The 65,925-nt window shown below is 60.3% G+C and overlaps 4 protein-coding genes across 9 annotated transcripts in view; 1 reads left to right on the top strand and 3 right to left on the bottom strand.

Annotated features, from left to right (window-relative positions):
* The window catches only part of INTS1 (integrator complex subunit 1), a 29,370-nt gene extending 8,182 nt beyond the window's left edge, over positions 1–21,188 (bottom strand). Inside the window, exons 1-32 of one of the 2 annotated variants that reach the window (XM_081035540.1) lie at positions 20,872–21,188; positions 20,207–20,497; positions 17,612–17,808; positions 17,354–17,491; positions 16,924–17,083; positions 16,672–16,777; positions 16,312–16,498; positions 16,048–16,193; positions 15,822–15,963; positions 14,819–14,995; positions 14,195–14,303; positions 13,770–13,890; positions 13,260–13,337; positions 12,649–12,806; positions 11,853–11,949; positions 9,108–9,199; positions 8,849–8,909; positions 7,620–7,817; positions 7,209–7,338; positions 6,831–7,007; positions 6,612–6,761; positions 5,997–6,176; positions 5,816–5,920; positions 4,897–5,064; positions 4,711–4,822; positions 3,988–4,149; positions 3,353–3,499; positions 2,981–3,079; positions 2,636–2,760; positions 1,371–1,625; positions 725–884; positions 294–434 (exon numbers count right to left, since the gene is read on the bottom strand). In XM_081035540.1, coding sequence (XP_080891666.1) covers positions 294–434; positions 725–884; positions 1,371–1,625; positions 2,636–2,760; positions 2,981–3,079; positions 3,353–3,499; positions 3,988–4,149; positions 4,711–4,822; positions 4,897–5,064; positions 5,816–5,920; positions 5,997–6,176; positions 6,612–6,761; positions 6,831–7,007; positions 7,209–7,338; positions 7,620–7,817; positions 8,849–8,909; positions 9,108–9,199; positions 11,853–11,949; positions 12,649–12,806; positions 13,260–13,337; positions 13,770–13,890; positions 14,195–14,303; positions 14,819–14,995; positions 15,822–15,963; positions 16,048–16,193; positions 16,312–16,498; positions 16,672–16,777; positions 16,924–17,083; positions 17,354–17,491; positions 17,612–17,808; positions 20,207–20,497; positions 20,872–20,929 — 4,627 coding nt within the window. In that variant the 5' untranslated portion in view covers positions 20,930–21,188. Of the gene's footprint in view, positions 1–293; positions 435–724; positions 885–1,370; positions 1,626–2,635; positions 2,761–2,980; positions 3,080–3,352; positions 3,500–3,987; positions 4,150–4,710; positions 4,823–4,896; positions 5,065–5,815; positions 5,921–5,996; positions 6,177–6,611; positions 6,762–6,830; positions 7,008–7,208; positions 7,339–7,619; positions 7,818–8,848; positions 8,910–9,107; positions 9,200–11,852; positions 12,034–12,648; positions 12,807–13,259; positions 13,338–13,769; positions 13,891–14,194; positions 14,304–14,818; positions 14,996–15,821; positions 15,964–16,047; positions 16,194–16,311; positions 16,499–16,671; positions 16,778–16,923; positions 17,084–17,353; positions 17,492–17,611; positions 17,809–20,206; positions 20,498–20,871 lie in introns of both variants that reach the window. The other variant, XM_081035539.1, reaches the window with a different exon arrangement.
* An 11,151-nt stretch (positions 21,189–32,339) lies between these two features.
* MAFK (MAF bZIP transcription factor K) lies at positions 32,340–44,181 on the top strand. Of its 3 annotated transcripts, none has more exons than XM_081035086.1 (3): positions 32,340–32,554; positions 40,446–40,525; positions 41,402–44,181. In XM_081035086.1, exons 2-3 carry the CDS (start codon positions 40,490–40,492, stop codon positions 41,819–41,821), a joined length of 456 nt encoding a protein of 151 aa, XP_080891212.1. In that variant the 5' UTR covers positions 32,340–32,554; positions 40,446–40,489; the 3' UTR covers positions 41,822–44,181. The 3 variants fall into 3 exon arrangements, with proteins under 3 accessions (XP_080891212.1, XP_080891213.1, XP_080891214.1); XM_081035087.1 differs by lacking the exon at positions 32,340–32,554 and adding an exon at positions 39,587–39,783; XM_081035088.1 differs by lacking the exon at positions 32,340–32,554 and having other exon boundaries at positions 40,329–40,525.
* A 2,441-nt stretch (positions 44,182–46,622) lies between these two features.
* On the bottom strand, positions 46,623–53,972 carry TMEM184A (transmembrane protein 184A). 2 transcript variants are annotated; one of them, XM_081035559.1, is made up of 9 exons: positions 53,807–53,972; positions 52,943–53,170; positions 50,258–50,423; positions 49,655–49,745; positions 49,478–49,553; positions 49,292–49,383; positions 48,831–49,000; positions 48,109–48,306; positions 46,623–47,414 (listed from the first exon to the last, which is right to left on the bottom strand). In XM_081035559.1, exons 2-9 carry the CDS (start codon positions 53,168–53,170, stop codon positions 47,155–47,157), a joined length of 1,281 nt encoding a protein of 426 aa, XP_080891685.1. In that variant the 5' UTR covers positions 53,807–53,972; the 3' UTR covers positions 46,623–47,154. The 2 variants fall into 2 exon arrangements, with proteins under 2 accessions (XP_080891685.1, XP_080891686.1); XM_081035560.1 differs by lacking the exon at positions 50,258–50,423 and having other exon boundaries at positions 46,625–47,414; positions 49,655–49,729.
* A 3,710-nt stretch (positions 53,973–57,682) lies between these two features.
* PSMG3 (proteasome assembly chaperone 3) lies at positions 57,683–59,522 on the bottom strand. 2 transcript variants are annotated; one of them, XM_081035561.1, is made up of 3 exons: positions 59,507–59,522; positions 58,719–58,955; positions 57,683–58,102 (listed from the first exon to the last, which is right to left on the bottom strand). In XM_081035561.1, the coding sequence occupies exons 2-3, from the start codon at positions 58,932–58,934 to the stop codon at positions 57,950–57,952; spliced, it is 369 nt and encodes a 122-aa protein (XP_080891687.1). In that variant the 5' UTR covers positions 58,935–58,955; positions 59,507–59,522; the 3' UTR covers positions 57,683–57,949. The 2 variants fall into 2 exon arrangements, with proteins under 2 accessions (XP_080891687.1, XP_080891688.1); XM_081035562.1 differs by having other exon boundaries at positions 59,478–59,510.
* Positions 59,523–65,925: the final 6,403 nt, after the last annotated feature.

The following is a 65,925-nucleotide window of genomic DNA, read 5'->3' as shown; positions in this document are numbered from 1 at the left end:
GACAGGGCCCGGCGGCCCTCAGACCACCTCACTCCGGGAGAGACAGCCCACTGCTCCCTGTGTCAACAATGCCTCGAGTGCCCACACCTGGGCTGGCCAGCAGTGAGCAGAGGCTCGGGGACTTCCCATGGGGTAAAGGGAGGCCATGCAGTGAGCCGTCCAGTGCCAGCTGTGAACTCATCACGTGCACGACCCCCCAGAGCAGAGCCTGGGCGAGGGCGAGGGCTAGGGGAGCCACAGGGCGTGGCCCACCTGGCAGGCCTGGGGTCTTGACAGGCCCGGGTCCCAGGTACCTTTGCTGACAAGCTCGGGCTCCACACCACACTTCTCCCCGGATCTCAGGGTGGCGACGAGGGCCCGGACAGTGGAGCTGACCACCTCCATGTCCCCACGGAATGCCAGGGCCTCCGCCAGGTGCAGGAACCCACTCCGCACTGCAAGGACACGTCTGTGTGACCGCTGGCTTGGTCTTGGCCTCTACTCCTCACATCTGTCAGCCTGGCCTGTCCAGCGAGTCCCTGATCTGCCGACTCCCCTCGGTTCCCACGTGCACTTCCCTCCCTGGGGAGCCTCCCCAAAGCCCTAACCGCCAAACCCCTTGGCCACATCCACACGGATGCCCCCCTCTGTGCTAACGACCCTGTCACGGCCCTGACAGAAGAACAGACAGCCCAAGAACCTCACTGGCAGCTGCTGGCTGACCCATGCCTGTCCTGCAGCTCACCGTCACCGAGCCTGCGCCGTGCCGAGTACTGGGTCACAAACAGCTTGAGCTGGGCCTGCAGGGGCCCGTCCTCCACGCTAGGGCTATCCAGCCACTGCAGGCTCTGCATGAGCACTTTGAGAAAGAGCGACGAGAAGCTAGTGTCCTGAGGGACGTAGTGCTGTGGGGACAACAGGCAGCACGTGGCTCCACTGGCTCAGAGGGTCCCGCCCAAGGGTGGGGCCTGAGCAGTGGCCCAGCTGCCCAGGGGACATGGTCGCATGGCCACTCTCCACAGAGCTCACCCAGGTGCCCCAGCACATCAGAGATCATTCAAAATACACTGCGGCGAGGTGTGCTATCTGCAGCTTCTCAAGTGGTTCAGAAGGAAAAAGATTAAAGAAACACACATACCCAGAGACACAACCAAAAACACGCACTCACACATAAACGCAAACAGGTACAGTGAATGTGGAAAAATCACCGAGTGCAGGCGGCAGGCCCATGCTGAGAACCCCCTACTGCCCCCCCTTTCATTTGTCGGACACTCTCCATAATGAGGGATGGGGACTGCCCACGACCCCATCACTCAGGGGGCCTGGACTGAAGGCGGAGGCCGTCCCTGCCTGGTGGAGGCCCCGTGTCCCGGGACGCTGGCTGCACCCACCTGGTACTGGCAGAGCTGGCGCATCAGGGGGCAGGCGAGGAAGTGGCTGCGGTGCATGGCCATCACCAGGGCCCCACCGTGCGGGGAGTTCAGCAGGGTGGCGACAGCCTGCAGGAGGCGCAGTGAGATGCCCGTCACCTCGGAGCTGCCCTGGCGGACCTGTGCCAGCTCCTGGCCCAGAGCCTGCTGCAGTGCCAGGGCAACGGGGCGGGCGCTGGAGCTCTGCCCCCGCGGGCCCGGGCTCAGCGGGAACACCTGGAGCAGAGAAAGGGTGGCGGTCAGCAGGGGCACGCAGAGGTGCGTCCCAGTCTCATCTCGCCCTGCACTCCCGTCACCAGCACTGTCCCTTTGCTGGCCCGGGGCCTATGCTGGGGGCTCCCTGCTCAGGGAGCAGCGAGGTACATGCCAAGGACTGCAGACAGGGGCCTATGTGGGAATCTCAGCCTGGCCTGAGAGCAGGGGCGAGCCAAAGCCTGCCAACCTCGGCCCCTCCACGTACCAGAGGCACTAGCCGCAGAGGATGCGAGGACGCAGGGAGCAGAACCCCTCCCAGAGATCTGAGGCGGTGTGTGCAAGCGTGAAAGGATGGGAGCACACTGCACAAGTGTGGCTGTGTGTGTAAGGGCTGAGGATGCATGACCACAAGCTGTGGGATCCCACGTCCACACATGTGACAACAAGAGGCAAGCCCAGAAGCAGGAAGCAGAGCAGTGGCGGCCAGGAGACACGGGAAATATGTGCTGAAGGGCACAGGGTTTCCTTGGGCTGATGAAAACAAGCGCCCCTCGGCCAGGCTGAGAGCCGCACAACTCTGAACACACAGAAAATCACTGAACTGAACCCCGCAGGGAACAGGCGGCAGCTGGCGCGGGAACCACGTCTCAGTGAGGACATGAAGCACGGAATGTGAGCAGAGTCTGGGCCCCCAGGAGGGCTGCGTGTGTGAGGACACAGGCTCATCGGCTTGTCTCTCACAACGTGGACACGGCAGAGCATATGCCCACCCGAGCCAGGCCCAGAGGCTGGGTGGTGGGGGGAGCGATGGCACCTCTGGGCACTGCCTGGACACTGCACACGCAGCACAAGCACTGCTCTGAGCCCCATCTCACGGAGCACACTGGGGCACAGAGAGGGTTACCTAACCCCGAGGACGGGAGCCAGGGTTCTGACCCAGGTGGCCAGCCTCAGAGCCCTCTCCATGTCGCTAGGAGTCCTGGGGGCACCTGGCTTCTGGAGAGGGCCGGCCCAGGCAACGGTGGCAGTACCTGCAGAAACATGCCAGCCAAGTCGTCCTCAGGGCCAAGCGCCCGCACCTGGGTCACAGCCCGGATCCGGTCCTGGCCCGGAGGTGGCTCCGGGCTGCTGGTGGGTCTCGGTGCCTCTGCACTGTCTGCAGGGAGGGAACAGGTGTCAGCTGCAAACTCCAGCCAGCCTCTGTGGGGACCCTGGGGACAGTCTGGGGCCCACCACCCAGAGAGAAGAGCCGGCTCGCAGGCTGCTCAGGGCCTTGGAAGAGGAGCTCAGACACTGGGCAGCAGCAACCACTCCCCCTGGGAAGCCCCATCGGCCGTGCGCTAAGCAGGGTGGGTCAGGACAGGCTGGGCCAGTACCTCGTCGGGGCGGCAGGGAGGCTGTGAGCAGGGAGTGGAAAGTCTGGCCTCCCGAAGCTCCCCGCTCGTGCTGAACCTCCACCAGGTGAGCCATGTAATCTGTAAAACAGCAGCCAGGGGTTAGAGCCTGGATCGATGGTGGCAGTGTTCCCTGTGCCACACAAAGAATGCTGCCTGGGACATGGCCACCCCAGTGCAGCCCACCACCATGCCTCCCTGAGACTCCCGAACCGCGTACGGGGCCTTTCGGCCAGGACCAAGCAGCGCCCATCCTCACTGCCCCACACGGCATGCTGGCGCCTGGGCGTGCCAGACTCGGCAGTGCTGGCCTGTCCCACCCCCCGACCCTGCACACGCCAGGGCCTGGCTCACTCTTGTCCATGATGCTCTGCTCCAGTGTCTGGGGGTCGTGGCCCACCGCCTGGTCCAGGTGCTGCAGCAGTTTGCTCATGCTGGACACGGGGATGCCGAAGGACTGCACGAACAGCAGCAGCTGCTGAGGCTCCAGGTCCTGCAAGGCTGAAGGGCGTACCCGTCCAGCGAGCGCCACTCAGGGCGCAGCCAGGGACCCTCACGAGGCTCCCACCTGCTCCATGGCTGCGTGCAAGCCCCGCGGCTCCTTTCCTACCAGCGCCCAGCTGCCCTGGAGCCGCCAGTGGCTCCCAATAGCTTACAGAGCGTAGATTCCTTGGGGCGTGCCCTTCACTGCGCTTGCCGAGGCAACCCCAGTACTCATCAAACTGCCTCCAAAGCGACCTGCCCTGCCCACATGCCACCCAACGGGATGTCCTTCCAGAACCAACCCTGAGGCCCCCGGCCCTTGCCTTGTCTCTCCAAATTCCTAGACCACCTCATCTTCACCCCTCCGCACTGATGCCTGACACCTGGCTGTAAGGGCTCTCGGCAGGGTACCCTCTCGCACGTCCAGCACACCGTCCAGCACAGCAAGAACTCATGCCCAGACCCAGTAGGAAGGCTCCCCCCGCCCCTGCCCAGCCTGCCGGTACCGGCGTCCACCAGCCGCGGGACCTCCGAGCGGATCATGCGCAGCTTCAGCCAGTCGGGCAGCAGCAGCGCCTCCTCCGACGTGTCCACCAAGAAGGCCGTGGGCAGGGGCTTCTTCTCTGGGAACCAGATATCCAGCAGAGCCTGGAACTCGCTGTCACCAGCTTCAGGAAAGATGATAGGGTGAGTAGCAGGGACGGCTCAACGAGGCCCCTCCAAACGTCACCATCCAGAGCCCAGGACCCGCGAACAACTGGAGGTCAGGCTGGAAGGACCACTGTGCGTCCTTGCTTCATCAGCGGGAATCGAGGCCCTGGGCCGGGGACAATCAACCGTGAAACCAGGAATTTCACTGGCTGGGCTAAGAGCAAGGAGCGGCACAGGAAGGTGTCCCAGGCACTGCCCACGGGCATCTCACGACGTCACCAGTATGTGGCCAAGCAGGGAGGAGTCACTGGAAATCACGGGCCTGTAAACTTGAGGGTCTCCATGGTTTAGGAGGTCCTGCCATGCAAAGGATCTCACACGCTTCCCCAGAACCCTCTCAGACAGGCAGGGAGAGGACGATCTACATTCGGGCCCTGCCCAAAGCCAGGGTGGGCGCAGAGCCCCTCCCATCGGCACCTCCTGCGGCCGGGGCAGGTCTCACCGGCATAAAAAAAGCCTGCCCCGGGACAGGTCCCACACCCCAGCTGCCCGCCAATGGCGGCCCGCAGGCTGCTCACCGTGGGGCGGCCCGAGCGTCAGGAGGATGACCATGGCATGGACCACCAGGATGTGCATGGTGGCCGTCTCCCCACTGGTCCAACGAAGGAAGACCTGGTCCTGCGACTCCGACTGCAGGGGGAGGAATGGGTGAAGGGCCGCGGCTTGGGCTGGGACGGGGGTGGGGGGGTCCCTGCCCGCCTTACCCAGCTGTACACCTCCTCCCCTTCCTTGCTCTTGCGCATGCGCCGGACGTAACAGGAGAAGATGGAGAGCAGGGCGGCCAGCACGGCGTCCGACTCTGCGCGGCAGGAGCGCTTGGAGAACAGGTGGGACATGATGGTGGAGCGCTCCACGATGAGCCGGGCCACGTCCTGGGGGCGAGCACAGCCATCAGAGGGCTCCCAGGGACTGATGGGAGCCTGCCCTCAGCCAGCCCCACTGTCTCCCCTTGTCACACCAGGCCAGCAGCCCACGGGGTGGCACACCCCGTGAGGCTGCCTTTAGTGCCCTACTGTGCTCAGCACAACCACATGACTGGCCAAGAGCATACCACCGATGGAGTGCATGGAGAGCACGATTCTCAGACCCCAAAGGAGAAGGCCGTCTGCCAACAGCCAGCACCATCCCTACTAGAACCCCAGAAAAGGTGCTGGGCACGCCGGCCACCGCCGGCCACAAGCTCCTAAGAGTGACGCCTCAAGGGTCTCTGCCTGACCAGTCCCTCGGCAGGAACCCAGGCTTGGAAGACCTTTGCTTGTCTGCCCACGCCCTCATCCCACTCACCCCACAGGAACAGCGCTGGGTCACGAGAACAGAATGAACCAAAGGGAAAGCAAGGGGAGAAGAAAGCTGGCCAGAAAAGAGTGGACGAAGGGGAAATGGGCACATGCCTGAATCCAACTGCCCACCTGCTAAGGAAGCCACCTGGGCCAGCCCACACCTCACCCTGCCCTCTGAGCAAGTGCCCCTGGGTGTGGCCAAATCACCTCCCAGAGCGACAAAGGCCACCAGACACTGAGGACCACAGCAGCTAGTCTGGCACCAAGTTTTCCCACATTAGATGCCTGCTCTGGATGGTAGGCCACCAAGAAGGAAGCCGGGGGCTAGGAGCCCACCCCTCACCAGCGCCAGGTCGCTGTGCTGGCCCTGCTCCTCCACGGGCGTGTGCTGGGACAGGTACACCAGGTAGGCGCTGACGGTCTGTGGGTCGGTCTCCATGTGGATGGCCTGGGGGGGAGGGGCTGCGTGAGCGTGCTCCGCAGACAGCGCACTGCCCGTCCCCATGGCCACGCGAGGCCCTCACCTGCTGCAGCGCCAGCGCGGTGGTAGCCCTCACACTGTCAAACAGCGGCAGCCTGGGCAGGTCGCGCAGCAGCCACTGGTAGCCCTGCAGCGTCTCTGCGTCCCCAGAGTCGTCCTCCACTGGGGGCTCCTTTTCCTCCCCATCCCGCAGGCTGCCCTCCGACAGCACCAGGGACAGGCCCTGCAAGCAGACATAGGTGCTAAGCCAGGCCTCCGCGCCACGCTCGGCCACTCACACCGATCCGGGGACAGACTGGTTCCTGAAGGCCCAGGAGGGCACGCGGGCTGCCAGGGAACAGATGCCGCGTCCCGTCAGAGCTGCTGGAAATGCCAGGAGGAAGCAGCAGCACGAGCACTTCCTTCAGGAAACTGTCGTTCAGTGAAGCCTGATGAGACAGGCAGGACCAGACACCAAGTCACCTGGGACAGTCACACTGCCACTAGAGAAGGAACACCGGACAAGGAGCGCGACTGGCTCTGGCAGATATTACTAGAACCATTCCTTCTGTGCATGGAAACCGGCGAGGAAGGCGGTCGGGGCGGATAAAATAGTCCCCCTCGGCGCGAGTGGTGCCGGGGCGTGGAGTACGCGGGAGGCGCCAGCCGCTGGGCTCACCTTGATGGCCAGCACCCGGGAGGCCACCTGGGAGGAGCCGAGGCGCCGCAGGAAGTAGTCCAGCACCTCGCACGTGGTTTGCTCGTCGGCCTTGGGGCCCAGCAGCAGGTCCTGCAGGCGGCCCAGGAGTTGCTGCTGCTTCTGCTGCCTCTGCAAGGACAAGGGGAGCTCAGGGTGGGCTGTGGGGCCGGGGGCAGGGGTGGGGTGGGCGGGGCCAACCTGCCGCTTCTTGGCCTTCTGCTCCTTGCTCTCGCTCTCTTCCTCCTCCTCTCCAGTGGAGTCGTCAGCAGCGTCGTGCAGCAGGAACTCGCACAGGCACTGCACGGGCAGCACGTCCAGGGAGCCCTCGCTGGACTGCACCAGGTCGGCCAGCCAGGGCATGGACTGCGACGAGGCCTGCAGGGGGCGGCGACACTCAGCTCCCGCAGGCTCAAACCTGCCGCGTCCCCTTCCCTGCTGTGCCCATCGGCTGCCGTTCAGGCAGGCGCAGTCCTGGGCGGTCCTCGCACCCATCCGGGCGGCCTCCCCTGGCTACGGTGTTGTTCAGCGCCAGAGCAGTGAAGCCCATGAAGCCCGCCGGCCCGTCCGCAGACTCGCCTGCCTCTGGATGATGTTAAGGAGGAAATCGGGATTTCGGCTCCGACACAGCAGGTGCCCGAGGCGGAGGGACTGGTTGAGGCTTTTCACTTGGTCCAGGATGTGAGGGGGAGGCCTCCGGGGGGGCCCTCTGAAAGTCCCAGAGAACACAGGCATGTCAGAGAGCCACACAGAGCCCCCAGGACAGAACAGGTGAGGGCGGGCAGGGGACTGCCTGCCTCCTGCCCAGGAGCAGATCCCTGATGACACCTGCTGCTGAGCTCTCAGCCTCACCAAAGCCTGGCTCTAAGGAGACCCAGGACAGTGGCCCGGCCTGGCTGCTGCAGTCCTCCTGCCCATTCCCACCCACCAACGTGTGTGACCCATCACCCTGGTTCAAAGCGGCCAAAGGGCTGGGGGTCCAGTACGTACTGGGGGTCCAGGCTGGTGAGCTGAGACAGAAGGAGGCTGCTGCTCTCAGTGATGGTCTGCTTGGTGGACGCAGCTGCCAGATGGCCCTCGAACGCCAGGATTTCCTGCTTCTCCCGCTGAGAGATCTGCAGCTCCCGATTAATCATCTCTGTGCGGGTCTCCTCGTCCGTCAGGGTGCACGGAGGGTAGGAGTAATTACTGGGGACCAGACAGGGAGGAGCTTGGTGCTGTGCCATCAGAGGCGCTCAGGGCTGCCCCCTGCCACTCAGCTTCAGCAGTGCCAGCAAAGTCAGACATCTGTGAGGGGCTCAGCGTTCTTCAGAGCCCACGCCTGGCTACCTGCTCATCCCCATGACAGTGTGCTGGCTACCTCCACGACCAGGCCTGACCGCTGTCAGAATCCTGAACCCAGAGCTGTGGTCCAGGACACTCTACACTGGAACCCTCTTCCCACAAGCAGTTGGCCCAGCACACACAGGGCATACCCGGACCGGCTCGCTGCTGCCAGAGCAGTCTCCTATCCCATATTCTAAAACTGAATCTGCCTTCCTATGATGCCCACTCGTCCCAGGATTGTCCTTAAGGCCACAGTCAGTCCGCTGTCGGCCACAGGACAGCCCTTCACAGGTGTGACGGGAGCAGTGTGTCCAGCCTGGGCCATGCACTGGACTCCCACACACAGGCCAGAGCCTCCCACATGTGCGCACACACAGGCCCATGTCTGGCCTGGGCCACGTGTGCTGCTCTGTCAGCTCCTGAGGAGCGAGCACGCAAGGTGGCAGCAAGGTGGCCACACTACCCGCGGCATCTGGCACTCAGGCTGCGGTGGAGCCCTGTGCCCGCTTCGTACAGACGCGGTTCACCTGCAGCTCTCACATCTGCCCCTGTGAAAACCACCCTGCCCACTGGGTCCCTTGTCGCTATCTGCCAAACCCCAGGTGGCTCCTGACAGCTCTGCTCTGTCACTCCTGGCACCACAGCACCCATCTGTCTCACCAAGTGCTGCTCGGGACGGCCCAGGGCCCCGCAGCCTCACTGACCCAGCAAGGGGAACAGAATGAAGATCTGTAGCTCAGGTTCTCAAACTCAAGCCCACGGTAACGGGAGCCCAGGAGGCAGCTGAGCTCAGGCTCCAGGGCAGCCAGCGGCCTGGCCTGAGCTCTGCTTCCCGGCACAGCGTGGCCTAGCCCGCCCCGGGTAGCCTGTCCCAGCAGCGCGTGCTGACGTACTTGGTCATCACCATTTCCATGAGCATCTTCAGTGTGGGGTACTCCTCCCAGGCGGCCAGGCCTAGGGGAAAGCAGACAGCAGGTGACGGCTAGGACACAGCACCCCTGCACAGCTCCCCACTGGCCTCCGGGGCCCCTCTTCCCAGCTCGTCACCCAGTCTCCAGCCAGGCTCTACTCCAGGTCCTGGCAAGCAAGATGCCCAAAGGAAGAGATGCCAACGCCTGGCCAAGATGACCCACGCTGGCCAGAGGCACTCACCGATATTCTCCGGGTTGAATGCAGCAACGACCAGCAGGAGGGGCCACGCCTTCCAGTAGAGGGTGGAGATGGCAAGGTTCGGAGGCTGATACCTGAAATGCAAGGGGCCCACAGCTCAGCCTCAGGGCACAGAGGCCCAGGCCAGCTGGCATCACAATTCAATGATAGACCAACTCGACAACTATGTTGAAGATCGTAACATTGGGATTTGCGTCCTCCTTGGAGCCCATCCTCCAGCAATGCCTGTGCCCCGGGTAAGTGCACACTGAAACCACTACATGGCTCAGAGTCCAGCACTGGGGCTCTGTGCCCATGCCCACCTCCAGCTCTGAACAATTTACTTACCTTACTAAGCCTCGGTCTCTCGTCTGTGAAATTGGAACAAGGCAAAGTAACAAACGCTCAGTAATGGATAGTTCTCGTACTTGTTCTACGTCAGGAAACCCGAAACAAGCCCCAAATCCATCAACGTGTAATGTGATAACACTTAAAAGTCACGAATGATGCAAGTACAGCCCTTTCCGGTGAGAAAGTGGACAGAGCTGTTAGAGAATGACGTGAACCTGAGATACTGGCTTGCGGGGAGATGCCAACGGGCTGCCAAGTGAAAACAATCAGGCCGAGAAGCAGAAACAAGGAAACAAACTCCACTACAAGAGCCGCAAAAAGGAAATCCAACAGAGGGAGTGCAAGACTTACTTTTCCAATAAAACCCACAAGAACTGGGTAACAGTCCCCAAATGACCTGTCATCAATGCAAGCTTTCCTCAAAGGTGGCTTCTTTGTGGGAATTGACAAGCTGACTCTACAATTCATGTGGAAACACTAGGACCCAGAACAGCCAGACAGTCTTGGAAAAGCAGAGTTGGACAGCTCACACTTCCCAATTCAAACTCAGCACTGAGGTACAGGAATGGGGACGGGGGCACTGGCATAAGGACAGACGACAGGTTAATGGACTAGCACTGAGAAGCCAGAAACAGACCCACACAGTATGGTCAGCAAGGGTGCCAGACCTTCAGCAGGAAAAAACAGCTTTTCATCCCTGGTGCTGGGCCAGCTGGGCGTCCACATGACAAAGAAGGAAGTTGGACCCATACCTGCCACCACACACAAAGATCAACTCAAAATGGGTAACGGTCCTAAACGTCAAGAGCAAGCACTGTAACGTTCCTAGGAGAAAAACAGTAGATCTTTGTGACTTTGGGTGAGGCAGTGGTTTCCTACGTGGGATACCAAAGCCCAAACAGCCGAGAGAGAGAAGCTGGCCTCACCGGAGGTGGAATTCTTATGCTTCACGAGGTCAGCGCAGTAAAAGCGGGACTCCCCAAATAAACTCACGGGTTACGGTTAGCGGATGTCTGACCAGGTGCAATAGAATCAGAGGGAGAAGGAAGACTTCCAGTTGCCGGGCTGGGGCAACTGCACTTCCCCGACTCTGGACCCCTGCCTCACTCCGTATGCAAAGTGAACTCAAAATGGATCCAAGACCAGAATGTAAGAACCAAAACTATAAAACTCTTAGAAAAAAACACAGGCGTAAATCGTCATGACCCAGGACTAGGCAATGGTCTCTTCGGTAAGACACAAAAGCACAAGAAACCAAAAAAAATAGATTAAATTGGACTTTATCAAAGTCATTAAATTCTCGTGCCTCCAAGGGCACAACTGAGAGAGTGGAAAGACAACCCCCACGTTGGGGGAAATAGCTGCTCATCACAGATCTCATGAGGGCCTGGTACCCAGAACACTTTCAATAAGAACACTTACCATCCAACAACAAAGATTGAAACCACTCCATTTAAAATGTTCAAAGGACGTGGACAGACACTTCTCCAAAGAAGACACACAGATGGACAAGAGGACATGAAAAGATGCTCAGTGTCATTGGTGATTAGAGAAACGGAAACCCCCACCAGCTAGTGGGGATGCCCGTCACCCACTAGGACGGCTCCAGGAAAGAAGAGAAGCAGTGGGGAGGATGTGGACAAACTGGGCCCTCCGACGTTGCTGCTGGAACAGAACAGGACAGTTGCGACTCCTCCAAAGTGGAATATGTAACCCAGCAATTGTACTCCCAGGAGGACTGAAAGCAAGTGTCCACACAGAACTTCTACATGAACATTCTTGGCAGCACTGCTAACAAGTCAAATGGTGGAAAAGACCAAGTGCATCAGCGGAAGAACGGATAAAGAAAGCGTTCGTTCTGTCCACACGAGGGGTGCTATTCAGCCACAAAGGACCGAAGCACTGACTCTCGCTACAGTGTGGGTAATGCTCAGAGAAAGAGGCCAGACACAAAAGACCACGTATTTCATGACTATTTACACAAAATGTCCAAAAACGTCAAACCTGAAGGGACAGAGTAGATGAGTGGTTGCTAAGGGCTGTGGGGGGCGGGCACGGGGAGTGACGGCCAATGACGACATGTCTTGTAGGAGGAAATGTTCTGAAATTCAGTGGTGGCGATGGCTGCACAACCCTGTGTGTGCACTCAACACACCGAATCACACACTTTAAACGAGTGGCGCATCTGAGAATTACATCTCAATAAAGCGGTTAAGAAAACAGTACAAGCTCGGTGCTGTCTCAAAGATAAATACAGCGTGACTGCTGCTGAACACGCGGCAGCAAATGGGGGGCTGCAAGACTCCCTAAAACCCGAGTGATGGCAGGAACACAGGCCCCCACGAGCCGTGCCACGGGGGGGGGGGGGCAGCCAGCCCGGCCTTGCAGCCGCCTTACCCTGGAGGGAGCTGGATGTTGTCTGGGTGGTGATAGGTGCACAGGTTCAGAACAGCATCGAGCAGCTGCACCCTCTCCACCTTCAGCACTTCCACATCTGAAACGCAAGGTCCACAGGCCCGTTCAGTGGACACCAGGGCACAGGAGTCAGAGAGGAGGTGGGGGCCTTGCCCTCCAGAAGCTGGGGGAGGAGGGGAGAGACTGACGTGGCCACAACGGGAGAAGACGAAATGTGACCAGCATGCCCCAGCAAGGAAGGTGGGAGCAGCTGTTGACCCAGCCTAGGGAAACTGAGGCAAGTTTTCACTTGGTGTTTGAGCTGGTTTTAGAGAGCAAGCAGGACCGTTAGGAGAGCAACACAGCGGGCACAGGAGGGGGAGGGACGTGAGGACACACAGCGTGCCAGGAGCAGAAGGGCCGGCCTGGCAGTGGTGGGGAGGACAGCAGCCCTGATCACTGAGGGCGGTGCCCCCGGGGCCAAGGGTCAGATCCTGGCCCACGGGGATGGCAGCCACGTTCTAAAAGTAGGGGTGCTGCAGTCAAGATAGCAGCCGCGGCCCTTGAAAGGAGGCGCAGACAGAAGCGCCTGCGATGGGAGGGTGTGTGCCAGTCCCAGGACGGGTTCCAGAAGGACTAAAGCAGTGCCAAGTCAAGACCGGGCAGACGGACGCAGGCCCAGCCCAGTGCAGGCCAGCTGGGTGCCCACATGGCTTCCGCAGGGGGTGGGGGGAGTGGAGCGTGGCGGCGCAAGGCCGTCCCCCGCAGGGGCCAGGACAAAGCCCTGAGGGACGCTTACCGTCCGCCTGCACGGCCGCAGCTCGCTTCACCAGGTGGTCAGCAAGCTCCATGGCGTCCGCGGGGCCCAGCGGGAGCTCCCGGGACAGCCCGATGACCAGGATGCGCATCAGCGTGTCCTCCAGGATGGGCACCTCGGAGCACAGGCGGAGGAAGAAGCTGCGGGCAGGCGGAGGGCGGGGCTGGGCGGGCCTGTGCCAGCGCGGAGGCGGGGCCGCCACCCGCCCCTCCCACGAGGGCTTGCTCCCATGCCTCTCCAGACAGGCTACCCCCCATCCTGAGGAACGTGGGGAGGTGCCCAGGGGCGCACAGGCCAGACTGACGGGGTGGGGAAGGGTGAGGCCAGGCACGCGGGGCAGGGTGGCCCTGGGCTCGGGGAGGCACAGCCATGAAAGGAAGGACGTGTGTGCAATTGCCTGGAACCAAGGGAGTGGTGTGGGGAGTCGCTGGGGTGTCACTTGCGCTGTAGGGCGCGGGCTGAGCCTGGGGGAGTGGAGGTCACTGTGCAGACACCATGCACACGGTGTCTGCGAGGCAGGACCGGGACAGGGGCTCCTTCCTAGAGCGGGCCCCGCCCGTGCACACAGGAGCCACGGCGGCAGGCCTGCTCACTTGCGGTCACTTTCAGGTGGCCAATTGTCCCACTTGTAGTAGGTCTCCGGCTGCTCTGTGAACAGCACCTTGTGGAGGCTGCAGGGAGGCAGAGAGGGCGTCAGGTGTGGGTGCCCAGGTGACAGATGCGTCCCCGGCTCAGGAGCTGCCTACCCTAACGCTTGCGATCCCAGGGCACCTTCTGGAGCCTCCAGCCTCCACCCCTCCCCCTGGCAAGGCCTGGGGACTGGCAGAGGTGACAGCAGTGGCATCTCTTAAGCCCCAACCCCAGCCAGACAGGAACGCACCTCCACTGGACAAGGAAGCCCTGCCTGAGGCTCTCACAGCACAGGGTGGCCCTGCTGTGGCTCCCCGGCATTCCTGGCTCCTATGAGGCTGGGGTTAGCCAGTGGCCACCTCTGGAGTCACAGGCTTGTGCTCGGGGAGCCCTGTCACCTGTCAGCCAGCCCAGGGAAGCGGCTGCTGGTCTTTCCCTAGGGCCACGAGTGCCACGCGATCCTGGGCCCGTACCAGTGCACGTAGTCCTTGGGGGCAAGTTTGCTGATGGAGGGCACGACCGTGTGCAGCCACCAGACCGCGTCCCGCTGGATCGCGGCGATCTGGTTCTGGAAGGACCGCAGCACCTCGAGGTCTATAAGGTTCAAGTGAGATTACTGTGTGTCTGCAGGCAGCTCGGGGCAACAAACCTCTCAGCCTCCAGTCCAGGGCCGGGCACAGGGAGGCCTGTCGCCACGAGGCACTGGGCACAGCCCCGTCTCTAAACCATCTATGGGTCCCAGAGGGGGGCAAAAGACACGAGACGGAGCCGCTTCCGGAAGCTCCCTTAGTCTCTGGGGACTGTGCTGTGGGGCCACCCTGCTCCTACCCTCTGCCTGGGCCCTGGGCACGGCCTGCAGCCCCGGGAGCGCCCACTGTCACCGGGCCTGGGTCCTTACTCTTCTTCTCTCCTTTGTCCCAGGCGATGCCAGCCTCCTTCACCTGGGCCGTGATGCCCAGCATCATGGACACGGCCAGCACGTCAGTGATGTGGACCACAAACCGCTCCTGCAAGCACAGCCTGGCTCAGCAGCATTTGTGCCCCAGAGGCGTCACCCAGGCCCCCACACACAGGCAGCTGGGCAGGAGCGTCCGGGGACCACCGTGCCAGGAGAGCCAGGCAGTAGGAGGAGGCCGAGAGCCTGATGGCAGCAAGACCAGGACAGGCCGCAGGAGGTTCAGCCAATGGAGCTGGACAAAGCCCACCGCCCCAAGGAGCACCCCCGCTGGCGGTCTGCCTACTTTCCTGTGTGGCGTTGGAGGCCCCCACAACCTGGCCGATGCCTCCGCCCCCTCCCGCACTCCAATACCTCCCCAGGGCAGACCGTCGGCGTCAGCCTGGCTTTCTCTCAGTCCCCTCAGCTCCCCTGGCTCTGCCGGACACCACTCTGACCCCACCTCCACGCCCGGGCCTCTCGCAGAACAGAGCCCCGCTGACGTCGGGGACTGACCGCTGCCCACATGGGGTGCCAAGCAGAGCCCAGCGCACTGCACTGCACACGGCCCGAGGGGGCGGCACGCACCTTGAAGTCCATGTCCAGGTACTGGGGCTCCTTGCGCTCCTGCATGAGGCCGAGGCAGAAGGCCTGGAAGTTGATCTCGTGCTTGGTCTGTTTGATGATTTCACGGAGCAGGGCCCGCGAGGCCCGCAGGTAGTCGTCCTTGCTGGTAAGCAGGTCCTGGAACACCATGGCCAGGAACTGGGGCAGACAGAGACCAAACCGGGCACTGCTGGGGGCGTGCCGCTCACCACCAGCCTCCACCCTGCCCTGGCCCACGCCTGCCATCAGGACCTGCTCGGTCCTACAAGCAGCCTTCCCAGAGCCCTGCTGGAAAGGACCCTGTGCCGGCCTTTCCGACACAGGCAGCATGCTCACAGGCTGACCTGTCCCCAGACAACGGGCACGAGCCTGCCCGCTACATGGGCCGTGCTCTGTTGAGAGCAGGACTGCGCTTACTACTCTCCTGGCAGCTGGCCTGTGGGGAGCTAGTGCCTGTAAAACGAGGGGACGGATGTGTCAACAGACACTGGCTGCCAGGTACCCAAGCCACAGGGACGAACGAACACACTGGCCCGGCCTGCCACACCCCAACCTCCGCCCGGACAACCAAACCACCACTTTCCCTAAACGGGTGCTACCAGCGACAGGGCTGACTGCAAGGACTGGCGCAGCGTCATGATACCTCACACCCGAGCCGTTTCAAAGCCTGGCTTGTGGCAACACCAGGCTGCTGCTCTCAGCTCTCTTCAGAAGGGACACCGGGGACAAGGGACTTGTGGCCAGGCACAATGGCAGCGCCAGGAGGGCAACACAGAAGCCTGCAGACACCCCTGGGACCGACTGCACGGCAGGCGTGGTGCTTGGAGCTCACTGGCAAAGCCCCCCAAGAGCCTCCTCCTACACAGCGGGTACCGCACCCATGGCCACGCGCGCCTCTGCAAGCCGACTCCAGGGTGGGCACTGCAGGCTGAAGCCCACCCACCCAGCCGCCTGTGGTGGCCGCGCCGCCGCCCGGGGAGCCCACCTTGGGCGCCAGCTCTGAGCTGTGCTGCAGGACCGTGTACAGGACCTGCATGTTGTTCGGGTTCCGGGCGTTGGACAGCTCGTTGAAGATCACGAACTTGATGGTGGTGCCCAGGTTGTCCTTGTGTGCATTCAGCAGCTCCCTGCACACGAGCCGAGCACATGGGGCACCGGCACAGGCCGGGGCCGCCCACAGCCACCCCCACCCTGCACCCTGCCAGCCGCACCTGACGCACAACATGTAGTGGTTGAGCAGGACCTTGGGCTTGAGGCGGATTTTGATCAGGTGGGAGACGACGTCCATGTCCTCGGCGCTGTGTGTGCTGCAGTTCATGCACACGGACATGAGCAGGTCCTGGGCCGGCCGCGTCAGCTGCGGGGACCGAGCGGCTCTCAGACGGGCCACAGGCGGGCCCTGCGCCCTCGCCCTGCGGCTCCACACGCCCTCACCTTGGAGCCCCATGCATCCTCACCGTGTCCCACGCCCTCACCTTGGGGTTCTGTAGCCACATTTCCAGCCTCTGCACAGCCATCAGCCGCACTTCCTTGTACCCACAGGTGGATGTGAGCAGCCGCAGCAGGTTCCGCGACACGTTGTCGATGGGCTGGCGCCGGTTAAGCTGGTCCCGGAGCATGTCCAGTACGTACTCCTCCACGCTGTCTGCGAGGTCTTCATACCTGGGCCAGGGAGGACAGAGGAGGACGGAGGAGGATGGAGGAGGGCGGAAGAGGACAGGGAAGGACGGGGGAGGACGGAGGAGGAGGGAGGAGGAAGGCAGGCTCTCCCCAGGGGCCCAGCCCACCTCCCAGCCACGGGCCGTGCCCGCTGGGGGGGCCTCGCCGGTGCCTACCTGGGCATGAGCTGGCCCTCCTGCTCGGGGCTCAGCTTCTCCTCAGCAATCAGGAGCTCCGTCTGGCTGTCGTCCTCCTCAGTGAGGGAAGGGTGGGGGCTGCTCCCTGCAGAGCGGGGGCCTCGTGGACACATGCACTTGGCCGTGCCGTGGGCACTGCTCCCCCACTTGGGCTCTGTGGCAGGAAGTGACCCCAGGCCTCCCCTCTTGCTGCAGACTCCTGTCCCGCCCCACCCGGCCGGCTCCTCTCACCAGCACTGAGGTCCCCTCCGCTGCGCGCCGCCTCCCCCTGCAGGAGCACGCTCTTGGGGGGCATTTTGGTGTGAAACGCCGTCTGGATGTTGTCCACGAACGTCTTGCAGTGCGGGCTGTCCACCCAGATCCTCTCCCCCAAGGAGTCCTCTATGTACACCTGCCGTGAGGAAGCTGACCTCCAGGCCCTGCAGGCAGCTTGCTTCTGCCTGCCCAGGTGCTCGAGGGCTGGGGCCTGCTTCCCGCTGGGCGTGGTAAGGGGCCCTGAACACTCCCAGTTGCCTGGAGGGACTCCCAGGAAGTCCCCCAGCGGCCAGTGCAGGAGACAGGATGTGCAGGGCCACCAAACAGACAGCCCCGAGAGAATGCACCGTTTGCGTCTTTCCCTCCCAGGGGTCCACAGGCCTCCTCCCCAGGGAGGCAGACTCACCTTGACGAAGATCTCGGGCCAGTTCTCGTCCTCCTCATACGCGGCCATGAGGAGGTTGCAGGCCAGCACGGACACCAGGCTGTTGCCCTTGGCCTTGAAGTTGATGGAGGCGTCGCGCCGCAGGAGGCTGCACAGAGCCTGCAAGGGACAGAGCACGTCGCAGGGGAAGCCGGGCAGAGGGGCACCGACACAGGCCGGACGGCGACCCCGCTCTGCTCATCCCTTCCCAGGACAGGGCAGGCGACGCCCAGCACTCACCTCGATGACACCTTCTGTGGCAAAGATGTTGGGCTTGATTTTGGCCAGGTACATGAGGCTCAGGTACAGGGTGCTGTCTGGCTTGGCCCTGGTGACTTTCAGCTGCTTCACGGCCCCACACAGCACCCCCTCGATCCTGTCGTCATTGCCCTCCAACTCGGCAGCCTCGATCTCGTCCAGCAGCACTGGAGGTGGAACTGCCGGTACACATGGCCCGTCAGTCACGAGTAGAGACTGCCATCAGGGTCCCACCCCTCCCCCGAGCCACAGGACAATGGGGCAGCCACCAGCACAGAAAGGGAGGGTCTCAGGGCTGTGCCACAGCTGGCTGCCTCCAAGGAGGTGCTACAGCAGTGCCAGCCACAGCCGGCATGCCCCAGCTCACACAATGACGAAGACAATGACGGCCACGCACAGGCATGGAGCCCTGTGGCCCCGGGGTGCCCTGCCACCTGCAGGCCCCCGTTGCTGCGTCCCGCACGGTTACCCGGAGTTACCCGGTCCCACAACACATCTACTTTTTCCTACGTTTTCAAATTTATTGGCACAATGCCGTTCATGGCTTACTTTTCTCTTCAGCTGCACTGCCTCTTTGGTCGTCTCTTCCTGACACGTTTATCCTGCCTTCCCTCTTTCTGGACCTAGCCCCAGAGGCTCTTCTGTTTCAACGGTCCTTGCAAAGGGCGCCCTTTGCTCCTGGCCTCTGACCCTCTAGATGGAGGACGCTCTCACCCTCTGCTCTCCTCTAATCTTTCCTTCCTTCCACTTTCTTTGGGTTTCATGCATTTGCTGTCTTACTTCTTCATCTGGCTACTTGGTCATGGCCTCCCCTAGTTACCAGTCAGCACGTGCTTCTTCTAAGGCCCTCTCAGAAGTGCCTCGGCTCTGTCTCACATGCCCTTTACACGGCACTTATTTCTGTTCAGTTTTGGGTATTTTCTAATTTTCATTTTATCTTCTCTGACCCAAGAGACTATGCTTCTCAATATCCAAACATGTGGAGGAAGGTATCGTTACTGATTTCTAACTTCACTGCATCAAGGACACCCAGAAACAGTCACTGAATACTTTCCAGATCCAGGAAGGAAAGACAAATGGGCGGGACAGACAGACGGATGGACTAGAATTACGGCAGATCCTGCCTTGAAGACATTCCAAATGCCAGACATGATAAACAGCGTTTTGTTTTCTAAAGATGTTTGTGAAGTATGTTACCGTTCAGGATGTTTTTAATAACCATATTTTATTTAATTTTCAAAACCACCTTTTACGGAAGGTGATGCTAAAAAAATAACAAGCACAGGTAGTAACTCAAAGTGCTGTGGCCTGAGTTGGACCTCAGCCCCGTAAGGGCTCAGTCCTCATCAGCACTGGCCGCACAGGTTGGGGCCCCTGAACTGAAGGTCAAGGTCGGAGGCAGCTGCCGCGGGACTCACTCCCAAAGCACAGTCCCAGCTGTATCCTCGACTCTGCACGCCCTCGGGGCTCCCAGTGCTCTCGGCACTGCTCTGCGTGAGGCCCACACGAGCCCGTGCCCTGGGCACAGTTCCACCTCCAGGACACAGGCCTCTGCTTAGTGGTTACTTCTCCAACATCCCTGACTGCCACTGAAGATATAATTACTCCTTCACGGCCAATGTCACATTACAGCTTCCTGATGAGCCTTCTCTCTCCCAAAGCTGTCAGCTAAGTACCTATTCCTGAACATCTGGGACCGGCTAGACGCCTAACAGAGCTGATCTACAGGACATCATGGGGTCACCAGAAATAATCAATGTGAAGAAGGCAGAGAAGCAGGGGCAGTTTCAGACGCGTGTAGAACCAGAAGCTTCATGTAAACAAGGGGATCGAGGTAAGTTTCAGATTTTCCTCTAATGTAGTATTAATACCTTTTTGGCAAAAGGGAAAAAAGGACGGTGGTAAACTTTTCGTTGTTTGTGTGGGGGGCAAAAGGAAAAAGGAATGCAAGCCTCCTCATCCCAGGTGGAGAGGAACCCACTGGGACACACAGCACGAGCGGGCAGAACCCGGTCAGCCGCGGCGCCGCGTGTCCCCAGCGCGCAGACCAGAGTCTGCCACGGAGGAGGGCCAACACACACGTGTGACGGACAGCCGGACCAGAGGAGCCAGCCCAGTCCGGGGACGGCTGCTGGCCACCTGCATCGGGCCTCCCAGCAGCTCCTCCCCGACGGGAGGCAGCCCCATCTGCACGGCGCGCCCGGAGATGAAGCACGGCCGCGTGCGTGGCCTGCCGGACTGGAAGCGGCGGCCTCCCAGAGAGGGCCGCTGAGGCCGGGCCGACGCGCCCAACGTCCACGCCTGCTCCTGCCACGCGGCAGCAGCAGCCCACGTGGGCCCCAGACCCAGTCCCTGCCCTCCGCGCTCGCCCCGGTCACGTTCCTCGTCCCTGCCCCAGAATTTGGAAGCACAAGTGGGGTAAAGCGCCCCGGGCGGGAAGCACCTTGAAGAACAAAGTCGCAGAGGAGCCCTGCGCCGTCGCCAAGAACCAAGAACCTGCTGGCCGTGCAGCAGACCGGCCTCCGCGAGGCCCCGCCGCGGGACCCGCCCCCCGGGAGGCCCAGGGGCCAACGTTACCTTCGATCGGGACCACAGACGGTTCTTTAATCGAGGGGGAGATGGCGCGCTTCTCTGCCACGGCGGCCTCGGCCAGGCGCCCCAGGGCGCTCAGCGGGGGCGTGGAGCAGAGCTTGGGGCGCTTGGCGAGGCCCGTGAGCGCCGAGGCGCCGGCCAGGGCGGCCGCGGCGTCCCGCTTGCGCTCGGCGGGCAGGCCGGCGGGCGCGGGCTTCAGCAGCGCGGACGCCGCCTTCGGGTCACTGGCCTGGCCCTTGGAGCCCAGCGCGATGAAGTCTCCCGGCGGCGGGTGCCCTGCAGCGGGGCGGGAGGACCAGTCACCCGCACGTCCCCGCGCAGCTGGGACGAGCGACAGCAGTGACGCCCACGCCGACCGCCACACGCCGCGGGCGCCTCGGACGCGCGCGTCAGTGCGCTTCACCTTCAACGTGGGACGGGCGCCACGACTGTCGCCTCGCAGCGGCAGCCAAGGCCCCGCGGCCTCAGCGAGCGCGGACCAGGCCCGGAGCGCCCTCGCCGCCGCTCCCGCCGGGACGCGGGACGGCACGGGCCGTGCCCTGCAGCCGCCGCGTCCCCAGCCCCCTGGGCCTCGGGAGCCGCCTGGGACCCAGGGGCCCGAGCGCCAGGCCCCCCGCCGCCCTCCGCCCGCCGCCGGGGCCGCCGCCCACCTGAGGGCTTGGCCGCAGCGCTGGGCCTGCGCACGGCGGCGGGCTTGGCTCGGTTCATTCCGGCCCCTGCCCGTCGCTGCCCGTCGCTGCCGACGCGTCACCCGGACGGGACCGGCGCCGAGGCGGTCCGGCTCTTGCTCGCTCGCCCGCTCCTCCGTCCCCTGCCGCTCGGGGCCTGGGGACGGATGGCCCCGCCGGACGGGCGAGTCCGAACGGGCCGCGTGAGCGCCGCCTCGGACCCGCCGGGAGAGGGGACCGCGCCGGCTGCCACCGATCCCCTACAAGTGGCCCACGGCGCCCAGCGCCCCACCACCACCCCGGCCGCCCCGGAACCGGAAAGCGGCCTCAGAGAGCCGACTTCCGGGATAACCGGAAGCAAAACAGCGCGGCGAGCGGAGGCGTGCGGGGCGGTGAGCTGGGCCACGTCGCCGGCGCGGTGCCTGCAGCGCCCTCTGGCGACGGGAGGCCGGCGGGGCCTCGCTGCCGCTGGTGTCTCTCCGGAGAGGAGGCGGCTGTCACCCTCTTTCTGCAGGTGAGGGTGACGTGCCTTAGTGACGCGCCCAGGGAAACACGGCTAGGAAGGGTGGCATCGGGTCGGAATACACGCGTGCTGGCCCTCCAGCGTCCTGCTCTCCCGTTTATGGGTCAAAGGGCAGGTTCTGGGGTCCTAAGGTGGGAGGCCAGGCGGGAGCCAGGGAGCGGGAGCGGGCGCAGTGCAGAGGGCAGGAGGGGCCTGCCGACCGCAGCCCGTCCTCGCGGCATGGAGGCCAGGCCCTAATGAGGGTCACTGCCATAGCCACCACGGCCCCGAATGCGGAGGGCGGGGCTCCACGCGGGCAGACACGCTCCTGGCCCCCGTGCTAAGGGTCCCACCCATGCTGCAGCGCCTCGGCAGTCCTGGGGCTTCTTGCTGTAGTCCAGCTCCCCTCCAGGAGCAAGGAACGGAGAGCAGCAGCCCTGCCCGCGGCCGTGCCCCTGGCTGGTGACCTCCTTGTGGGGACGCCCTGAGGGCTCCCTGAGGGAGGAGGCCCCGGGAGGAGGCGGACGCAGGTAAAGACACGGCACATTCCTAGCGGATCGCGCGCTGCAGAAAGGCAGCTGGCACAGGTGCACGGCACCGGCGTGGGGCAGGCCGTGAAACATTGTGTTGAGTGACCACTGGCCGTGGGGGGAGCAGAGGAAATGGGGCGGAGATCAGGTGAGAACTCACAAAAGGTGGTCAGTGTCCATGCGCTGGACCGGCTCTGTCTGCTGGCTGGTAGCGGCCAAAGTCAGGTGTGCGGCAACCTGGGCTGTCCGTGCGGCCACCGGCGTCCCGACAGAAGCTGCTGCAAAAGGACTGCACAACCCTTCTGTGATGGAGCAACACAGTCACGGCCGGCAGAAAAGCTGGTCATGGACCAGTGGGTAGGACGTGACCGCCTCTGTCTAAAAGTAGACAAATCTGGAAAGAAATACACCCAGTGGTTCCCGAGGTTACGAGCAGGGCGGGCCATGCAAGCGTCCGTTCGCTCTGTGTTTCAGAGTGCAATGATGTGAATTGTTCCCACTGGGAAAAGAAGAGGAGTGCACTTGTCCGGTGGCGCTGTCAAGGGACCTTCCCTCCACGGCCGGCCGCTGAGGTCCCAGCCTCCCCTGCCCAGGGCTAGCCAGGCAGGGCGGCGGCCAGTGCTCTGCCCGTGCCGGCCCCTCCTTGGCTGGCTTTCTCTGCTCTTTCTCACTGGACAGTCTCCTCCTCATCCTTCAAAGCCCAGCCTCCCAGTGACATCCCTTCCTCCGTGAAGCCCTCAGGCTGCCGCCCCCAGCAGACAGTGGGTGCTTCTGTGCTGGCCCCTCTGTCATGGACATTTGCTGTGCTCAGGGGCAGTGCCTCCCTAGGACCAGCTGGCCGAGCAAAGCCTCGAGAAGCCTGGATGCTTGGGTCTGGGTATGCCAGTCAGAGGGCGTGGGGCAGATGGACACTTCACTGGCAGCTCTGGAGGACTGTTTCCCCTGAGGGGTCAGCCCAGCCAGCCCAGGAAGGAGGAAGGGCAGCGAGGGGCCTCAGTAGCTGCAGTTCGTGGGGGACACCAAGGCTCCCCAAAGACGCCTTCCGTGTGAGCTCCCTGCGGTGGCTGCACCGCACCCCAGACCAGGTGGCCTGATTCAGCTTGAGACGAGGTGTTGCAGGGCACTCCCTGCAGAGGCTCTAGGGGACCGTCCTTCCTGCCTCCATCATTGTCACAGGGCCATCTCCCTTTGGTGTGTGTGTCTCCTCTTCCGGCTCTTGTAAGGACACTTGTCATTGGATGTAGGCCCACCCTAATCCAGGACGACCTCAATCCTTATGATGTACAAAGACCCGATTACCAAATAAGGTCCGTCCTGAGGGTCCTTGTGGGGGCTGCAGCTCTGCACCAAGGACCCTAGGCCTGGGAGCTGCCTCCCTTCCTCTCGCTTCCCTGTCCCAGCACCACAGTCTTGTTGCAGTTTCTGGAACCCGCCTTTCGCTCATCTCAGGGCCTGTCCTCATGCTGCTCCTGTGTCAGGACCCTCAGGCACTCCCATGGCCCCTTCGCCCGGCCTGGCCTTCCTCTTGCCCTGTCTCCGTAATCACGGCCCCAGCCCCCACTGGACACCTTCTTTTAGAACACTGCCACCCCTGGGATCCTGTTACTCCCCTATTTGTCTCTTTACGACCTGACTCCCTGCCCAACGTAAGCCACCAGCTGCACCTGGTCTGCCCGTCGCCTGCTGGACCCAGAGGCCCTGCCACACTCAGTAGATGTGGGCGGGATGAGGGAAGGATGAGTGTGAAGCCTTCAGCCTGGAAGGTCCCATACAGCAGCCATAATTGTTAGGAACTAGGTTCTCGGTCGGCATGGAGGGAAGCATCAGGCCTCGGACCCCCACAGACCCTGGTCGTCTTTGCTGTGACCCCCCAGACAAAGTGAGAACCGTCCCTCCCACCTTGGCCTACTGACTGTGTGGTGGGCTCCCCCTCACTGCTGGTGGAAGGAGGGAGTTGCTGCAGTAGAAAGCAGACTGGGGCAGCCAGCAGGATGGGGACAGCATGAGCAAGGACTTGCCCCAGCCCCCCAAGGGGAGATGAGTGACGTGGCAGGTCTGCAGCTGCTCGGGTCTAACGGCTTCTGGGCCCGGAAGCAGCTGCTCCCACCTGCGTGGCCTGAGCCCAGGCCTCCCTGCAGCGAGGACCCAGCGAGGAGTCAGGTGTCCCTGCCCAGCCCAGGCCTGGCACTTCCCAGCACTGGGGGGAGTGGGGGTAAGGTGAGGGACTCTGGGGAACAACCGCAGGGGCAGGGTGCCTTGTGGGGCTGGTCATCTCCCAACTACCTCGTCCCCTAAATTTAGTAACTGCTTCACCCGTGCTGGAAGCCCCACATCAGCTCAGTGACAGTTTCAAAGCAGTGAGTCAGCAGTTATCAGGACTCAGATGCCCCTTCCTGGGCGGGAACGTGGAGAGCCATCTACATTCAAATGGAGGTTTCTAGAATTTCCTTTGTTGATGAGCATTCCTGGGGGAGAGGGGGGTGCGGTGTCACCGATGGAATCTGCCCAGGAGATTCCACTGTGCTGAGGCTGCTGGCCAGAGCAGGAGGAGGCGACAATGACTTCTCATGGGCCGGTGCCCAGGACCCTGGCTGCTAAACGGAAGCCCCAGCAGGCAGCCTCTGGCTGGAGGCGGGGACGTGCTTTCCAACAATTGTCTGAAAATAGACCAGGCCGGCTCACGAGGAAATGAGTCCCCCATCACGGGAAGGGAGCAAGCGAGAGCAGGAAGACTGCTTCGCAGGGGGTGGATCTAAGGTCTCTGACCCCGAGAGGCCCTGAGTCCTCCAAATGTTTGGGGATGTGAAGCTGAGGAAGCAGGACTAGGGCGCCAGCACCTCACCTGCCCCCCAGGTGTGCTGCTGTGGGAAAAACTGCAGCTCGCTCCCTCCAAGACAGGACTTCCAGGCCTGGGGTGTGCTGGGCACAAGCTGACTGGGCGGGAGACATTCCCTCCCACTGACACCTGTGTCCCCTCGGCTGGGCCAACCCCCTCGGGCCTCAGTTTCCCTTTCTGTTCAGTTAAGCTCAGGCAAGCAGCTCTGGGGTAGGAGGGCACTGGGATGACCTGATTTTACCTCTTCTGTCTCACTGTCCCTACACACGATCAAAATGTCCCCGACACTGTTGCGGGGAGGGGACGGGGGTGCTACAGAGGATTTTGTTTCCCTGTTTTAGTTTGTTCAAGTTTCCTGCAAAGAGCATATACTATGTTTGAAATTAGAAAAAAATCCTCATGCACTTGCCTTAAAAGTAAATAAGCAAATATCCCGGAAATCCAACCCATGTTCTAACCGTGGTTCCCAGTCAGTGTTTTTCACTGAGAATTGCCACCACCGACTCACACTACATCAGTGTCCTGACTTTTGGCTCAGAAACTGTGGTCAGGGGCAACTTTTCCCAGGCGGGATTGGTCTAGATGAGTCTCGGGCTAAGGAAAGGCCAGTGGAGAGAGAGGAGTGTCCGATCCGCAGACCTCTAACACCAAGTCGCTTGGCATATCAGTTGTTTACAAGCTCCACTATTCCCAGAGGTCCTGTGCTATGACCTGTCAGGGCCCAGGGTTGACGGGTCAGCTGGGCGGCTCTTGTGGGGTCTAGCACACAGTTGCAGATGGGTGGTGGCTGGGGCTAGAGGCGGTGCTAGCCGTGCTGGGGCCACAGCAGAGCCACCAGCGTGTGACTTGGACTTCCTCACAGCATGGCACTGGGTTCCCAGAGCAGGAGGCTGAGGGACAGAGCCAGGCAGAATCTGCGTTGTCGTGCAATACAACACAACACAGACCAGGAACCTGGTCTTTGTCCTGGTTCCTGGCACAGAGCTCCTAAAACCCTGGGCATTTCCTGAGCAATGGGGATGATGGGAGCACGTTTCGATATTGAGCGCCTCCCACCCGTGCCTGAGGTTCTGCTGACAAGGTGGCTGGGGAGGGGGTCTCCAGGCAGCTCCAGGATGGGGGCCTGTCACCGGAGGACCTAACCATGATTAGAGGGTTGGAGCTTTCAGTCCCACGTACAGACCTTGGGAGGGGAGGTGGCTGGAGATTGACTTCATCACCAGTGGCCAGCGGCTTGAATCAGTCATGCCCATGTAATGACGCTGGGATGAAAACTCTTGAACAAGGCCTTTGAAGAGCTTCCGCTTGGTGAACACGTGGAGGTGCTGGGAGGGTGGTTCCCCAGGGGTGGGGTGGGGGACATACAGCTCTGTGTCCCTCTACACCTTTGCCTTGCTCCAGCATCTCTTCCACCTGCAGATTGGTGACTTGTACCCTAAGTCCACGCGTCCCTGAGTTCTGTGATTTGTTCTAGTGAGTTATTGAACCTGAGGTGAGGGATCACGGAAACCCTCGAGTTTGTGCTCAGACGGGCAGAAGTGCCGGTAACCTGGGCTCCAGGACCTGAGATGGCGCCTGAAGTTGTGGGAACCCTCTTGGGGGACTGAGCCCTTGACCTGTGGGGGCTGTGCAGGCACTTGGGTTAGTGGCAGAGTTGGACTGAATTGTAGGACACCCAGTTGGTGTTTGGAAAAGCCAACCCATTCCTTTCATGACCCAGCCTTGATGGCACCTGATGTCACTTCTGCTGTCCTCTGTTGGCCAAGGCTCTCATAAAGATCTGGCCAAGTTCACGGCCACACACACTTGACCTCTCGGTGGATGACACTGTCACAGCCATCTCTGGAAAACACCGCACTGCAGTCATACCACCATGGTGACTTGGCTATTGGCCTGCTGCCGACCACAGATATCCGGTAACAAGCCACGCCCACAAGCTGCTGGACAGGTGGGTCGTTTCGGTTTGGGGAGATTACAACTAAGGCCAGAAAAGATACCTGTGCACAGGCCATTCCCTTGAACCCGATGTCACCTGCAGACAAATAGCCAGGCCATCCTGGTTTCTCGTCCTCCTTAACTTGGAGGTGAGAGCTCTGTCTTGCTGGCATCTTCAGATGAGGGTAATGAGTGCGTGCTCAGTACCTCACCCAGTGTCCGGCGCACAGAAGCAACTCAAAATTCACAAAATTGACAGCTACTCATATCATTGTTGCTGTTTGGGGTGGGGGGAAGGTGGCTGTGACGTCGTGACTTGCACTTCCTGAGAGCAGTTTCGCAAGCACAGCACCACTCACATTCTGTGTTGGGTGACTCTGTGTTTTATGGGCCGTCCTGTGTGCTCTGTGGGATGTTTAGCAGCGTCCCTGGCCTCCAACCACTAGATGCCAGGAGCAACCCCTGCCCCAAGTTGTGACAATCAACGATGTCTCCAGACTTTGCCAAATGTTCCTCGGGGACAAGTCACCCCTGGATGAGAACCACAGCCCTAGACCGTCTCTAAGTTCCACAGGCAAGAATGGCGTGTTTATGTGCAGAATACACGTCTACCCCACCCCAGACGCCCCTGGTGAGCTGTCCAGGTGGAGGGGATGGTTCAGGCTCCCCAGCTGACCCACCTCCTCTGTAATTCACAGGAGTTTGGTCACAGGCACTTAGAGAAAGCAATGAGAGTCTGAGTGGGACACTGGTGGCCTTGCGCAATTACCTGGGTCTCAGGTGCCCACCTGGAAAAAGGAACCAAGCTCTCACGTTGCAGTCATGTAATATGCGGGCTATGGCCCCAGGTTGGGGTGGCGGCTGCAGACATGCCCTCTCCAGCAGGCCTGCTGGCAGCTGATGGGCTGAACATATTAACTGGAGCAGCAGGGACCTTGCCTGGGGGTGTGCTTCACAGAGAGGACATGGCTGCCATCCCGGGAATAAGGGAGGGGTGAGGAGAAGCATTTTCTTCAGGAATCTTGACCGAATTGCTCTCCAATTGTGAACAGAAATCAACTGTCTTACTAAATAATAAAAAAGCATAATAATGATGAGTGCAGTAATGACAGCCTTTTCGTTTGACAGCTTCCCCGTTTGTCAGTCAACCCTCTTTCCGGCAGAGGGATGCAGAGACAGGCTCAGAGATGGGCCCTGGCCCACCCAGGGCCACAGGCTGGCCAAGGGCAGAGGGTCCTTTGGAAACCCCATTCTGCTTCCTCCCTCTGTGGGGCCCCTGCCCCTTCCCAGATTTTACATGTGGAGGGGCCCCTTTCCCCTCTGTTGGAGGAAGAAAGACCATTTCCAGACTGGTGCTTTCATGCCTGGCTGCTCCGCAAGCCGACCATCTCCTTCACCCCAGAAGCCAGGTGAGGTCAAGCAGACAGGGGCTCCCACCATCCCCTGAAAACCCCCACCATGGCCATCAGCTGCTTCCTGGCAGAGGCCCCAGCCTGCAGGGCCCTGGCTGCAGGGTACCGGGCTGGACACCCACACTCCAGGGCACCGTCCAGGCGTAGGTGTGGCCCGCCTCTGCTCAGCCAGCATGTGCCGCCCGCCTGGGCAAGTGCTTGTCCCTCCCAGGCTTACTCCGTATCCTCAGAGGGTGGGCGTGGGCAGAGCTGGACAAGGGACAGGCGGAGCAGAACACGAGTCATCTGTTCTATGTCAGCAAACATCCGTCTGCAGGCTGACCCTTGCGGGGCGTGGGGTGCATGGATTGGCCCCCTCAGCTCGTAGACAGCTGTTCTTGCCTACCCATGGGGGAGCGTGTGGCAGGATGTCCCCAAGTCTGGCCTGTCCAAGGTTCCAACCCCCCAAACCTGGGGGTATTTGTGGGGGCCCTTGGGTAGTGACTGCCGGGGGCTCCTTCAGGGAGACCAGCTGCCCCCTCAGGGCTAGAGCTAGTCCCTGTGTCTCCCCTTCCCTGCATTGTAATTGAACTCAGAGCCTCAGCGTGTCCCTTTCCCTGGACCTCGGCCAAGGCCACCTTAGTCCACCCGGGGCACTGCCCACCTCCACCTCTCAGGAGAGAGGGAGGCGCGGTGGGTCCTGCCCCTCCCAGAACGCCCCAGGCCCCTCCCCAGGAACCAGCCCTGCACAGCTGTGCGGTAGAGCAGGCAGGTCCCCGTCTTCCCCAGTTCCAGGCCCTGCCCGCCACAGGTCTCTCCCGAGTGAAGAGGGGAGCTTATCGGGCAGAAGCACAGCTGCCGCTGCCATAAAGCTGTAATAAAGGGGGCCATTTATCAAGGCTGCCCAGGGACCGGGCACTGTGTGGAGGTCTTCACGGCTGTTTTGAAACTGAAGCCTCACAACAGTCCTGCGTGGTTCCTTTTATTTTATTTCATTTTTAACTTAACTTTATAGTTTTGAACAGGTAATACACGTACACAGTCCAAATACACGTACAGCAGTCAAAGCAAAACAACATAAAGAGATTTACACAGAGAAGTCTCATCTCTATCCCACCCCCACCCACCAGAGGCCACCGTTTTTATCAGCATGTTTACCTGCCAGTCTTCCTCCTGCAGGTGAAGACAAACACAAATATACGCTTTTATCTCCGTCCCTTCCTTACTAAAGGGGCACCTTATACACCCTTGCTTTTCCATTTACAGCACAGCAAAGCCTTCCTTGTCAGTGTACAGGAATAATCGGCTGCGTCCCTTGTTCCCGGCTGAGTACTACTCCACCCACGGGTGTCCCAGTTTACTTATTATTTTTCTTTTCACTTCTTTTGGTCTTTGTTGTTTTGATTTCTTAAAACATTTCTGTCCCGTAGTGTATTTAGCTTGGCCCTTAACAATGACAGCTCGGTGGTTTCTGACTTTTTATTACAGCTGATGTCACGACAATAAGGCTCGTGCTTCCCCAGTTTTCTCACATGAACAGGAGTGTCTGTGGCACCGATTTCCAGCCGTGGGATTCCTGGGTCTGAGAACTAATAAGGTAAGTAACGTAAGTATGGAAGAAGCTGCCCATGCCCCGCTGCCCGTCCCCCGGCCCCGCAGTGTGTGTGAGTGCCTGTTCCCCAAGCCTTGCCATCACAGGATGTGGTCTGATTCTTGGATTCTCATAGATGAGAAATGGCATTGCAATGTCATTTTAATGTGCATTTCTCTTTGTTATGAACATCTTTCCCTATGTTTGTCATTTAGATTCCTCTTCCTGTGAGCCATCTATTCACAGTTTTTGCTTCTTCTTATTTGCCTTTCCTTTTTACATTTCCAGGAGCCCTTTGCGTGTTGGGGAGGTAATCTTCTGTGGTGTGGGTTGCAAATATTTTTTCCTAGTATATACTTTGTGTTCTGACTTGGCTTATGGTGATTTTTGCCTTAAGTTTCTTTTTTTTCTTTGTTTATAGTGTCTGGATTTTTACTCATGATTAGAAAAAATCTTTTCCCTCTCGAAGTTTTAAAGGAAGTCACTTATGTTTTCTTCAATTATTTTAATGGTTTCTTTAAAATTTATTTTTTGTGGTAAAATATACATAACATGAAGTTTACCATTTTAACAATTTTTAAGTGTGTAGTTCAGTGACAGTAAGTATACTTACGTTATTGTGCAGCCCTCACTGCTATCCATTTGCAGCACGTTTTCATCGTTTAACGGTTTCTTTTTAAGAATGTTAAATCTTTGATCTAACTTGAAATGTATAATACTGCTGTATGGTGTGGATAAACTGTGGACCCAACTTCATCTTTTTCTAAATGGTTACCATGTTGCCCCAACATACTTTATGAGACTCCACATTTATTCTATTTTATTAAGCCCGTTTTAAAGGTGACGAGACTAAAACTCAGAGAGGTCACAGGGAGAGACCTCCTCCCCTACGTCACTGTAAGTGTGACCAGCATCTCCCACTTCTGCCTAATTCCTACCTCTCAATGACCTATTTTCAAAGAGTGAAGGAGAATAGTTAGACCGCACTCTAACCAAAAGTTAGTGTGAAAAGACTGCAGTTGAGTTAGGGAAATGAGGACACTATTGAGAAGCTAAATTATACCAGACCACTGCGGAGTCGGAGAGAGGGGCCACAAAGGGGGCCGCGCGAGCTCTGCGCCTGAGGACAGAAGGGTTTGGCAGGAGGAAGGGGACCATGCTTCCAGTCCCACGGGTAGAGCACTCTGAAAACCTCCTGGGGAGATGGGACGGTGCAGCTACCGCTGCCGTTTCATTTGTCGGTTTGTCGGCAGCAAACCCCTGGGCACCTGGTGGGCCCACAGGGGCGTGTGCCCGGTGAGCCCGAAGCTGGCTCTCAGAAGGAAGCCCCTGTTCTCTGCAGCAAGAAGCTGCGGCTGTTCCCTAAATACCGAGCCATGCTGCCAGGCTAACTGTACATGGAAGACCCACAAACTTCTTGGCACTTTCTCCTGTCTGTTTCCCAAGATCCACTGGAAGGCGCCTGAGACCGCGGACACCCTTAGGTAGAGGCAACCGTGCCCATGGGAGGTCTGCTGGCACTCCCAGAGGCTTGGCGGGGTTTTCCTCCCTCTTTATTCACAACTCAGATGTGCGGCCTCATGGAGGCAGCTCATTGTATCTGAGAGGGGTCCAAAAACCAGCAAGGGACTCGGCCTCCCATCGAACTGCTGATGTGGGCCAGGCCCTGTGACTTTGGACTGGTCACTGCACCAGTTTTGTTCTCCATCTGTGACAGGCGGAGGCTGCACCCCTCTCCAGGACTGGGTCCTTATCTGAGGCCAGGGCACCACTCTGAGCCTCCCCATGGCTGCCATGGGGCGGGGGGTGCTTTAGGTGGGACTGTGTCTGGGGGCCCTGGTGTCTCAGAGCCCTGGACACTGAAGCCATTTGTCACCATATTATGTTGTTGGCGTTCCTACAGAAGAGAACTTGTTCTGTTTACACATTTGTTGGTCAAAAAATGAGATCTCAGAAAACAGATGGGTGTGTCCTCAGCAGGGGCTGTTAGGCACCCTTTCCTCTCAGCAGGGCAGCCTGGCAGCCGGCAGAGAACTCAGCATGCCCCTGTATGTATCCACGTCTTCTTGTGGTAAAGCCACCTGACCCTGGGACCTGGTTGTAATGTTCTGAGTATTGTCCTGGGGCCACCCTTCGGAATGGGAGAGTCTCCCCAGGCTCTGATGAGACTGTGGGATGCAGTGGGGCCCGCCCAGGTAATATGGATATGGGGTCCAGAGAAGAGTCCCCGTCTCATCCCCGAGCCCCGGGAGGGCGCGCTCGAGGAGGGAAAGGGGGTGATCCCGGTTCCGTGTGACCCACCGGGACGCCTGCGCCACGTGCGAAGGGCCACCAGCACGTGGGGTGCACTAAGACACCTGCAGCACAGGTGCATTCTGCCGGCCCTGCACAGGTGGGCACGAGTGCGGCTCCCTGAGCTCTGAAGGAGCTCGGGCCACCCCACCAGCTCCCATCGCCCCGACTCCGCAGGACCTGGAGGAGCGAACTCAGCTGTCCCCACGCGGGTCCGAGGTCGGGCGGGGCGGGGCGGGGCAGGGCAGGGCCTGCGAGGGGGTGGGGCCTCGGGAAGGAGGGGCGTTGTCGCGCGATGGGCGGGGCGATAGGCGCGCGGTGGCGGGGTGGGCGGGGCGGCGGCGCGCGGTGGGCGGGGCGGCGTGACGCGCCCGACGCCGATCCCGGAAGCGGTGTCAGATGCTGGGGAGCCGGGCGGGCGGGCGCGCTGGCGGCGGGTGGCGGTGGGGACTTGTTGTTCTTCGCGAAGTCGGAGCCGGAGCGCGCGGCGGAGGCGGCGGCCCAGGGGGAGCGCGAGGGTGAGCGCGAGCGCGAGAGCGCGTGCCCGCGAGTAGCAGCCGCGCGCCCGCCGGCCCCGCTCCACACAAGGTGAGCGGCACCGCGCTCGGCGGGGTGGGCCGGGCGCGCGGAGGGGCCGCTCCGCTGAGTCACGGCCGCGGGGACCCCTCGGCCAAGTTGGGCGGGACCGAGTCCCCGGGCCGGGCGGCCCCGCGCACCTGCGCTCAGGTGCGCCGCCGGAGCGCGCCGCGCGGGCCGGGGTCGCCTTCCTTCTCGCGGCCGGGAGCGCACCCCGCCCCCCGCCGGAGCCCGGAGGCGGTGGGCGCCTCGACACGGTGGGGTGGGTGCCCGCGCGTCCCAGCTCCCTCTCCCGAGCCGCCTGTCCGCCCTTACCCTCCGAGACCCGTCCGGGGCGGGAAGGCCAGGGCGCCAACAAACGGCCACGTGCAGGGTGCGCGTGGTCGCGCGGGGCCGCTCGGCCTCGGGCACCTGCGCGCGCCGGGGTGCTGTCCGGCCGGCCCTGCGGCCCCTTCCCGGCGTGCCCGCGGCGGAGCCGGGCCGATCGGGGGCTCGGGGCCGGGGTCACGTTCTGAGCAGCTGACCGGCCAGGGGTCCCCCAGGGGCGGCCTTCATCGGGAAGTTTGAGCGGGGGGGAAGGGCACGGGGCGCAAGTGTCACTCCCCCGACGCCGCGGCCCGCGCCTCTCGTTTTTCTCATCGGTGAATGGGGTTTCTCCGACTGTAAATGTGCTGCTGCTGCGTTCAGGACCGGCGGCTTCCACACCTTCGCCGGCGCCGCGGAGGGGAGGGCACGGGAAATACGTGGTGATTCCCAGGAGAAGCAAACGCCCCCCGTCCCTGGTAGGACTGTCACTCACGCGGTCGCCGAGTCTTTCCATCCAGACACCTGCCCGCATCCTGGGCAGCTGGTGCTGGTGGTTGCTGGCAGTTGCGTGCTCTGGTCTTGTTAATGATTACACTCTTGTTTACCTTTCACACAGTCCTGGTGGCGGGGCAGAAATGGGATCTTCCGCCCGACAGTTCATTCAGCACTTGGCCCGCGCGCGGCCAGCCACCTTCTTTGGCCAGGTGCTTGCCCAACACAGCGTGATAGTCAGTGGGTTTCTGTTTGGTGGCTTGGCCGCCCACCTGCCCCCCCATCGCTTTTTTGGCGTTGGTAAGGTTTTTCCGTTACTGTGATCGCCACACAGGCGTCGGGATAAAGTGCAGCTGTACGTGGTGTGTGCTGGCCATTGAGCCCGGACTCCAAACCTGTGTCCTTCAGGGGAATGGAGCTTTCACAGAAGTATTAGTCCGAGCCAGTGGGGGGGTCTGGGAAGGGAGTGGTGGGCTTGCGGTGGGTGGGGCACACCTGCCACCTGTTGCATTGCGGGTAGCTGAGGCGCTTGGCAATCACCTCCCTCCCCAGGTAACCCAGTAGGAATGTTCGAGCTGGAGCTCCATAGAGGGGGTCTGCCCTTATGGCCTAAAGCTAGACTCTCCTTCCAAAATAAAGCATGTCTTGACTGAAAACACAAGGGAGGCTTCTCCCAGAAGTGAGCGTGTCGGCCTCTGTGCTTGAACGCAGCTGGACTTCAAGGGACCTCTTCCAAGTCCAGCGTCATGCACTTTCAAGGTGGTTGCTGAAAGGGGAGTTGAATCGAGGCCACTGGGGAGCTGGGGTCCTACCGAGTGGAGGGCTTGCTGTGTTCCAGTCCCGAGGCTGCCGTGAGCCAGTGTGGTGGCTTTCGGTGCCGTTCGTCGTTGGCAGCTGTGTGTGCCTTCACTCTGGGACTCTGTGGTGTGGGAGCATTTGTTTACAATCTGGGGCGACCTGGGAGAAGCCCTGCCTGCAGCCTGGCTGTTCCTGAGTCTAAAGGTTTCTAGAGTGGACTTTCTGGATTTCGGTTGGGTCCACACGGGAATTGGAGTCCCGGCCAGCTGGGAACGATGTGTGCGGCTGCCCCTCAGCGCCGTAAACAGTACCTCAGCCCTGCTCTCCGCTAGTGGAAGATGCATTGCTCTGAATTTACTTTTGCTTTTCATAAGTCACAGTCGTCATGCTTCCTCTTTCTCACAGTGGCAGTGAGCCCGAGTGTCATCTGAAAGCTGTTGCGTTTCAGGGCAGGTGTGGACTAACCTGGGAATCACACCCCATTGTAGATGAGGGAACCGAGCCCAGGGTTTCCTCTCCTGGTCCATGGCAGTGGAGTCCGCGTCTCGGGCAGCGCCCTGCCTGCTTTTCTGTGCTGATGTCTGGGTGCCTGGGCATGGGGGGCACAGAGGTGTTGGGAGGGAAGCTACCCCCCAGGCCCTTCCCTCCCTCCAGTGCAGTGCTGACACACCTGTTACACAGCAAACCTTTTATCTGCCAGGAGTGGGGGGGCAGTGTAGGTATGAGTGTCCCCTGCTGTCCATGCAGGACCTGGTCTTGGTGCAGCCCCAGATGTGTGCTCGGGAGAGGGCACCCCTACCATACGGAGGGCGGGGGGGCTCCTTATGAGGCAAAAGTTGGAGGTGTGGAGGGCAGGGGACGATGGGGAAGAAGGGTGGGAGCCCAGCGCAGATTGTGGGGGGCTCTAGGAAGCCAGAGGTGGAGGGCTGGAATGTGATAGGTGGCCAGAGGAGTGGGAGGGCTCAAGAGAGACACTGAGGGGGTCCCTCTGCCTGCCTGCCTGTGGGAGTTGCACTTGGGGGACCTAGATCAGAGTCCAGATGGGAGAAGCCGGGGGGGGGGGGACCTGAGCTGGGGCAGTGCTGCAGGGCTGGAGCAGGGAGACTCGGGCCAAGGCCAGGTAGCCTGGGTCAGCTAGTGGGTGTGGAAGGAGAGGAGAGGCCGTGGGGGTGATTTCTGGGTGAATAACATGGAGCTGGAATAACGTGGTTACATGAGCGGGAGACACAGGACAGGAGGCAGGTGTAGGGCGTCAGGTTTTCCAGGGGACGAGCCTGTCTGGACGTGGAGGTTGGGCTGATTGAAACCCTGGGCGGCATGAGATGCACAGGATTCTGTAGGGGAACCGAGGCAGGAGGACCACCAGGGGTGTGAGGGGAGCAGGTGTAGCCAGAAGCTGGGTGGTAGGAGCGAGGGGCCAGGGCACAGCCGGCCAGGGTGGTGTGGCATTCAGCCTGCCATCAGCCCAGCAGCCGCCTGAGTCACCTCTGGATGTAGCCAGGATGACACAGCTTCCTCAAACTGCAAGGCAAGGTGACCAGATGTCCTCCAAGCCCGGCAGACAGTCCTATCTTGTTGGAGGGCAGCCAGCCAGGGGCAGCCTGCATGCTGGGTGTGGGCCGGGCTGGTGGGGAGCCCAGTGCGGCACTGTGGGATGGTGTCTGGAGTGGGTGGGTGGTGGGAGCCCTCCTGGCTCTGCGAGCTGTCTGCAGTTGGGTGACGTGCTTGTTTGACAGGTGCCTGCTGTGTCGGCGCCACCATGTGTGTGGCCAGCAACTGGCAGGGGCATTCGGCTTTGGGTCACTTGTGAAAATGGCCCCTCCGCCTCCTCACACCATAGTGGTGAGGGTGAATCAGCCGGTCTCTGTGACCTGGAGTCGGGACCTACTCCCCTAGGACGGGACCCCTTCCCTCCCTCCCTGGTCTTCCTCCTGCCCCTGCCCCTTCTTCCTGGACCTGCCGTTCTCCGAGACCCGGGAGAACAGAATGGACGCGGTGCTCCAGAATGGGAGGGTGATGGGCAGGCTCCAGGACTGGCCACCGCCTTGCCTTCCCTCTGAACAGGAACAGTAATTTTGAGAGCCCACCCATGCTGAACCCCGGATTCTGCTTCCTACCTGCAGGAGGCTCACGGTCTAGGCTGGGAGGCTGGTTGTTCAATCTCGGTAAAAACTGGAGCCCTTTGAACCCGTAAACCTCCTTTTCTGCTGGATTCTCTAGACCTAGGGCTGTCTGGGTGGGGTCATGCTTCCCTCAGCCACCTGGCTTTATTGATGCAGAAAATGTCCCCCTGGGGTCCTGAACCTGGGCTCAGCCCAGCAAGGGCTGGGGAACACCGGGCAGCCAGGGCTGCACACTGCCCCAGATGAGCTGAGGCAGAGCAGTGGGCGAGCAGTCGGTGTTTGCTGGCAGTTCTAAAGCGAAAAGTGACCCAGAAGGGGTCTGAGACCCTGGCTTCCAGCTCACCTGCCTCCTGGAAGGGCCGTCCTGGGCTGTGGAGCCCGGGCTCCCTGCCCTGCCCTCCGGGGTACGCTGGGGTGGAATTCCTGCCCCGTTCTTACGGGGCCCAGAGGGGAACGACGCCCGGCGCCCTAACTTATTCCAAATTGCAGTCACCGGAGGTGACTCCCTCTGGGCTGCTGGTGCGTTTCCTTTTCTTTTAGAGGAAATGGTCTTTCCTGTTAACCTTGCTCAGATGTACATCAGAATGAAGTTGCTCGCTTTGGGGTGAAAACCAACCTCTTCAGTTAGAGGAATAATCACCTAAAAGGTGTGCCACGTGGCGAGTGCTGACTGTAAACTCTGGATCAGCTTCGTCAGGGCGTGGGAGGTGACGCTGTTACTCTCCCTCAGGTGGGTGCGCGTCACAGCGGCAGTGCAGACCCCCCTTCCTGGGGTCCCAGCCTGGCCCTGGGATGCGGGCTCCCTGCGTGCCTGCAGTTTTGTTTGTTGATGGACGTGGGACAGTGCCCGGAGCACCCTCACGGGAAGCTGCCGGAAGGGCATTTTTTGGTGCTGACCAGTTGCTGATGCTGTAATGCTGGCGTTTGGCCACAGTGGAAGGGGCAGTGGACTTCACGGCGTTCTCGCAGGCCCGGCGCGCTGGCCGGGCCTGGCCCCTCACGACCACTGTCTCTAACCCCACCTGGATGCCGGCCAGCTTCTTCCTGTGTGCTCTGGGGGCTGCGGAGGTCGCCGATGTTCAGTGGTTTTCAAATGGTGTTTAGGACGGTTGTATTAAAATCAGGGGTATTACAAACTGTCTCACAGAACTCTTCTCTGAACCTTTCCCAAAGCTGTTGTTCTTCTACCGTTTGAGGTGACTTCAGGTCAGTACTATGTGTACCGTGCGTAGTTTGGGTAGAGGTAAGTAACGATGCCTTTCTTGTCCACGTGCTGGGTTCATGGAAGAGGCAGGAAGCAGGTCCCGGGTGGGCTGCCGGGTGCTGGGGGCCAGGGGACTGCCGAGTCTTCCAGCAGTTGGTAGAGACCGGTGCAGTGGGCCCCTGAAAGTGGGCAGAAGCCAAGGGGTGATGTGCCTGAAACAGTGGGGGGTGTCGGAGCACAGAGCCGGGGACGGTGTCTGCTCCTGCCGCAGGCGCCCCTTCTCCCCTTGTCCTCTGGTTCTTCTGGGGGTTCCTGGAGCAGGCCCGGAGTCCCTGGGGGGCTGGGAACAGAGCCCCAAGTCGGTCTGTGCCGGCATCCCCAGTTGGCCCAGCTGAGGCCTTTGGAAGCTGGACAGGACCCTGGGGCCCCTTGCTTCTGATCCCTCAGTCCTTCCGAAGGAGGTTAAGACGCACAGAGAGAAGAGGGTTTGGGTTACTCCCCAATCTGATACGGAGATGATGACGACCAGCACCCCTGCTTATGTACGGTCGCCTTCAGGCCTCAGTTCCTGTCCTTAAACTGAAGGCGTGAGGGCTAAAGGCAGGTCCTGACGTCAGATCCCACCATGATGTCCTTCGTACAGAGAGGGGTGCTCCTCCCTCAGACCCGGGGGGAACCACTGGGCCCCTTTCTCGAGTCTCTGCCTGGGCTCCTCACCTGGGGTCCTGGGCCCCCAGAAGCCCGTGGAGGTGGGTGGGTGGGCTCAGCCTTGACCTTGTGGGTGTGGCGGAGGAAAGGGGGCCAAGCCCACAAGGTTAGCTGGACATCCTGCCATGGGGTAACCCTGCAGGTCCCCAGGGGAGGTGTCCCTGCCCTGAACTCTGCCCCCAGGCCCCTAACTCGGCTGAGCAGGTTCTAGGCCCAGCAGCCTGTCGGGGTCCACGCGAGGCCCCTCATTCCCCGGGGCCTTCCTTTTCCCTCCAGCAGCACCGCAGGGCGGGCGGGCCGGCAGGCCAGCGAGCCGAGCGGGTCCTCGGGTGGGCGGGGCTCCGGGTCTGTGGGAATGTGAGCTCTTGCCCTGTAAACAGCTGGTGACTCACCGGCCAGCTATGCCTGGCGGCTCCCGGCCCTCATGCGCTGACGTGCTCCCGACCGGCTTGTGAGTTGGAATGGTACCCGCCACCCCTCCTTGCTGGATGTGGAAAAGTTTCTCATGGCTCTCACCAGCCCCCCGCTGGCTTCCCCAGGGGTCTTGGACCTCAGCACTAAAGGGAGGGACGGGCAGTGGGGCACTTGGGCCCCCCCAGATGACAGGGGTCCAGCTACTGTCGGGAAGCAGCTCTCATCTCCCTGCGAGCATCTCCCCAAACTGTTGCCTGTCCATCTTGGGCACACGTGTGGAACCATGTGAGGGTGCAGTGGAGCCCTCCGGCCCGGCCCTGCAGCAGTCCTGCCCCTCATTGCCCATCCTTAGCGTCCAGGACTGGCCGTGGCACAAGGGCCAACAAGGGGTTTGCGAGCTTGGGTGCTGAGACCCTCTGGTGGTGAGGGGCCAGCGGGCCCACAGAGGCATCGGAGGCAGGGCCAGTGGGCAGGGGGTCTGGGAGGCAGTACAGCGAGTGTCCTGGGGCTGTGAACGAGGGTGGGCAGCGTGCAGACCACCCACCAGCCGGAGACTGGTTCTCCCTAAGATGCAGGCTTTGATGCGGCACTGTGTCTGGGGCCCAAGGACCCTCCTTGGGTGTGTTTCTCTGCTCCCTCTGCTTTGTTCACCTTGTCTGGTATTTGGAACACCGGAGGCAGACCCTGACCCTGTAAACTGACGACACAGTGTACCCGTGAGTCTGATGCCTGTGCCCCCTGCCCCCCAGCTGCTGGGGCACGAGGGGTTTGTTTACTGTCCCACAACCTGTGATGTCTGCACTCTCAGCCCAAAGCCATTGTTGCTGTGGGCTTCTCTGTTTCCATGACGACCACCAGAGGTTGGCTACTTCCCAAGGTCGCCATGGCAACTATCAGAGGGGAATCATGCTTGGGATGCTTTGGCTGGCTTTTTCATGAATGATTAGAATGTGTGACACAATGCAGACGCGAAAATGAGAAGGGCGGGCGGTGGGGCTGGCGGGCGGCGGGGACAGCTCCCGCCAGACAGTCGATGAGCTCGCGTGGCCGCGGCTCCCCACCTCCCTGTCCCGGTCCCCCTGGTTGGTCCCAGGCTGCTGTAGGGAGCCCCCGCCCACCCTTTGGGCCTCAGGTCATGGCTGTGGGGCAGCCCAGGTGGAGGCGGTGATGTCACAGCTGCAGTGCCCTTGGCAGAGGTAGGCCTGCCGGGAGGGTGGGGCCGGGTGGCGGGGCTCCACCGGCCCTCCCATTGGGGTGAGCTTGGCAAGGGCAGGGTCTCCCGAAGGGGCCCTTTCTGTCGGAGAGGCAGGCTAGGTCAGGGGTAGCAGGACAGGGCTCTTGCCAGGACAGGTGCTGCCCGGGCCCGCAGCTCCTCAGGTGGCAGGTGCGGTCGTTCTCAGGAGGCCTTTGCTGGGCGCACTTGGGCGCTTTGACATGGCATCCTGTGCTTCACAGGTGCAAACGCGTGAACTCCGCGGAGGGTCAGAACAGGAAGCAACAGCTGCTCACGCCCGCCGGCACCCCTAGGTGCTGGCACTTGCAGCACAGGATGGGTTGGGGGGGTGGGGACACTCCGTGGGCTGATGCTGGAGTGGGGGGTGCGGCTGGGCATGCACCTGGGTTCCCTTGGCAGAGGCCCAGGCCTGGCCAGGATGCCCACCTTGGGGAAGCTCCTCGCGATAGGCGGGGGCCTGCCTGGTTTTTGGGCACCGTGACTGGACAGAAGGGAGGAGGAGCTGAGCTTCCTCAGAGCCTCGCTGCAGTGGGGACCTTCTTCGGGTCACTGGTGATGCGGCATGCCCTTTCCCCAGCTCGGTGGACCTCACCACGCTCATTCCTGTGTTCTGTGGTTTTCTAGTTACAGTTTCCAAGCAGTTCTGTCCGGGTGACTGTGCCCAGGTTATGACGACTAATCCCAAACCGAACAAGGCATTAAAGGTAAGCGGGGGTGCAGTGGGCAGGCTCTGTCTCTGCCCTGTCACTTCCTGGCAGCCCCTGTTTGCCAGGACCACCCTCAGAGTGTCAGGAAGGAAACCCTGCTAACTGGCACAGGGTGGGGGAGTGTTGGATGGAGGACGGTTCACTGAGAGAGGTGGTGACACAGTCAGGGCTTATGGCCTTGGGAGACACTAGCTCTGATGTCCAGGGGGTGACTCCTGTGTGGCTAGTGGTGCGGTAGGTGCGTCCTCACCCTGGCACCCAGGTATGGGCAGTACGGCCCTGGCCCTGCAGACCTGCCTGCAGGGCACATGTGAGCGGTGGCCCCCAGCTCCCGGGGTCTGGTCCTGACTGTCCCTGCCTGAGCCGCCTCCCTGGCCCTTTCAGCCTCTGAGGCTGGCGTGGCCCTCGGGCCACTGTCTCTGGTCTCGAGCAGAGTGGGGATCTCCGTGTATTTGTGGGCTGTGCGTCTCCAGGCCCTGGTCGGTGCAGCCCCGTCCCACCAGGCCCAGCATGGGCTGCCACGCCTTGCTGTCCCTCACCCGCCTGTGTCAGCCCTGCACCAGGCACAGAGGGGCACACGTGGGCTGCAGCCTCGCAGAGTTTGGGTGGCCAACAGTGACCAGTTAACGGCCGGTGTAGCTGATGCCCCCGCCCCGTGTGCACTATGTCAAGGGACCCCACAGTGACTGTCCCCACTCTTTGGTGGAGGAGCGAGGGCCAGCGGCCTGGAGCCAGGCTCTTGTCCGTGCAGGGTGCGTTCTCGCGTGGACAGCCGAGCCGTCCTCTGCGGTCACACGGCGCGGCCTCCCGCCACCCCTCTGCCCCTGCGGCCCCAGCCCGATCCCGGCGCTGACCCCGTGCGTGGCCCCACAGGTCAAGAAGGAGGCGGGCGAGAACGCCCCGGTGCTCAGCGACGATGAGCTGGTGTCCATGTCGGTGCGGGAGCTGAACCAGCACCTGCGGGGCCTCACCAAGGAGGAGGTCGTGCGCCTGAAGCAGCGCCGGCGCACGCTCAAGAACCGCGGCTACGCCGCCAGCTGCCGCATCAAGCGCGTGACGCAGAAGGAGGAGCTGGAACGCCAGCGGGTGGAGCTGCAGCAGGAGGTGGAGAAGCTGGCGTCGGAGAACGCCAGCATGAAGCTGGAGCTGGACGCTCTGCGCGCCAAGTACGAGGCCCTGCAGACCTTTGCACGCACGGTGGCCCGCGGGCCCGTCACGCCCACCAAGGTGGCCACCACCAGCGTCATCACCATTGTGAAGTCCCCCTCCGTGCCCTTCTCGGCTGCTTCCTAGTGCTCGAGGCAGAACGCCAGGTGGACCTCCTGCTTGACAGGGTCCCATGGGGACAGACCCTTAACACCCGAGCCGAAGTGCAGACCCCGGCGGGGCACCCGGTGCGGCCGCGGTTGTGGGTGCCGGATGAACTGTCGGGTCTCGTGAGCCCGTGTGCCGCACGCCTCCCCACACGCACACACACACACACACACCATACCACCGGCCTTCCTCTGGGCCCTGCCAGCTCTCTCCAGACTGCTTCAGGCCTGGGTCTTGCACCAGGGGAGTCGGGATGTGCGGAAGGAAGGTCCTCAGAAGGTTCCTGGCCTTGTGGCCCAATGGCAGGGGCTCCGTCTTCCACCCCTCCCGTAAGCAGCCTGTCATCACGTGTCAGCACCTCTGTCCCCTGCCGTGGTCCACCAGCCAGCCCAGAAGCCCCCTCGCTGCTGTGACTGAGCTCCGGTGCCCCAGGAGGAGCCGTTCGTTCCTGGTGTCAGAACATACCCTGACCCTGCTTCAGCGTTAGCCAGAGGCCATACCAGGAAGCCAAAGGAGGAAGGCTCTTGCGTGGGTGCGTGTGTGCACGTGCACATGGGGCGTGCTTTCCGTCACACCAGGGCACCGGCAGTATTGGGGGCCTTGGAGAAGCAGCTGCTTCCCTGGGGGGTCTGTGTGAGAGTCGCATAAGTGTTACGAATCATCCGTGAGTGTCGGGGTGAGTGGAGGGAGGTCTCCAGCAGGGAGCAGTCGTGGGCACCCTGCCGTAGCCCGGAGTCCTGGGAAGGTGGAGCCTGGCGCATGGAGGGGGCAGCGGGGCGCCAGCCCGGAGGGGAAGGGGAGTACGTTCTGGGTGGAATAGGTGTGAGGTCGCCCCTAGTCCCAGGAGCAGCAGTGATGCTGGGTGGCACCCTGTTCCTGCTGCTGAGGAGACAGGAGAGCAGGATGGCAGGTGGGGGTGGAGGATGAGGGGGGCACGGGTCGGAAGGGCGTGCGGACCGGTCTCCTGGGCACACCGTCAGCACAGAGGACTCGGACTCTGTCTCCTTGGTGCTCCGTCATCGCCTGGGGCCTTCACCTGCCCTTTCGGGCGCTTGGAGCCCCTGATGACCTTGGTGACCTTTGCTGGGGTTTCCTTCCCGGAGAGCTCCTGCAGGGGCTCCCGTGTGGCCAGGTGTGGCCCCAGCCCTTTCTGCCATCCTGAGAAGGTGCTGGGTGAGCTGCAAACCCAGCCCCACCACTGGCCCGAGGCTGCTGGGCTCCAGCCCCCCTCCCCCAGTGAGACCCCCAGCAAGCTGCAAAGGAGGGGGCAGAAGATGGTCCCCAGGCCTTCCTCCGTCCTGCCTCTGCATCTGTTGGCAGGGGATAGAAGGTGACTGGGCCTTTGGGGGAAGGCGCTGGGTCCTTGCAGAGCAAAGTCCTGCTTTGTAAAGGAAGCTGTCGGTGCCATAGCCGTGGTACGTAATCCACATTGGATATCAGTAAGGGCCGTGGGAGATATTTAAGAGAGAGAAGTATATATATATATATAAAAGTATATACACATTTTATCGTACAGAGTTTTTGTACCTTTTTCCTGTTTGATACTGTAAATCTAGAGCAGAGCCGCAGTTTGGGTGGGAGTGGGATTCATCAGCCAGTCCCATGTCCCATGTCAGCCGGCTGGCAGCTCCCTGCGCACCCTCCAGCTCCCCTGTCGTCGTCCTGCTCTTCCTACAGGGTCCCGCTGACAGCACTGGGTCCCCTGGGCCTGGGGGCCTGGCCAGGTGTCCTGCTTGGTGGCTACCTGGGTTCCCAGAGTGCCCTGGCCCTCGGGACACAGGCGGGCGAGCGTGGGCCTGGGCCCCCCATCACCGGAGCGAGTGAGCGTCTATTGCCAGGGGCTGTGGGCCAGGGCGCCCCCTCTCCGGGGACCAGGGGCCACGGAAGGCAGACAGACAGGCGCAGTCCCTCATGTTTTTCCTCTTTTCCTTTCAGATCATTGGAATTTCATTGTCACAATTTAATATATGGAGTTTTTTATTTAAGAGAAAAGGCAAGGGCCTCTTTGTCGTGTGGGTTTGTTTTTGTCACCTGTGCTTCAGGTCGCGAGTCCTTCCCCAAGCACGCGGGCCCTTGGCTCTCCCGTGGCAGGGCCTCCGTCTGAGCTCAGCACCTGTCTCCCTTTGCCTCCAGCCGCTCAGCTGTTTCATTTCAATATTTATTTTTGTGCTGCTTTTATCATGATATAAATTATTGAGAAGAGACCCTGTGTGGTGGCCCTCGCTTGTAGGGCACGTGCCCCGCGCCCACCCTGTCCCCACGGCCACCAGCTAATTTATTGCTGTACATCTCTGCTGTGATGCTTTTGTACCTTTGCAATAAAGAGTTTTCTGGTTTCAGCTCCATCTCACTTTGTGGTTGGTGCTCTGGGCCACTGAGTGCTGTACCCCATTGCCCGGCCCTCCGTCACTGTAGCTGAGTGGGTCTCCCAGGCTACGAGGTGCTGCGTGGGGACGGCCCCGGGGTGGGAGGGGACAGCTGGGATCACTTTCTGGGTGTGGGCAGGATTCTGAGAACCCCCTCTGCGCTGACCAGGATGCCCAGCCCGTGGACACGGCCTGTTCTTTGCAGGTAGCAGCGCCCCTGGGCCCCAGGGCAGGGTGCACCCAGTGCTGGGCCAGCCCTCTCACCTGGTTTGTCTGCTGGGGCTCTAAGATGAGCTTGCAGGAGGTTGGGGTTGGCCTGGGGAGCGGGGCAGAGAGCGGAGTGCCCGGCAGGGTGGCAAAGCAAGCCACTCTGCCCCCAAAAGCCAAACCAAGGGCCCCATCCCAGTCTGCCCTTCCATGGTGAGCAGCCCCCACAGCCCCTCCCAGGGCCAGATGGATCTGAAGGAGGGTCAGGCTTGCAAGTGAGCCCTGCATTTCAGGGTTTCTGAAACTGGCCAGCCCTCCTGCCCTGCTGTGCCTGAGCTGCAGTACCAGCCACGCAGGTTTACGTCCCAGCCCCTGATTTCTGCGTGACCTGGTCCATTCCTTCCCTCTCCGAGACTCAAACTCCCTTTTGCGATCCAGTATGGGGATGGACTTCTTAGCACAGTGGCACCACGCCTGGAGCTGCCTGTGAGCTAGGGAGGCACAGATCCTAGCCCCGGGCTGGGCTCCCCGGGCCACCTAAATGCTCTTGGGGTGAATCACTGGGGCCGTTTCACAGATGAGAACACTAATGCCAGAACAAGCCACTCCTGTCTGCCTGGCTATTCCTGGCCGCACGTGGTATCTCGGGAAGGCGAGGCCCAGGGAGCCCCCTGGGTCTTTCTGTGGCCCTGCTCCCCCTGCACGAGGCAGGAGCACTGGGCGCCACAGCTTTCCTCACAGCAGTACTTTGTTCTGTCCACAGGTAGAGATGTCACGGGGGCCAGGAAGGGGCGAGCTGGACTTTGTGAAGCTGGCCCACCCCTGGCTGTCTCTGCGACCTCGGGCAAGTGGCTCAGCCTCCCTTGGCCTTGGCCACCTCTTGGGCTATCGTGAGGGTGACGTGTGCATGAGGACCCTGGCCCAGTCCTTGGCACACTGCTTGGAAAACGCCAACTTGCTCTCCTTCGCAAAGCACCAAGCCCAACAGGGCTGTCTGTCCCCATGCACAGGCCTGGCCCGACGGCGCCCTGCAGCCAGGAGCCCTCTTACCCTCTGTGTGCACAGCTTTGGGCAACTCAGACCCCTGAGGGGTCCCAGCCTGGGCAGGGGTCTGGGGGGGCCACACACCCCTCACATCTGAGGCTGGCATCTTGCCTCTATCCGGCAGCCTCCAGAAAACCTCACTCCTTGGTCAGCGGGTCCTCAGGGAGTGCTGTGCCTTCTCCCAAACCTGCTGACTGAGCTGTGGGTGGCCTGGCTGTGGGAGCCACGCGGGGGCCCGACTGGGGGCCTGCCAGCTGCAGAGGGCATGATAAGGCAGGAGGGGGAGTTCCCAGCAGACACTGGGGGGGGCTCGGCCTATCTTATCAGGCAGCCAGCTGGCCCTGGGAGAGGCTGCTGGCCTTGAGTCCCATGTCCCCAGGCCCAGGGAGCAAGAGGGCAGGAGGGACCCCACTTCTTGGGGACACTGCTGGCCAGGTGCCACTCTGCTGACTCTGTCTGAGACCCTTGGTGTGTTTCCCCCCCTCCCTGATGACATGGGAGCAGGTGGCCAAAGGGTGGGAGAAGTGGTTGCTGGGCCTCCATGCCTGCGGGCTCTCTGGTGCCCAGCCTGCTGCCCATTCCCCTGTGCCGCTCCCACCCCACCCTGCTCAAGCGCCCAGACACACAGGACGGACCAAGACTTGCAACTCGCTGTTACACTTTGCCCCTGCCATCCTCCTGCAATGCCCCTCCCATGAGGTGACCCAGACACCCAGACCATAGGTGTTCCAGGAGGCCCCCTTCACCCCCAGCTGGGCTGCTTCTGTTCCCTCCCATGTTATCTCGCTTCTGGAGGGCAGGGCCTGTGTCCCAGACTTAGCTGTCCCAGCTCTCCGGGCATGGCCTGGCACTCAGAGGGACAGGACAGAGGCGGTCCGAGCCCCCGCGCCCTCTGGGCGTTGCTTATGTGGCCTCAGGATCACCGTGGGCGGGGCTGGCATGAGGCCCACCCATGGAGGAAACAGGCTCCGAGGGGGAGGCGTGTGCCCGCTTTGCAGGTGGCACAGAGCAGGGCACCCAGTCTCTCGGAGAGCTCCTTGCCCTGCCCTGCTCGGAGCGGGGGCCCTCCCTGCTCACCCAGACTGAGCTCAGGGGGCCTCCTTTGACCACCTCAGCCCACTCCATCCTTCAGGGCACCGACACCGCAGAAAGAGGCCACGAGAGTCACTAGAAAACCCAGGTGTTTATGTATAAATAAGTGGGGTCACCAGAAGCCCTGCCTGCACCACTGGTGGCTCCAGACACCCCCAAACCCATATCAGGCCCCCTTCCTGTGCTGGAGGCTGGTCAGGGCTCTCTGTGGCTGGAAGGTGTATGGAGCAGCCCTGGTCCTCTCCCACGGACCCAGGAGGGCCACAGCCAGGCCCAGCGGAGTCGCCTGGCCCCTGCAGCCTGTGCAGACTTGCCCGTGTGCAACACATACAGCTCCAGTGCTCTCAGGCCCGCTGCACTGCTCCCCCCCAGCTGTCCTTCCCTGCAGCTGCCCAGCCTGGGATCTGTCTGTCCAGGGAGGCCTCTCTGAGCCATCTGAGCTAATAAGCTCAGGTGCCCTCTCCCGGACCTGGCACAAGCAGGATGGAGAGTGGGCTGCACAGGCCTGGCAGGGGGACTCCCGGGAGAGGCTTGACCTTTGGCAAGAGGGTTGGTGGGCGAGGGGCCCTGTCCTTTTGCAGAGGCTTGCACCACCCGGCCCTCCTACAACTCCTCCGAGGGGATCAGCATTCTCTTTTCCATATTGTGACTCTTCCTGCCCCCACCAGACCCACCGGCCACACTGGGGTGGGTGCTGGGGGACGGGTGCCTGACCTGGCCAGGCCCCGAGGCCTCTTGTGTGGCCTGCTGCGTGTAGTGCTGGTAGGCAGGTGAGAAGTTGTGGATGGCATCCTGCACGATGTCCTGCGGGCTCATGGTCTCCTTCAGGCCGCTGGAGATGCTCTGCATGGGTGCCGTGGGGGCTGCGGGCAGGCGGGCGGGCGGGTGAGCGGCACATGTGGGAGTGAGTGGGGCCTCTCCACCTCGTACCCTCAGCCTTGGCACATGGCCTACTGCTGCCCGCCTTGGGCTGCCCAGGGCTGGGCTCCTGCATCTCCAGCTCCTGGCCTCGGCTAGCAGGGGGACTCCCAAGACCCCCAAATGCCAGCCCAGCTCTTCCACCTGGGGCTGTCCCAGCCCAGACTGGGGCCGCAGGAAAGAACACCTTGGCTGGCTCCTACCTTCTCTTGAGGCTGGCCGGAGCAGGCCATCTCTGCCCCAGTAGGCCATTCACTAGGGATGCCAGCACCAGCCAGCCCTTGCCCCTGACTCTGTCAGGCCAGACCAGGCACCTGGGTGTGGTGGGCGGGGAACCCTAGGCTCAAGTGGCACCAACTCCCATTACTGCAGGGGCCCTGGGGCCCAACATCTGGTCCAGCCATCTCAGAGCTCAGACCACCAGCCTCTGCTGCCAGCCTGCCTGAATCAGGTACAGACAGGCACCTGTCCGGGGCTTGGTCCTCCCTGTTCATCGAGCTGACATTCCCAGGGCCCATGTGGGGGAGAGATATTCCAAGAGCGCCAGAGGCCGCCATCTTCCACCCCCCCGCCCCCCGTAGCTGTGTGCTGGTGCAGGAGCTGCTCACGCCCCACCCCCAGCTGGCAGGGCCCGCATACCTGGCGAGTTATCCTTCTTCTCTGAGTACACCTGGCAGGTGAAGGCGTAGCGCAGGGCGATGGAGGCAAAAAGCATCTCTATGCAGATGGTGAAGTTCTGGTAGCCGGCAGCCAGTGTGCCGGCCCCCAGCCGACTCCCGTCCAGGACCTGGACCTCGGGGATGACCCCACACCTCTCCAGGATGGCCAGCAGCACTCCTAGGGGGTGGTGAGAGCCATGTAGGCACCTGCCCTGGATCAGAGTCTGGACTGGAGCTGACTCCAGCCAGAAATCCCACTGACGCCAGCCTTGTGGGTTACGGGGACCTGAGTGGGGACTGAGATTCAGGCATCTGCAGGGCTCCCACAACTGGCCTGGGACATCCTGCCCACGGGGTCCTGTTCCACGGAGCAGGGCCTGAGGTTCAGAGGGGCCTCCAAAGCTGGGGTCTGGGCACAGCGGATATCCAAGAACTCCCCACATGTCACCCTGACCTCCCCAACTCCAGACCTGGGCCTACCCCTCACTGTCCTCTGCCAAGCGTGGGGACGGGCTCCTCTGCCACTCTGCCTGTCACGCCACCCACAATGGGCTAGCCCTGCGCCCAGGCTGTACAGCTTCCCATGGAGAGGGCTGCGTTACTGACCTATGCTACAGCTGGGGAAACTGAGGCTGGGCCTGAGGGCACTCAGGGTGAGATGGAATTGGGACCAGGTCCCCTGGGCTCAGCAGCTCCACTCACCCTGCCAGAAGGAGAGGAAGATGACGGCTTTGATGGTGAGAAACTTGAGGACAGGCTCAAAGGGCTGCAGGAGCTCCCTGGTGGCGAAGTAGAAAAGGAACAGGGCATAGAGAGCCAGGCTGACAGAGGCGTTGTAGATGAGGGTGACGTAGAGGTAGCCGCTGTGGATGCTGGGACACAAGCAGGTGCTGGGGTCAGGCTGGGCCCCCCCCTCCGTGTGCCCTCCCCACCCCGTCAGCTGTGCCAGCAGTGACCCAGCCCCCTGCAGAGTGGGACTGGGGAGAGCCCATCGCTGCCGGGCCACACAGCCCTGGTGTCCTTGGGCACACGTGTGACAGGGCCCCAGTCCTCTGGGTCTGCATGCCAGTACGGCCTCGCCCTGGCAGTGTCCTGAGAGGAGGGGAGGCCTGTCAACCTCTCGTGTGCTCCCAGCTAGGCCCACCCTTCCCTGCCAGCCTTACTTGAAGTCCCCATCATGGTATTTGCCGACCGCCTGCAGGATGATGGTGACCAAGGCCATGACAGGCTTCACAACACAGAACTGCAGCGTGGCCTGGGAGTGGGGGAGGGGAGTGAGGGGCGAGGGCTTGGGAGGGGCAGTACTCTGGGCAGTGCGGGTGGTCAGGGTGGCCAGAAGCCCCACCTACCTGCTTGCAGAAGCGCAGGAACCCGATGGAGTAGGCCATGCCCCGAAGGCAGCAGGTGCCATAGAGGCAGCTGGACCTGGGTGTGCAAGTCCCTGAGTCATGTTTCCCGTGGACACGCCCCAGGCTGCCCGCTGCCCTGGGCCTGAGGGGCCGGGGACTCTGGGAAGAGGTGCTTACCGGACGGGCTTTCCTCGAATCTCAGCCATGATGGTGCTCTCGCCCCCCAGGTACTGGAAGCAGAGGCTCAGGAAGCTGTAAATGACGAAGGCTGTGGAGCCAAGGGCGGGCAGGTGGGCAGCAATGAGCCTGGCATCCACACGGGCACCGCCCGCGGGAGGCTCCCCGCCCCCGACGTCTGGCCTACACAGAGTTCCTTGGCGTCACGGAGGACAAGCTGAGGCTCAGGTGACACTGCAGGACTCCCCCTCTTGGGGGCTCCCAGCCTGGCTCTGGGACCACGTGACACCGCGGCGCCCCACAGCAGTCACTATGGCTCTGACGTCCCGCCCAGCCTGTCCGGGGCCCCATTTCCCTTCCCTGCTCTGGGTAGGCCCGGCTGCAGCCCTAGCTCCCCACTTGGGAGCCTGGGAGTCCTGTACCCCGTGTCCAGCAGCTGCCCCTCAGCACCACTGGTTCCGGCGTGGGGCAGCCCCTCCCACAGGCCCTGGCTGAGCCAGACTCAGGCCCGGAGGGCCGCTGCCCCGGGCACCCCTCCCGGGTCCCGCTCCAGCCTCCACCCCGCTGACAGTGGCTGAGTGGAGGCAGGCACGCCACACTCGCCTTCATAGCAGTCCCGCAGGGCGTCCAGGTAAACGTGGTGCTGGTGGCCCCCCAGGAGCAGGAGGCTGAGCCAGGAGCTGAAGGCGTACACGGGCACCACCAGCAGCAGGCGGATGACGTAGCGCTGCTCGCTCGGCACCGTGTAGGAGCGCAGGTGCAGGTAGATCTGCGCACGCGTGGGGGCGGGCTGGGCTCGGGGCCTCCGCCCACCGCCCGCGCTGCTGCCCCGGCGGTGGGGCGCCCACCCCCCGGAGCTCACGCGTGCATGGGCTCCTTCATTCATCCAAGGAGACTCCCAGGGGCACTCACGGCCCGTCGGCACACACATTCCAGAAGGCAGTCACTTTTCCACGGGGACATGAAAAGGGATGGTACCCTTTGACCCCAATGGAGGTTCACTCGGAGATGAAGGAGTGTGTATCCGAGGGTTTGTCCTGGTGACACAGGGAACACTACACTGCGTGGTGGCCGTCTGATTACACTATGGCACAGCCCCACGCACAGGGGTGTCACACGGCCGGGAAAACGGGGATGTGCCCATAGAATGCACCAGGAAAACGTCAGGCCCACAAGCCAAGCAGGACCCCACATATGTTGCAAACACACAGTCAAAATGAAAGGGAAGACAGTGCTATCTTATTCCTGGATGACAGGAAATACGGGTTATGACAGCCTGTCTGTAAACCTTTCTAGATTTTTTACATTTTCTACAAGAATATGAAGAAAGTGACAGGGGCTTTAAGAGGAAAAGGCACTGGGGAACCGGGTGCTTAGGTGGCTGGCTGTGGTCTCATAGCACCTCTGGAAGGCTTCCCTGAGTGCTGTGAGCAGAGGTGGAAAGGAGGCGGCCAAAGGGCGGCTGAGCAGGAGTGTGCAGAGGCCTGTGTGCCCAGCTTCCTGGGTGCAGCACGAGGGAGGCTGGCCTCGGGAACAGGCTCCTTATCAGCAGCTCACTGCCCAGTTAGTTCAGTGAGCAGTGCACAGCACGGCCAGCCACTAGGAGGCCTGAACTCTGCTCCTGGTAGCAGCGCCTGGCTGGGTGGCCCTGGCAAACCACTGTCCTCTCCTAAAGTGAGGGGTTGTGTCCCTGTCTGTCCTGTTGGGCTCTGGATAGGCAGAGGCCTGGCAGTGGGGGCGCGTGGGAGTGGAGGGTGACCGTGGGGCCTGGGAGCTGCAGCCCAGTGTCTCTTTCAGCCCATCCAGGCAATGGGGCCCCAGGAAGCATGCATACACACACACACACACACACACACACACACACACACACACACACACACACGGCTGGTCCCCAAGTTACAGAAGGTCCAGGTTAGACAGAGCGGGAGACCAAGGTCCAGACTTGGCTGGCACTGGGACTGCCCGACCCAGGATGCTGGGTGCCTGTCCCCCTTGCTGCTCCTTGTCCTACAAATCACAGCCTACATCGACCTAAAACCATTCTGCCAGCAGGCACTAAGGCGTGGCTCCATGCAAATACAAACATGCCACCCACCTGTCCAGTCCACCTATTCAGATGCCCGAGGGCAGCTGGGTAAGACAGTGCAAATACTGCCTCCCCCAGGCAGTCCTCCCTGGTGGCCCCCACAGCTGCACTTCTGTTCACCTGGCCCACCCTGACACACTTGTCGTGACTACATTATATCTAGTTATTTGAGGCCACACAGCAGGTGACTCTGACTGAGAGGGCCACCGACTTCCCTGCCTGCCAGGCTCCTGACTGGCCCCTGCCTTGGGCTCACCCACCAGTCCACTCCCTTGGCGAGTGCCAGGGCAGCTCTGCTCATGGCTCCCCTCAGCAGCCTTCTCTGGGTCCCCGGCACCGCTGGCTGAAGGCCACACCCCCACACTGACGTTCAAGGCCCCTCCTGTGTCTGTCCTGACTCCTCCAGTCCAGGCGGCCATCTCCCTGGCCTGCCGTGAGCTCCTGCCTCCCACCCCTGCTGTGGCCTCTCCAGGGTAGCCACGTCCTTCTGTGCCTTCCTGTGATGCTGAGAACTCTCAGGACCCCCCCCACCAGGCCCCTGTGCTTGGGGCCCACTCCTGCTGCCCGTTCCCTGACTCTTCCTTGCTGCTGGACCTGGTGCTTCTCCATCTGGGGGGCTGCCCCATCTCCCCAGTTGTGACTGCTCCATGCCAGCACGTTGCGTCTGTCCCATTTCCCTCCTGAGAGGTCTGAGGGGGCGGCCCCTCCAGCCACGCTCAGACCCTGCTCCCAGCTCCCTATAGAACAAAGTCCAAGTCCTCACCAGCCTTCTCAGGGTTCCTGCAGTGCCATGCCTCTGAAAGAAGCAGGACCTTTTCTCTCCCGGCTACAAGAGCCTGGGAAAGACCCTGACTTCTCTTAGCCTCAGTCTTCTCATCTGTGATACGGACCAATACTGCTGACCTCAGAGAACAGGCTCAGGGGCTGACGAAAAACTGGGTGAAGGGCCCTGTTCTTTGCCTGGAAGAGACCTCCATTTTCAGGCCCAGCTGCTCCTGCCATGTTCTGGAGAGGGCGCCACCCCCCTCCACATGCTGCCATGCCCTCTGAGAGGCCCTGGCACTGTTCTGTCTAGCCCAGCCTCTGATGTCAGCACCAAAGCCATCGCTTTAGGCCCCACGATCCCAGCAGAGCCAGGATGAGCTGTAGCCACGTCCACCAGAGAGTGAGGTCCTGAGGGAGATGCAGATATGAGGGCTTACCTGGTGGCAGGTGAGCACCAGGGCGGTCCACACGAAGATGCCCGAGATACCGCGGGCCAGTGCAGTAGTGAGGAATAGCTGGGAGGTGCCCTGGGAGCTGTTCCCCACACGGTCCACCTGCAGCCTGGCGGGCACAGCGGGCATGGCTGGCAGGGGCCTGGGCTGCGGCCAGGTTGCCCACACCAGGGGGGCACCGGCTGTTCCCAGAAGCCCTGAGGCATTAGTCATCTGCAGAGGCAGGGAGGAGAGACCGAAGGTGTCCCGGAGGCTGGAAGCAGCCCAGAGCCTGGAAGGGCAGGGGAATGTGGAGGGAGGGCCCCTCCCGGCCAGCAGACGCCCAGGGCTACCCTGGCATTGGTCGCTGTCCCTTCTGTGGGAGTCCGCTCTGCCCACTTCCTCTGACTCCCAGCAACCCTGAGTGCCCTCTGTGCATAGGGACGGGGCTCCAAGGCCTGGGGCGGGGCTGCTTTCTTCCTGGGGCTCAGCCACCTGGGCGACTATGACCTGGGCAGTCCTCACCTCTGGTGCTCTGGGCTTATGGGGAGCCCACTTTTTAGGGACCAAAGATGTCTGGGGAAATGGGGGAGCCCTAATTGCCTGGCCTGCCTGGGCCGGAGCCTGGGGAGCAGGCCAGACTGGCACAGCCTGCAGCAGCAGGGGATGCAGGGGAGCAGCCTGACACCCACAGGCTCCCTGGGACCCTCCTGACTGGGTGCCCAGCTTTGCCTCCCAGTAGCCCCACATGCCTGTTCTCAGCCACTTACCAACCTGCTGGGGCACTGGGCACCTCCTTTCTCCCACGTTCCTGGCCCCGTCCCGGCCTCCCCGCTCCGTCTAGCCTTGGGCACAGGGCCCAGCGCCTACCTCTCAGGCAGGAAGCTGCTGGCCCAGCCCTGGGCGGCCGGCCTTCAGGGAAGCCTGGCTGGTCATAGGTGTGGGCTTGTGGTCCCCTCCCTGCGGGGACACAGCGGCTATCTGGAGGCTGTACCAGGCCTGTGGAGGGTGGCCCACCGGAGCTCCTGGCTGCAGGGAGGGGTTGAGCAGTTGGGGGCGGAGCAGAGCTGTCCCCTCCCGCTGTGGACACTCTATCCCTCCCTGGTTTGCTCAGCGGCAGCTGGCTTGCAGGAACCTGCTGGCCGCCAGGTGCCCTCACCTGCCTGCCAGGCAGCTGCCGCCTGGGCCTGACACAGGTGTGGGGGGGTCTGTGGTGGTCAAAGTGGGCCGAGCTGCGCTGGAAGCTTTCACAGTGCAGGCTCCAAGCTGGGGGGCGGGCGTACGGGAAGTGACTACAGGATGGACACGGTATCCATTTGGGGATGAAAAGTTCTGGAAGGAGATGAGGTTGCAGTCGCACACTGAGGTTGCATTAAATGCTTTAAAAATGGGTTAAAAATGGGTTAGTTATGAGAATTTCACCCCAATTTAAAAAGCCTAGTCCCCAAGAGGTGCATTGGAAACATCTGTTTTTTGGGGGGATGGGGAGTGACAGATGGGATGCTGAGCCCTGCGTGGGAGGTCTGACTCACCTGCCCCATGGTCAGCCCCACGTGGGAGATCCCTGCGGAGCAACTCGCCTACTCAGGGTCTGGAGGTGACTGCGGGGTGGGGGCTTCAACTTGTGTCTTGGCCCCTCTCTGGTTAGGAATGGGTCCATGCCGCCATGGCACACCGCAAGGCTGTTTGCTCTGTGCTGTTTTGAGACGGCACATTCTGGCCCTTTGTGCCGCCCAGCCCTTCCCGCAGCCCTGGACCATACGATCAAGGGCCGTATTGCTGGAATTACCGAGGCCCTGGTACACATGGGAGCAGGGGACTCAGAGGCTCATCCACGTGTCCAGGGTCCCCCAGGGGCATGGGAGGGTCCGTGGTGCGGCGACCAACCCCTGGAGCACGCCAGCCTGCTTCCCGACTCCTTTGCGCACACTGAACCCCAGGGAGCCCCAGCCCTGGATAGGCAGTGACTCATAAAGCCCCACGGCCCGCCTGGGCCTGCTTCCCACTTGCCAACATGTCCTCCCTGCCTTCTCCTGACCTCGAAGGGTCCCTGTTCGTCCTTGGCTCTGAGTTTGGAACAGCATCCCCACATCCACTCAGGAAAAGGGAGGAAGAGGATGGGGGCTTGGAGGCCTCTGCATGCAGCTCAGACGGACACCGTGTTGGTCCAAGGGCACAGCCTGGAACAAGTGAACCTCATCTATGGCTGGATGGGCTGGCAAATTAGCCCAATGTCCATTATTTACATTCAGCCATAAATTGCTATGAGTTGTAATTAGTTTGATCACTGGGCGAGCGCCATATGCAGCCTTTCCACCTACAGGAATAACGATTTCCACAAAGCAGACAGCCCTGCCTGTGGAAACTGCTGGCTTTGTAGATCTGTTGGAGCTTGTACCTCTCCCTCTGAATGATAGCAGCTGGGAGCGGAGCACCGAGGAAAGCAGCGGCCAAGGGACTTTTCACAGGAGTTACATGTCTTGATTTATAAGACAGAGCAGAGTAGCAAGGCGCTGGCTTGACAACAGCACTTAGTCTCAGTCTGTATTTTTTAAGAGCTACCAGGCAGCTTCAGGCAGCTGGAAGTATGACTTAGAGAAGGCGTCTGGGACCCTGGTTTCAATTGCATGTTACACCACCTTCCGGGTGGCAGCCATGCGGACGTGCCAACGACACGGGCACAGCTGTGTTTATATCCCGGGGCCACCACCCATCACCCCGTGTCTGAGAGGCTTGTCTCACCGGGGCCTTGATTTTCTCCACTGCCTGCCTGCCTGGTAAGGGCGGGCAGATGGCACAGGCGCTGCTCTGCGGACCAGAACCATACGAGGCAGCAGTGCCTCTGGCCGGGACAGGGTCCTTGCTGCAGTCGCAGCTCAGAAGAGCCCAGCTCTGCCCCTCAGTGGCCATTGTGTGACTCCCTGTGCCTCAGTTTCCTCATCTGTAATGTGTAGATGACAGCAGTGACCTCACCTAGCTGTTGCGAGAATTAGGCAAGTCACCAGGCATGCGAAAAGACCATAGGCAGTGTGAGCTGGTCTCACAGTAATGCGTTTAGTCCCAAATGCTGCAAATCTGAATTTAGACTCAGATCGGAACCCCACCCAGGCTTCAGGTTCCCCATTTGTGAACTGACAGAAACCAGGGTGCCACGGACAAAAATATTTTTTAGATGACACATGTGAATGACAAGCCAGTGTTGAACTGTCATTTACCTGAGAGTGCACTCTCAGTGTGACCGATGATGCCAGGCCCTTGCTCCCAGACCAGGTGGGTTGCGTTCTCATTTCCTCCTACCCGTTTCCTTTATCCCAGCAGCGACTTTAGCCCCCACACCTGTCATGACACACAAGTCATCTTTGGATTCCTTACTTGTGTGGATAGTCCCTTCCCTTCTCGTGTTAGCGCCTTTGTGCCCTTAAGACTTGTCGGTCCTGGTCCTTCATGAGACAGATGCTAAGGGGGGTTCACTGCGTAGGATCTTATTAGGGGGAACGCTGGTGTAAAAGCAGGTAGAGGGAGCTCAAAGGTGTGTGTGGGGGGGTCTCAGACGGCCATACAAGTCACTGGGGGCAGAAAGAAGGTAGGCGGGAGCCCTGCTGTCCGGGGAAGGGACGAAGCTATTTGGAGTATTTGAGCTAAAGCTGAGTCCTGTCTCCCAGGGATGGGCCTGCCTGTTTCCCCTGGTGTCCCAAAGCACGCAGGCCCTGGTGGGAAGCCTGCGAGATGCCTAACACTAAGGTTGCCATGTCAACCTGCTGCTGGTCTGTGCCCTGGATGACAGCTTTGCACGGGACACAGCCCGAGCACCAGAGCCCACGCTCTACATTCCTTGTAAATTGGACCAGCAGTTTCAGCTGGTCTGTCACCTGACCTAGACAGGGGCTTCTAAAATCAAGAAACTCAGATTTCAGAGGCTGATGGTTCTGAGAGAAACCAATAATCCCAAGAGCACACAGAGGGCTTTTCAGGTGTTTCTTTATGTGAACCCTGAACTCCCAGGAGGGGTGTCATCGGTGCTGTTCTGTTCTGGGGACCCCAGCCAGTCCTGCTTCCAGACCTCATCTCCTAACTCAGCTCTCTAGTGGCCCCTATTTTCTTGGGGGACTAAGAGTCAAAAGCTATAGACTTGTCCTCTGGTTTCTCGTATGACCAGCGACACGTGTCACTGTGACCAGGGGAACAACGGAGCCCAGGTGGGTCCCAGGCTACTGTCAGAGGCCTGAGCAGCCAGAAGCTGACTTCTGTGGTGTAAATGCGATCTGAAGCCACCGCCTCACCCCAAGCTCCTGCCAATCCTTGGGAATATTTCCTCGGATTATTTCCAAAGGGTAGACCCGACCTGACTTGCAACCCTTCAGCAGCTCCTCACTGAGCTCAGGATCAAACGCAAGGCCTCAGCACAGCACAGAAGCCCCCTGCCTGTCCCACCAAAGGTGTCATGTTCAGCCAGCCTGGACATGCTGCAGTCTGACAGCAGTATTGCCTGCCCTCCCCGTGCTCCTACCTCCAGGCCTTTGGGGGAAACGCCTTTCTCACACATGCAGGCGCTCCCCTCCACCCCCGGGGAGGGGCAGTCAGCCCCGTCGGCCTTCCCCGGGCTGGCCCCCACCTAAGGCACACCAAACTGAACTTGGTGTGGGACTGAAGTTCTCACCACCCTTAAGAAGGCTGCTGAGATATTTTGGGTTATGTACTTATTTGTACAAAAAAATTTTCCTCCAATAACTGATTCTGTACATCAACTGGCATGACCATTCTTTCAATTATCAAATATGTGCAACTCCTTGGACCCTGGTGAGGACCAGTCACAACTCTCCCAACACTCCACATTCTCCTGCCATCCATGGATGGTATTAGCAGCCAAAGAGAAGTCTGCCGGACATATGAGAATTTCTTCTGGCTCCAGTTCCTCCTCCTGATGGACCGAAGGCAGGCTCTTCAGGTTACCCGGAGGGGTCTGAGTTTCCACCTGGCCCCGCTGAGCAGCAGGTGTGGCCGCTAACCCCAGGGTCACCACACCTGGCACGCCTGTATCACCTCCTTCAAGGCCTTCAGCCCCTCCATGCTTCTGTCCTTCACAGCCATTGCAAGGAGGACTGCTCTGTTTCCAGCTTCTTGAGACACAAATGTCACTAGGTTCTTTGCATAAACGTGGATGAGGGGCTGGCGAAGGGAAGGGGAGAAAACCACTTTAAATGCAAGAAATCTGTTTTCTCCTTAATGCCTTCATTAAGTATCCCCAAGGAACCCAGGCTGGCTTCCCACACCACCATCAAATCACCATCTGAGAAGTTCGATACGACAGTGATTCAGAGTTCAACGAGACTCAGCGCTCGTCATATAAACACACAGCTAAGGAGGCAGCATTGAATTTCTCTTCTCAGTGCTTTCTGATTCCTGTCTCTTCCGACTATCTCTAATCGGGGAGGACTCAAGAAAGACAACGCGCAGAGGGAAACTGTCAAATCTCACAGAGGACCTTTCTACCATGGAGCAAAGTCAGCCACTCATTAGCATAACGTACCGTGACAGGGTCAACCTGAGGAGGGAGGCCCAGGTTACAAAATGAATACCCTCACTTATGTGCTGAGTAAAATGCTGATGGGCTGGGAAAAGCGTCAACTCTGGGCAGGTGGATGCCCTCACACCCACAAAGGCCCCAGGAAATGCTGTCACCCGATGGCGGGGGGAGGCCGCCAGACTGCGTGTCTGTCTTCACCAATGACAGCCCAGGAGGCAGGTTTGCCTCCCCACGGGGGTCCCTTCCCAACCACTTCACCTCGTCCTGTCCAAGGAGGACTTTAGTAGTGAGCAGGGGCTTGCTGATGTCACTGGCCACGTTGGTGGGTTCCAGGGAGACCAGGGTACCCATCTTCCCAAACTGAGTCACCACCACCAGGATGTGACTGCTGAAGGCTGTGCAGACCACCTGAGTGGGGACCCCACACACCACTTCAGTCTTCTGCTTTGACGTCACCAGCGGCGCGCCTTCCATGGTGAGTCTCTTCAATGGCACCTGTGGTTCACGTAAGAAGATGGGCGGGAGGGAGAGGAGCGGCGCAAGTCAGTGACCGTGGGGCGGGCCGTGGGCCGCAGCGTCAGCGGCATCTGGCAGTAAAGGAGCGACACGCTGGCCAGTCCAAAGCCGGCGCGTGCCCAGCCAGGTCTCACGGGGGACGCCCCGAGCGCTGACCGCACACGTGCACGCCGAGCCGACGGGCCCAGCCGGCGGGGAGGCAGCACGCGCCTGTCTGCGGGGCGGGCCGCGGAGCCCCGTTCCCTCCCGGGAGCAGCACTCCCCGCGCGCCCGTGCCTGCGGGGGTCACGCCGCCGCCCCCGGCCCGGAGGCGAGCTCCGCCGGGGCCAAGGCCGCGCCCGCCGCCCCGCCGCTTCCCCGGAGGTTACTTTCTGCATTTCGGGAACCCACCGGCCGCACAGAGCGGCACCCCCCACGGCGGGCGAAGGCCCCGGAGCGGGGCAGAGGGCGGCTGAGGCGGGACCAGCGGGACGCCCACCCGCGGAGGCCGCTCGGACGCACCCACGCGCCGCCACGCCGCCCGTGCTCACCTGGCTCTCCGCGGCCGGAAGTGACGCACGCGGGCGAGGCGGGCCCCGCCCCGCTCGGCGTAGCCCCGCCCCAGGCCCCGCCTCCCGAGCCCAGGCCCGCCCACTCAGCCGGCTTCCAGCGCCGGAAGTTTAGCTGGCGGGACTTCCGGTGCCCTGGCCTGTCCGCTTTGGGCCGCTGGGTGCGGTGCCCCGCGGGAGGGCCTGGCCGGGCTCTCAGTGCAGGGACTCGCAGCCTCTCCAGAAGGGGTCCTCCTGCGGGGACCCTGTACCCCTGCGGTGGGGGGAGCTCAGAAGGGGTCTCCGGCCCCTCGGCCGTGGGTTCTGGGACCCTCAAAATAGCACAGGGAGCTGTCAGCAAAACCCGAGCTGAACGGTTTCACTCCTGAAAACAGTTGTCAGATGTGCACGTAAGAAAACGCCCAAACCTGTACGGGATTTTTATAAGCGTTCGTTTGAGCCGAACTGACGACAGTTGCCGGGGAGCAAGGGCTCATGGGCTCCGCAGAGACAGTTTGCAGTTTCTTTTATGAATTTGAAATTAAGGCAGGAACTAAGGAAGCTGACGTGGAGGTGGGAGGAAGCCGGGGGTGGGGGGGCGCACGGGACGGGGGCGGTTTAGCCGCCTGACCCCGAGGTGTGTGAGCCTCGGTGCACGAGGAGCACGAGGAGACCGACGGGTTGCTGAAGGCAGACAGGAACCTTTGACTCAAGTCTCCCGCCTGCGGGACGGGACGACCCACCGCGACCCGCTCAGTTAGGGATCCGTGACACAATCACCCTGCGAAGTTCCTTTCCCTAGAAACCTTTGTTCACGCACGAGAGACCTCAGTGCAGAACGAGCTCGATCCCCACTACAACATGGGCCGGTGGGAATCCGCAGCTGAGGAGCAGCGAGGGGTCAGCGGGCTGGACGTTACCAAGAGGCAACAGCGGGGCTGGGGGCGTCTGGCCGAGCCAGCCCAGCAGTGGTCTTGCTGCACCAGGGAGGCGGGGCAGGGCAGACAGATAGGGAGGAAGGGAGATTCTTGCTAAAGGTGGAAAATGCAGACACAACACAGAGTCCAAAAGTAGAGGCCTAGTTGAACTAGAGTTCAGGGGAGTCTGAGTCGAGTCCTGTCTAGGAGAGAATTTTGTCAAAGCTCTCTGCCCTGAAGTCACACAGAGCCCTTTAACCCCCCAGTTGGTGCTGGGGACTGCACCGCCAAGCCCATCTGGGACGTCCTTTTGCGTCCAAGACAACAAGAACTGCTAACGTTTATTTGGTACTTAATATGTGCTAGACGTTGTTATAAGAGGTTTATATATAGTAACCCATTTAATCTTAACCCCTTAAGTAGGAACACTATTGTTCAGTTTTATAGACAGGATGTTCAGGTTCTGAGAACTTGCCCAAGGTCACAAAGCTGATAGGCCTGGATATGAGCTGCAAACCTTTACCCTAATTACTGGTCTCATGTCACATATACCCAAGTAAAGGGGAAGAGGAGAGAACAGTACAGCCCCTGTAGCAGGATGATTTCCGGTTCTCCCCAGGACCCCTGAGAGCACCCCCATCCCCCCCACTGCTCATCCTCCTCCAAACCGGAAGTGTTATTGGCAGGGTGGGGAGGTGTCTTGTGCTAACCACCGCAATCTGAGCCTTGAGAGTCTTCCTCGGGGGTTAACATACCTTTGAAACCCCACACTCACGACTTTCTGTCCAGTTTCCTGAGAGCCTCATCCAGGTGCACCCCCCCAGCCCAGCCTGTCCACACCACATACCCCTTAGGGAGCCTTGGCCACCATTTACTTCCTTTTCTAGTAACTCCTTACAAAACCCAATCAAATCCAATGAAGCATGCTCCTGCTAAAATGATTTCTGGTGACCGAAAATAAAAGGCATGTATACAAAACATGGTAAAAACGGACACAAAAATCAAGAGGTAACTTGTTTTTGAACTTTCTTGCAGCCAGTTCACAGAGGGAAAGATTCTGAGTTTCATGGTTCCAATAACACAAAAAGAAGGAAGCATATAATTTCTCAGGGAGTCCAAGTTTTTGTTGGTTCTAAATTTAAACACATCCACCCCCACACATCCAAAAATCAAATTGCCAATGTATTGCTTTGCTGTGTGAAACCTTCAAAAGATTCATTCATTTTTATTCACTTACTGTGCGTTCTCTCTTTAGATAAATAGACACCGCGAATCTGGTGCCCCCCCAATACCAACTCTGAAATGACCTATCACCTTTATTAAAGGGATGCTGAAGAACAAAGTGGGCAATGTTTGGATGACACTTAAGCAAATACGTAAGTGCTTTCATTTGACTTTTTTTGGTGTAGGTCTTTGCTAAAGACTGAGCAGGAAGGAAGCGAGAGGCGGGAAGGCTGTCCTGGTCTGGGCGGTGGCAGTCCAGGGTCCTGGGGACCTCCTGGGGATGTGGGCAGACGCTTCACCCAGAAATGTGGAGCAGCTCACTGTCTGCTGTAGACTGTTCTCCAGCGCAAGGCGGTCATTGGACTGGAAAGATCCCTAAGCGAATTCACTTAAAAAGGGAATCAGGTGGTAACCGTGTCAATAGTGGGGGAAGAGAATTTGAGAATTCATCTTGAAAAATAAAAAAGGGGGAAAATCTTGAATTTGTCTTATATTCAAGGAATTTTAGGTTATGAATGCAATTATATGCTAACTTGTAGAACCAACAAAGAATTAATCAAGTGTTGATTTGGCAGGGTCATAATTTTCTAACAAACTGATAGCTCAACACATTCTGTGTCACTGTGAGTCCCTGGCCCTTGCTGAAACATACGATGGTGCCATCAACCTTCCCAAGAGCCTCCCTTAATCCTTTGCTATTCAGCTCACTTCTTGTTGAAGTGCCATCCTGTCAGCAGCCTGTCAGTTTCCGTGTTTTTAGTTGCCCGCCTTTCCAGCACCCCAGGCCCCCCTACAGCTGCCATGGCTTTGGGCTCCATCTGAATATCCCCCAGTCGGACAGTTATGGGTGGCCTAAATCTTACATTTTTCTTGAGGTTGACAGTTTGACTTTGCAGTTGATTTGCACTGGACGCCACGGCATCACAGTGTGAGTTGCAGGCCTTCCAATGTGGGGTATGCACGTGTGAGATTCTGGGTCTGCCCCCATTAAGGTGTGAGTAGAGCCCCATGTGTAAACGATCTGTTCATTAGTGCAACGGCGTTGGGACGCTTTCTATTTTCCTGTGCAGTCTCAGGACTGCAGGCACTCAGGTAACGGAAACTTCAGCAGTAGGGACCACCAGGGTGTGACAGTCTTGGAGCGGGTCAGAATTCCACATTCACAATCAATCTCTTTGGACGTCACTTTGCACTTTTGGGTAACTTGCCCAGTCACCCTTGGTCTCCCAGCTTCATTGGGGATGACGATTGCGCCTGCATGATGGCTGAGGTGGCTCACGTGCGGCAGGTCACCAGGCCTTTATGAGTGTAGCTGTCACATTTATTACTGGCCAGCTGTTCTCCCATCCTTCAGTAAGTGTACCAGCCGGGGGACAGCTGGGTGTACGTCAAGCACTGGGATTCGGAAGGAATCATGCTCAAGGCGCCGCTCACTGCCTTGGCCTGTGGCCTGGGCGCCTGGCCTCGCAGGAGGCTCTGTGCAGGGCCTGCCTGAGTCACGGTCTTGCAGACACAACCCTGTCTCCAGTGTCTGTGAGATGCAGTAGGAGGTGGACCCCTATATAAGTGATTATCATGCTCATGTCTCTCATCGGGTTCTGAGAGGAGCTGGTAGCAGATGGTAGGAGGTGACATTTATGGTACAGGCCTGAGACATGGGCCTTAGATATGGATATTTTCTTATATTTGGGTTACAGAGTGAGGGAAGGTGTACCACTAGGGTTTTTTCACGTGTGGGTGGCAGACACCCTGTGAAACCATCTCGTGCCCGAAAGGGTGGTAGGTGGGCTCTCACAGCTGAAGAGACCAGAGACTCACACAACTTCTCCCCATCTCTTCACTCTGCCGTCGTCGTGTTGGCTCCTTTCTCACAGAGCTGCCCCTGTGTTGTGGTAAAATCACCGGCCTCTACACCTCAGTAGCTTTTCTTTCCCAGTTCTCCCAGTAAAAGTGCCAGGATTGCATCTCTGGAGAACAGCCTGGTTCATGAGCCTGACCTTGAATCAGTCACTATGGCCAGGAGATGGAATCCATGTATTGGCCAATTCTGGGTCACATGCCCAGCCCTGGATAATGAGTATGTAAAAAATAAGTTAATGTGAAAGCAACTTCCCATGCTTTGGGAGTTAAAAGCATCCTTCTAAATAACGTATGTCGAAGAAGAAATCATAAATGGAAGTTATAAAGTACTTAGAACTCCCGCCCTTCCCTCCCTCCAGCCCCTGGAAACCACCCATCTACTTCCTGTCTCTGGACATGCCGTTCTGGACATTTCCTATAAGTGGACACACACTGTGTGGCCATCGTGTCTGGCTTCTCTCACTCTGCATCATGAAGTTCATCTGTGTCATTCCTTTTGGAGGAACCGATTCTTGTATGCTGAATAATTGGGAGGATTAAATGACATCTCATTTGCAGAAGGGCTGAGTTTAGGGCCTGACACATACAGGGTGTTTAATAGTTTCCCTCTTTCAATGGGTCGTTGGAATCCAGGGGCCATACCACATAAGAGGCCCTCACGGGGTCAGTGGCTCCGAGCTCTCCACACACCAGGCTTCTGCAAGGAGCAGAAGCACCAGCAGTGGTAGTGTTAGCCAGTCTGCATGGTCCCCAGTTCCCCTCGGCTGGTCTGGGAAATATCGCAGCAGCCTCTGACTCTCCTTCAGGCTGTGAGGTTGTAATGCCACTGTCCTGTCTCTGGAGAAAGGCTGGGACGTACAGAAGCCAGTCGTGCCGTATTAGGACGTCAGTCTGTAAGTTGGCACGCAAAGCTGCCACGGTAGCAGGAGGCCGAGGCCGGCCTCATGTCTGTACGTCTTTCCCACTGAGGACAGAGACCTCGTGCCCTGGGGACCCCCACGTTCACCACAGCCTCATCGCTGCCCTTCCTTTGCCTCCGTGGGTGTGACTGAATCTGGTGGCAGGGCTGCCTGCCTGCAGAGCTGCTTGTATGGCACACTGTCCCCAACACAGTGGTCACAAAGACCCTGGAATAAATAGCAGCACAGAAATAGAAACAGTTTTAATTGGGTGCTCCATAACAGACTTACCTTAGCAGTACCCAGTTATCTGGGAAAAGATAGCGAATGATTTTTTCTAAATGAGGACTATCTAAGTTGAGGGAGGAGGTAAGATATAAGAAAAACATTTGCCACTGAGGTTTTTGGAGAAAAAAAATTAAAGGCAACCAATTGAAGATCACATATATTTTATTACAAAAGCAAAACTCCGGTTTATGTGAAATTCAAATTTTTCCCAAGGGAAATTAACGAATACTGTTAAAGCTGAGTCTAGTTTGTAAGGAGCAGTTCATCCAGAAAGGGAACAAACCCTCTTCCCCAGGAGCATTTCGAGATTGCTTCTGAGATGCCTGCAGTGCAGGGTCCGAAGTGAAAACATCTTTTTCCTTTAGAGGCCAGTGGTGTTCCCTGTTGGGCGTGGGGGATTCAGCCTGGCCTGGCGAGGTCTGTGTGGCCGGCGGTGGTTGGAGGTTTATGTCGATGGGAGTATTTTCACTTACCATCACACAGTAAACACAAAGAAAATGCCGTTTTGGACCAATGCCATCCTGGCCCAGAATCGAGACTTTGGTGTGTCACTCTGCTTTCTGCCCAACTGAGTCAAACCCGAGCATGACACTCTCGTCCCAGCGCGAGGCTTGCCACTCTCCTCAGAAGCATTGAATGCTGCCCAGCACTCACGTCTCCTGCTATTCGTTTAGTTCTTTAATAAGTGAGACCTTAAACCACACACAATTTCCAAAAGCCTTTCTTTCAGTATCTTAAGAAATGATTTCCCAGGGAGGAAGCCATCTCATTGCCCTGCGTGGAGCCGGTGAAAAGCTGCTGGTCCACATGGAGGCCCACTGTGCTTCATTCACCCTGTTTCCTCTTACAGTGAGAGGACAGAGCCAGCGCTGCACATCCCGGGGCCATGCCAACGTCTGTTGAGCTGCATTGTGCTAAGCAAGGGGCTTAGGGTGGGGGGAGGATGGGCTGGGAGAAAGCAGGCCCTCTCCTGGGCTCGGGTGCCACCTTGCTGCCGACCTAGGACAATCCCTCATGGCCTGGGCCTCCCGTTCGTTCATTTGTTGTTTATAGAATGGCCTGTGGTTGCCTCCAATCTACTCCCCGAGCTCCTGCACTGGGAGGGGGTGGAGCTGTATAGGGGTTCCTTCCTTTGGAGGAATTGCAACCCAGCGGTCATCTGGGGCAAGGACTCAGGACAGGGGGTCACATTTGGCGGCTGGACTCAGAGTTTTGGAGGCTTTCCCAAATCCAC

This window comes from Rhinolophus hipposideros (genome assembly GCF_964194185.1).
Source record: "Rhinolophus hipposideros genome assembly, chromosome: 23".
NCBI classification, from domain to species: Eukaryota; Metazoa; Chordata; class Mammalia; order Chiroptera; family Rhinolophidae; genus Rhinolophus; species Rhinolophus hipposideros.
Note: the sequence above shows the minus strand (reverse complement) of the source record. Positions and strands in the feature narration are given on the sequence as shown.

Excerpts from the sequence above, each read along its gene's own strand:
- MAFK (XM_081035086.1), top strand. The coding sequence starts at position 40,490 with ATGACGACTAATCCCAAACCGAACAAGGCATTAAAG. Across the intron at positions 40,526-41,401 it reads AACCGAACAAGGCATTAAAG|GTCAAGAAGGAGGCGGGCGA; the intron begins GTAAGCGGGGGT and ends GTGGCCCCACAG.
- TMEM184A (XM_081035559.1), bottom strand. The coding sequence starts at position 53,170 with ATGACTAATGCCTCAGGGCTTCTGGGAACAGCCGGTGCCCCCCTGGTG. Across the intron at positions 49,746-50,257 it reads CCTGCGGGACTGCTATGAAG|CCTTCGTCATTTACAGCTTC; the intron begins GCGAGTGTGGCG and ends TTGGCTCCACAG. Across the intron at positions 48,307-48,830 it reads CTTCCTCTCCTTCTGGCAGG|GAGTGCTGCTGGCCATCCTG; the intron begins GTGAGTGGAGCT and ends ACCACCCCCTAG.
- PSMG3 (XM_081035561.1), bottom strand. The coding sequence starts at position 58,934 with ATGGAAGGCGCGCCGCTGGTGACGTCAAAGCAGAAGACTGAAGTGGTG. Across the intron at positions 58,103-58,718 it reads TCCTCCTTGGACAGGACGAG|CCCCTCATCCACGTTTATGC; the intron begins GTGAAGTGGTTG and ends TCCCTTCGCCAG.